This window comes from Brassica rapa, unplaced genomic scaffold, assembly GCF_000309985.2.
Source record: "Brassica rapa cultivar Chiifu-401-42 unplaced genomic scaffold, CAAS_Brap_v3.01 Scaffold0008, whole genome shotgun sequence".
NCBI lineage: Eukaryota > Viridiplantae > Streptophyta > Magnoliopsida > Brassicales > Brassicaceae > Brassica > Brassica rapa.
The window spans coordinates 1-66,455 of NW_022609954.1; the positions used below are offsets into that span (position 1 = coordinate 1).

The 66,455-nt window shown below is 42.1% G+C and overlaps 3 long non-coding RNA genes and 1 other non-coding gene across 8 annotated transcripts; all 4 read left to right on the top strand.

The window, feature by feature from the left end:
• Positions 1-8,101: 8,101 nt before the first annotated feature.
• LOC117129529 lies at positions 8,102-8,207 on the top strand. Its single transcript, XR_004453172.1, has one exon. It is a non-coding gene; the product is annotated as a small nucleolar RNA R71 (small nucleolar RNA).
• A 43,169-nt stretch (positions 8,208-51,376) lies between these two features.
• LOC117129527 lies at positions 51,377-53,973 on the top strand. Of its 4 annotated transcripts, none has more exons than XR_004453169.1 (3): positions 51,377-51,897; positions 52,777-52,952; positions 53,831-53,973. It is a non-coding gene; the product is annotated as an uncharacterized LOC117129527 (long non-coding RNA). The 4 variants fall into 4 exon arrangements; XR_004453168.1 differs by lacking the exon at positions 53,831-53,973 and adding an exon at positions 53,129-53,639; XR_004453170.1 differs by lacking the exon at positions 53,831-53,973 and adding an exon at positions 53,480-53,602.
• An 873-nt stretch (positions 53,974-54,846) lies between these two features.
• LOC117129526 lies at positions 54,847-56,408 on the top strand. 2 transcript variants are annotated; one of them, XR_004453166.1, is made up of 3 exons: positions 54,847-55,237; positions 55,590-55,765; positions 56,118-56,408. It is a non-coding gene; the product is annotated as an uncharacterized LOC117129526 (long non-coding RNA). The 2 variants fall into 2 exon arrangements; XR_004453165.1 differs by lacking the exon at positions 55,590-55,765 and having other exon boundaries at positions 55,941-56,408.
• An 8,456-nt stretch (positions 56,409-64,864) lies between these two features.
• Positions 64,865-65,807, top strand: LOC117129528. Its single transcript, XR_004453171.1, has 2 exons — positions 64,865-65,047; positions 65,404-65,807. It is a non-coding gene; the product is annotated as an uncharacterized LOC117129528 (long non-coding RNA).
• The last annotated feature ends 648 nt before the right edge of the window (positions 65,808-66,455 follow it).

The following is a 66,455-nucleotide window of genomic DNA, read 5'->3' on the forward strand; positions in this document are numbered from 1 at the left end:
GCTGCAAGGGAGATATGGCGGCCGAGGATGGAGATTTCGGTCTCATCCTGGCCGACCTGAAATCCGCATGCTTCCTACCGACGTGTTCAGAAGACCCAGAGGGGAAAGACCCGATGGTCGGAGATAACGGAAGCGGCGCGGCTCCAGGCTCGGACGAGGCAGCGGGTGAAGAGGGGGCGTAAGTTCTGAGGGTGACTTAGGTTAGATCTCTTGCGAGATTTTTTTTTTGTTTTTATGTTTCGGCCTTGAATGGCTTTGTTTGTATTTCGGGACTGGCCGTGTGTGGCTTTGAATCCCTGCCGCTCCGCGGCTTTCTTTTTATAGTACGATAATCGGATAACGCTTTTTTATGAGTTTGTGAATAGTGGGGAGGAAGGTGATGAGTTGTCGTCTCATATCCTTCTTCGATTGTGAAATGTTTCATTCGAGATCTGTTTCGAGAGTTCTTCCACGAGATGTGAACTCTGCGGGGGTGCTGAAGGTGTCGAACATAAACATAGAGGCATGGTTTAAGAATCTCTTATCTTTCGATATCATGTCTTTGAGATGTTAGAGACCAGTGCGCTGGGTTTAGGGCAAGACCTAGGTTTACTTTCGGTTTAAGGATTGTGAGGTGACTAACCGGCTATCGTTTTTCCTGTCGCGATTTCTTCCTGATTCGTATCGATGTAAAGTCCGCGATAGGTTCTCGGCTTATATGACTTGTTTGATACGAACCGAGCATCTCTCCGGAGACCGGAAGTGCTAGACCAAAATTTCGGATTTCTTTTATAGCGCTATTATCCTTGTGTCGGATGTAAGAGAGTCATCTCCGTGAGATGGCTATGTCTGTTTAGGACGTTTGTGAGTTCGATGTGATCAGCATCGGACTTGGTGGCGCGTGCCGTTGTTTTGAATATTTTGCGCAAAATAAGTGTTAGTGTGTGCATATATATATGCCTTTTTTGTGACGGAGGTTTCGTTCGCTCGAAAGAAATAAACTTTGAGGCATCTTTTGCGACGTCTCGCGATGCTAAAGGTTGCTTCTCTTAAGCGGCCGACTAATTTCCGAAGACCTCGTTCTGATTTTACGGGTGAGGATGTTTTGATAAGTCGAAAACACCAAAAGCGTGGTAAGAAGTTTTTCGATTTTTTGGGAGTATACGAGTATACGTACCCACTCCCCCCCTTTTTTAATGAGGGGGGACAGCTGAATTTGCCTTTCGACAAACTGCCTACGTACTCCTTGCAGAGATCAAGCCGTCTCGTAGTTCAGTGATTGCGAGTTGGTTTGTTTAGTGATAATACTTTTTGAGATGCATCGCGTTCCAGGTTCTAGGATTTTTATGCCCTGTATGTTGGCTATTTCGTAAGAACCTGGTCGGACGACTTTTTCGATTTTATAGGGACCTTCCCAGTTTGCTCCGAGTTTTCCCGCGTTTCGTTCAGCGGTGTTTTGGAAGACTTCGCGAAGGACCAGATCTCCTTGATTGAACCTACGATTCCGTACGTTGGAATTATAGTATCTCGCAGCGGCGTGCTGGTAGTTTTGGATTCGGATGAGCGCTCGATCTTGGCGCTCGTTAATGAGGTCGAGATCATCCAAGAGCATAGCATCGTTGAGTTCCTCTCGTTCGGGTAAGAACCTTCTTCGAACACCGGGAAATTCTACTTCTGCGGGAATCAAGCATTCCGTGCCGTATACCAGGGCGAAGGGAGTTTCTCCCGTTGCTCGCCTTGGGGTGGTACGGTGAGACCAGAGGACTCCCTCGAGTTCGTCGGCTCATCTGCCTTTTTTGGCCTCTAAGCGTTTCTTCAGTCCGTCGAGAATGGTCTTGTTGATTGTTTCAGCCTGTCCGTTGCACTGCAGATATCTGGGAGTTGACTTGTTGAGTCGTATCTTCCATTTTTCGCAGAATGCCTCGAATCGGGTGGAAATGAACTGAGACCCGTTATCGGTTACGATTTCGTAAGGAACTCCATGCCTATAGATGATGTTTTTCCATACGAAATTCTCGACTTGGACGTCTTTTATACTTGCGTACGAGTCCGCCTCTACCCATTTTGAGAAAAAATCGGTAAGGACTAGAAGGAAACGCTTTTGCTTTGAATTATGCAGAGGTCCGACAATATCCACGGCCCAGCGCATAAAGGGATAGGGCGATGTAATGGAGGAAAGAACTTCGGCCGGTTGTCGGATAGTTGGCGCATGCCTTTGGCATTTTTCGCATTTTCGTGCGAATTTCTCGCAATCTCCGATCATTGTTGGCCAATAGTATCCGTGGCGTTTGATTTTCACGGCTAGTGATCTTCCGCCGGAATGGTTGCCGCAGGAGCCGGAATGTATTTCCTCCATTACTTTCCTCGCCTTTTCTCCTTCCAGGCACGTCAGGAGTGGTCCGGAGAATCTCCATTTGTAGATTTCGCCGTCCACTGTTACGTAGCGTGCGGCCTGTGTTCGGACCTTGCGAGCTGCCCATTTTTCGGCGGGCAGTTGCCCGTCGACAATGTAGTCTCGAATCGTCTGAAGCCATGGGGTATCACAGCCGTAATCAGATTGCTCCGATGGTGGTGGTATCGTAATTTCTTCTTCCTCGTCGTCTTGACCCTCTATGAGATTGACGACGACTGGCGGTCCGATACTCGGATGTTCGATGAATTCGACCGGAATTACCCTTTTGAGTCCTGGATCGGAACTTGATGCTAGGGCCGCGAGGGCGTCCGCCTGGACATTCTCGGAACGGGGGATCCGGGTAAGGGCGAAACAGTCGAAGTCTTGAGCTAGACCTTGGACCAGTTTGAGGTACGCGTCCATCCGTTCGTCTCTGGCTTCATACTCTCCGCTGAATTGACTGGCCACTAACTGGGAGTCGCAGTAAGCGTGGAGATTACGTATTTTTAAGCCGTGAGCCAAACGTAGACCTGCGATTAATGCTTCGTATTCGGCCTCGTTGTTTGAGGCATGGAATTCCAGCCTGAACGATTGTTCCAAGATCTCGCTCGTTGGAGATGTGAGACGGATCCCGATACCTGATCCTTGCTTGGATGAGGATCCGTCGACGTGGAGGAGCCAGGTGGAATTTGGTTCCTCATTGGTTATTGTTCCCGTTGGAAGTTCGACCAAGAAGTCTGCGAGCACTTGTGATTTTGCGCTCGTCCTTGGTCGGTATTCGATGTCATACTCGCTCAACTCTATCGCCCACTTAGCCAGTCGGCCTGATTGACTCGGCCTATGCAAAATTGTCCGTAAGGGAAAAGTCGTGAGGATGACAATTGTGTGGGATTGGAAATATGGTCTTAGTTTTCGGGCCGATGTTACAACCGCGCATGCCAATTTTTCCATCAATAGATACCTAGATTCGACATCCAGCAAGGTTTTGCTTATGTAAAAAATAGGTTTCTGCTCCCCGCGTTTTTCCTTGATCAGGACTCCGCTTACGGCCGTTGCTGACACCGCGATGTACAAGAATAAAGGCTCCCCTTCCACGGGTTTTGCGAGGATTGGAGGAGTAGCTAAATAACGCTTCAGCTGTTGGAAGGCGTTTTCGCACTCTTCCGACCATTCGAATTTTTTATTTCCTCGCAGGACGTCGTAGAAGGGCAGGCACTTATCTGTTGATCGTGAAATAAATCGGTTAAGTGCTGCGATTCTGCCGGTCAGTCTTTGGACTTCCTGTTTATTCTTTGGCGAAGCCATCTCGATTAGAGCGTTGATCTGTTTTGGATTTGCTTCGATGCCGCGGTATGTGACCAAGTAGCCGAGGAATTCCCCTGATGCCACGGCGAATCTACATTTTGTCGGGTTGAGCTTCATGTTTTGGGAATTTAGTTGTGCAAGGCATTCTTCGAGATGTGACACGTGATCTCTTGCTTTGAGGGATTTGACGAGCATGTCGTCGATGTAAACCTCCATCGTTTTTCCGAGTTGTTTGGAGAACATTTGGTTCACGAGTCGTTGGTAAGTTGCACCAGCGTTTTTGAGGCCGAAGGGCATTACCTTGTAGCAATAAGTTCCGCGATCGGTAATGAACGCAGTTTTTTCACGATCGTCGGGATTCATCCTAATTTGATTATAACCTGAGAAGGCATCCATGAAGGATAAGAGTTCGTTGCCCGCTGTTGCTTCTACCAATCGATCGATATGTGGTAAAGGGAAGCTATCCTTTGGACATGCCTTGTTTAGGTCGGTAAAATCCATGCAAACTCGCCACTTCCCGTTCTTCTTTTTGACTACTACGGGGTTGGCGAGCCAGTCCGGGTACCTTGCTTCTGTTATCGACCCAACTTTAAGCAATTTTTCGACCTCATCGTTTACAGCGGCAGCACGTTCGGGTCCTAGCTTCCATCTTTTCTGTTTGACGGGTTTGAACGTTGGGTCGATATTCAGCTCGTGACATGTTATGTTGATGTCGATTCCCGGCATATCTTCCGCAGCCCATGCGAAAGTATTAAGGTTCTTTTTAAGACAGGTTATGAGTTCTGTCCTTAAAGGTTCGTGGAGATTGGCTCCAATCTCGACGCAGCGTTCTGGGAAGGCTTCGTCGAGACAGATCGTTACCACGGGTTCGCATGTTGGCTCGCGTTTTTCATCTAGAGCTGCGATACTGCGAGACTGCCAGAAGAATTCCGCTGAATCCTGACTTCGCGTATCTTTGCTGGAGGTCTTTTTCTCCGCTTTTCTAGGAGTGATTTCGAGGATCGGTCTCTTTCGCTTCAGTTCCGCGGCGAAACAAACCTGTGAAACTCTCGGATTTCCCCAAATTACCTCGACTCCGTTAGGGGTCGGGAACTTGAGGCAAAGATGGTAGGTTGATGGGATTGCGCGCATGGTGTTCAGCCATGGCGTTCCCATGATAACGTTGTAAGATGCAGGACGGTCAACGACTAGAAACTCTGTGACGTTCGTCACGGTTCCGGCTTTGACAGCGCGATTAATCGATCCATAGGCCATGGTCGTTTCCCCCGAAAGCCCTAGCAGTGGGCTTGGGCATTTCGTGACTTCGGATTGATTGATCCCCATCTTTTCGAGAGTGTCTTTGAAGATGATATCGGCCGAACTTCCGGTATCGATTAGCACTCTAGCGACGTCGATATCTCGAATCGTCAACTCGATAACAAGGAGGTCGTTTCGAGGTTTGGCTCGATCGATCGTTGCTCCCCCCTTGAATGAGATAACGTTCGCGCATGTCGAATCTTGCATACCGGTCTTGATCGTTGAGTGGCTTTTGCGGGTTAGATTGATCCGTATGTCCCCCTCTCTCTAGCGCCAAACTGTGGGAACCAAAATTCGCACTGTCGATTTCCGTTTAAATAAGGAAACTAGGAAAACCCTAATTTTCCAGAGGACCCGGATATCTGCTAATTACCACACGTCAAGCAATCAGAACACGAGAATAACAACGATAAAGTATAAGAAATCGTAAAAGAGAGCAAAGAAGATCTTATTCCGAATTTGCGTATGAGTGTTTACAACAAGGTATAAGCCTGGGCTCGAGAGCTGTCGGCGAGATTCCTAGTTCTAGTAACCCTAAGACGGCTAAACCTAATTGAGTCGCAGCTCGAAATAACAAAAACGGAAAATTGCCTAAATTGCTCTAAGTGCTAAGTTTGCTCTGGAAAAGTCCTCCACATGCTCCCCGCCTAGGACTCCTTATATACTAGCTCCAAAGTCGGTTTACGCTTTTACTCTTCTGCCCTTAAGCCGTCATAGCATAAAAATGGAGATATTCCATTTTCCCGATCTTCACAATTATCTTCAAAACTTCCGTATTTATCCGCGGAAGCTTGACATTTATCCTTCCTTGTGGGCCAAGCGTAAACCGTGCTGCGGTTTACGAGCTTTGGGTTAGGAAATCGTAGGATGGACCTCGAGTTGTGTTTTAGGTCCCTTTGGGCCGTCTTCCGACTTGACACGTTTACTACGAATTTTCCGCAGTTTCTCATCCGCGAAGTTTGATCGATGAGTTGGAATAGCGGAAAACGTGGACTGAGCTTGCTACGGTCTTCGAGAGATAGCGTTCGAAGATTTGACGAGAATGCATGGATTGATGTATGTCGATGTTCGGAAGAGTTCAATCGCTACACAGCGACCGAACTTCGGCTCGAGCCCGGTCGCTACGTAGCGACCGAGCGGGACGAGCGCTCGGTCGCTATGTAGCGACCGAGCTTTGGCTTGAGCTCGGTCGCTACGTAGCGACCGAGCTTGGCCGAGCTCGGTTGCTACGTAGCGACCAAGCGGGACGATCGCTCGGTCGCTACGTAGCGACCGAGCTTTGGCTCGAGCTTGGTCGCTACGTAGTGACCGAGCGGGACGATCGCTCGGTCGCTACGTAGCGACCGAGCTTGGCCGAGCTCGGTCGCTACGTAGCGACCGAGCGGGACGATCGCTCGGTCGCTACGTAGCGACCGAGCTTTGGCTCAAGCTCGGTCGCTACGTAGCGACCGAGCTTGGCCGAGCTCGGTCGCTACGTAGCGACGGAGCGGGACGATCGCTCGGTCGCTATGTAGCGACCGAGCTTTGGCTCAAGCTCGGTCGCTACGTAGCGACCGAGCGGGACGATCGCTTGGTCGCTACGTAGCGACCGAGCGGGACGATCGCTCGGTCGCTACGTAGCGACCGAGCTTTGGCTCGAGCTCGGTCGCTATGTAGCGACCGAGCGGGCTTTCGTCGGACATCTCGATTCTTTCTTCCGTAAAGCTTTTTCGTAAGGAAGAATCTATTTCGAAAAGTACTCTTCGGAGGAATCTTATTCTTATTTCGAAAAGTACTCTTCGGAAGAATCTATTTCGAAAAGTACTCCAACAAAAACCATCCATCTCCTTATCGTTAGCTTCCCTCTTAAGGTTCTTAGGAATCTTCTCCTTTCTTTTCCTTAACCTTCTCCCTTCAGTTTCTTGTTCTTCTTGAACTGGTTCTGGTGAACTAATTAAAGGGTTGGGTTTTGGTTCGGGTGGGCTAGCTAATGGTTTAGGTGGCGGTCTGAGTGCGTTAATATAATCATTATCGATTGAGGGTAACCGCACTCGGTATGTCAGAGGTGCCTGTCGATCGATGGGAGGTGGGGTGTGACGATCGACGTCGGACTCACTCTGTCGATCGATGGTTAGCTCAACCGATTGATCGATTTTATCATAGAGAGGGGAGGGTGGGTGAGGATGCTTAGCTGTGAATTCCTCATGAGTTAGAATTCGAACTGCATTGCATTCAGTCGATTTAGCGGACGGCGTCGATCGATGACTGGAGTAATCCGTCCATCGATCTTCGTCATGGTCTGTCGATCGATGCGAGTTCATCGACATCGGTCGACACCATTGGGATCCGCCGAGACTCATGGAGCTTTCGATTTTGAAGTCTCCTTCCTCAAGCTTTTCATTTCTCACCACTTGCCAGAAATCATCATCTATGATGGCATTTATGTGGTGTTTCCCTTTGTCGCCTCCTGCCTCTTTAGTGAAAGCTTCTTGCTTTTTAATAGTCTCGCCCGTCTGAATTACTTGCGTTTCAAGTTTTCTCACCTGAGTCCCTAAGGTCTCGATTTTGGTGTTCAGATTGTTGTAGGCGGAGTCTATTTTACCATCGAAATCCATGGTGATTTGTTGTTGTCCCAACAGTACTCGATCAAGCATCTCTTCGATCTTGCTTTCCTGAGTTTGGGGTGGTGGATTCTGGTAGTAATAGTTCGAGTATCTTTTGCTGTTGTTGAAAGGTTTTTGAAATTGTGAACTCTGGTTATTTCTTTGACCATTTCCAAAGAAGTTTCTGTTTCCGTCCTGGTTTCCAAATTTCTGGAATCCGGTACCTCCGATGTAGTTCACATTTTCTTCTCCTTCTGTATCTGCTACTTCTCCTTCAGCTGAACAGACTTGCTTTATAAGAAGCTCGTGCACCACATCTAACTTAGCTCTTACTTCGTCCATCTGTTCCTTCCCGATAGAGGCTACAAACTTCTTCCGTTCAGAGTCAGTGTTTTTGGTGCTGCTGCTGTTAGCAAAGTTTTCGATAAGTCTCACAGCTTCCAACGGATTCCGAGTAGTGAAGTTTCCTTCACTCGCCGTATCAAGAGCCATTTGATACTGTAAGGTGAGACCTCGGAAGAAAGTGCTTAGCAGCTGCACTTCGTTAAATCCGTGGTGTGGACAGTCTCGCTGGAAGAACCTAAATCTAATCCACACATCTTTGAAGTACTCTCTAGCCTCCTGCGAGAATGTGGAAATTTTGTTCCGAAGTTCTTCAGCGCATGCCTCATCGAAGAAGTTTCGTAAGAAAGCATTCTTGATGTCGGCCCAGGATGTTAAAGATCATGGGGGTTGCTGCCTAAGCCAGTGCATCGCTTCTCCATTCACCTTGTATCTGAAGAGCTTGCACAACAGTTAGTCTTTGGGGACTCCTTCCATCCGAATAGCAGCGATTAGATCCTCGTGCGGTAACCCAGAGTAGGGTATCTGCGACACTAGGGTGTATTATTGAGGCTTCAGCTCGAAATTCTGCTTCTGGATCTCCGGAAGTCGAATAGCTGATCTGTTGGAATAGTACTCATCTGGGCAATTGTAGTCGGCCAGTGGTTTCGATCGAGCGTCCTCATCTACAGGTTGAGCAGCTCCTGTAGCATTAGCATCAGGGAAATGTAACTTGGTTGGAAATGATATTAGATGCAGGGCCACTATTCAGGTGTTGGAGATTATAATACCTATAGATACCTAATTGTTGCATTCATGATATGTTAGAGCTCAATCGCTTAACTCAGTGATCAGCTGTCGCATGTTTCACTGGGTTAACAGGCTAGATCTCATGTCTCAACGGTTAGTATGTTGACAACGAGAAAGTGTCGATCGATGGTCCTATTGGGACATCGACCGATACACCTTTGCCTACGTCGACCGATAGTCAGTTGAGGACATCGATCGACGGGTTCTAGCCATGCCTATGCGCGAGTATGATATGCCCTATTAAGATACTAAATTGGCGGTTAGCCCTCTCTAACAGTCCTAATATGATAGATAGATGTCAGGATGGGATAACAAGGGTGCTTGAATATGCAATCCTATGATCAAGTTCTAGTTAGCAAGGCTAAAACAAGCAATGAATACAAATCTATCATGAATATCACAACAAGGCAGATCTATAGTTTGGGGCTAATCCCACAAACCTATCTGAACCCTGGATCTAATAATTGAACTACTCAGACATAGCAAAACAATTCATAACAATGAAGAAATAGAAACTCATAGTATAGATGAATGTGGAAACCGAAATTCGCACTGTCGATTTCCGTTTAAATAAGGAAACTAGGAAAACCCTAATTTCCCAGAGGACCCGGATCTCTGCGAGAGCCAACGACAAGTAACCAAACAAATGCGGAAAATATGAGAAAACATGATAAAACGAATTTACAAAGAAAGTAGATCTTATTTCGAATTCGCGTAAGAGCGTTGCGATCATTACAAGAGAATACAAAGGCTTTGGCCGCAAGGGCCGTCAGAGAGTTACCTAGTTCTAGCAACATAAAACCCTAATCCTAGTTGAGTCGCAGCTCGATAACAAAGGACGAAAAAGATGTCTAAAAGGCTTAGATTGATTTCGGACTGAACCTTGTTAAAGGCTGCCTACGTACCCCTTTCGAGGATCAAGCCGAACGTAGTTCAATTGATAGAGCTGGACAAGAGATCGAACTGCCTGGGCGAGTTCGTCTAGTAATTGAGTGCCAGTCATAGAAACCGAACTTGTCGAGAATAAAGCCTAAAGTTTCTAAGTGCAAAGAATTCCGAATCTAAAAAGTTCTCCTTCATGCTCCTCGCCTAGGACTCCTTATTTACTAGCTCCAAGGTCGGTTTACGCTTTTACTCTTCTGCCCTTAAGCCGTCATAGCATAAAAATGGAGATATTCCATTTTTCCCGATTTTCACAATTATCTTCAAAACTTCCGTATTTATCCGCGGAAACTTGACATTTATCATTCCTTGTGGACCAAGCGTAAACCGTGCTGTGGTTTACGGGCTTTTGGTTAAGAAATCGCAGGATGGGCCTCGAGTCGTGTTTTAGGTCCCTTTGGGCCGTCTTCCGACTCGAAGCGTTTACTACGATTTCTTTCGACAAGGAAAGAACTTTCCGCGGTTTCTAATCCGCGAAGTTTGATCGATGATTTAGAATAGCGGAAAACATAGACTGAGCTCGCTACGGTGTTCGGGAGATAACATTTGAAGGTTTGACGAGAATGCATGTACTGATGTCGTACCGATGTTCGGAAGAGCTCGGTGACTACGCAGCGACCGAACTTTGGCTCGAGCCCGTTCGCAACGTAGCGACCGAGCTTGGCTCGGGCTCGGTCGCTATGTAGCGACCGAGCGAGATGGACGCTCGGTCGCTACGTAGCGACCGAGCGGGACGGATGCTCGGTCGCTACGTAGCGACCGAGCTTGGCTCGGGCTCGGTCGCTATGTAGCGACCGAGCGAGACGGACGCTCGGTCGCTACGTAGCGACCGAGCTCGAGCCAAGCTCGGTCGCTACGTAGCGACCGAGCGGGACGGACGCTCGGTCGCTACGTAGCGACCGAGCTTGGCTCAGACTCGGTTGCTACGTAGCGACCGAGCTGTGTGTATGCTTGGTCGCCGCGTATCGATCGAGCTTGGCTTGTCCGCGGTCTGATTTCCATACTTGAGTTTGTCCGCGGCCGATTTGGATACATGTCTGTTGCCTTCGGACAATCGGTATTTAGTGGTTCGATTGAGATTTGGACGATATTTTACTGCAAGGCTCTTAGTAAAGATATCTTTACGAAGATTACTTTTCGTAAAAACGTTTATGCTGATTTTTACGGACTTTCAGACATTGATTCCGTCGTGACCGATTTTGACCCACCAACAGTTAGCCCCCTAGCTCGTTAGAACCATGAGCTTCTAGCGTGAGGTTCTAGCGAGTGGCTTCGCAAGTTAGGCAAGTTAGGTGAGTTAGGCGGAATTAATGGTTGAAAAGGTCTTCTCGCTCTCCTAAAAGTAGAAAACGCGATAAGATTGGGGCTGCGCCTTATGACGGCTGCCTGCGTACCCTTGTTGAAGGGATCATGCCTTTCGTAGTTCGTCTTGGAGTTAAGGTTCTTATGACTAGTTTTCCAGTAGGACCTTTATGGTCTAGTTTTTATGTAGCGGTTATAAGGTGTGTTGCTGCCGATGGCATTTTGTATGGGTGTAGAGGGAAGAATACGAGTTGTCGTCTTGTAATCTAACTCTGTGTGAATTGCCATATCCATAATCTGTTTCGAGAGTTTTCCGCAGTGTGTAAACTTGCGGGATTTTCTGAAGACGTTCGAACATTGGCAAAGAGACAAATTTTGGGATCTCGTATCAGAGTGTTTGATACTATGCCTAGAGATGTTAGAGACCAGTGCGCTGGGTTTAGGGCAAGACCTAGGTTTACTTTCGGTTTAAGGATTGTGCGGTGACTGGCCGGCTATCGTTTTTCCTGTTGCGATTTCTTCCTGATTCGTATCGATTTAAAGTCCCCGATAGGTTCTCGGCTTATACGACTTGTTTGATGCGAATCGAGCATCTCTCCGGAGACCGGAAGTGCTGGACCAAAATTTTGGATTCCTTTTATCCTTGTGTCGGATGTAAGAGAGTCATCTTCGTGAGATGGCTATGTCTGTTTAGGACGTTGAGAGTTTGTTGTGATCAGCAACAAACTCAATGGTAAAAAATACCGTTTCGAGTCTTCGCGAAGAATATTTTTTGAGAAGATGTTAGTGCGTATGACTGTTTGGTCTTCCATGAAGGTATTTTTATCGAGGAAGGAAATTTCGTCAAAGAACTAATCTTCAGGCATCTGCGACGTCTCGCGATGCTGAAGATTTGTTATTCTTTCGTATGCCACGTTTCGTGCTTGAAAAGTTCACGGGCTTGAAGATATTTGGCGATGTTGCAAGGGTTTAGTCTTAGCCATGCGTTTGAAAAACATTCTAGTTTGACTACGAATGTTCGCAGCCAAAATTATTGTTCATGTTTGGATGCTAATAGTTTTATTTGCGATCGAGGAATTATGACTGAGGTGTCGTGTAAATTTGTCCATGTGAACAAGCGTTTTCCTTCGTAGTGCTTTGTGAAGTGTTGGCCTTCCGAGATGTATTTCGTGCATTTTTTAGGATGTTTCGTATAGCTCTAGAAGCTTTGTTACGAATTTTTCCTTACATGCCGCGTATTATGGTTAAAACGTTGCGGGCTTAAAGTGAATTGTGGAGCGTATTGAACTTGGTTAATTTTCGAAAAGTTTAGATTTTCCGTTAACCGTTTGGTTGTTAGGACTTCGTTTCGTTACGGAATTTATCATATGATTTCCGACTGTGGGCTATACGATAATTTATCATATCATATCACCGATTTTACGAAGGTCGTAAATCAGTGATATGTATACATATGTCAAAGTAGCATTGTTTCTGCGGGTTTTACGAGAAACGTTCCTGCTGTGATTTTGATCTTAGGTGAAAGTTGCTTGGAGTTACTCATGGAGTATTACCGAAGTTTATTTCAATATGATCTAGTCGCGGAACGTTTTTCATAGGTTTTTCGAGAGGATTCTCATGACACATTCGTTTCTTGAACGAATTGGTCAACCAGAGGTGGATCTAGCTAACCATCGGGAGGAAAGTGATCCTTTTAATGTGCACGATGCTACATATATTCTCGAGTTTTCTTTGTCGCAAATGTTTTCGATGCTTTTCCGTGACTTACTTGGTACAACGGAAACTGAAAGAAATGCTTTGGTGATTGAAGATTTCTCGTAGAAATTTTTAAAACGAAACTGGCTTTCTGAAGGTGGAAAAGGCTTCAATACTTTGGCTAATCGTCGAGTTTCAGTTTGATATTGGTACAAGTTTTCTGTACGCATGATTGCGACAAGAAATAATGTATAGCTTTTGAGATTATGTTCATGATCGTCTGGATATGTTGCTAGCGTTTAGACGAATATTAAGATTGTCGTTTGCCTATTCTTGACGATTTGCAGAAGTTTTTTGAAGTTTGGGAGTATACGAGTATAGTATACGTACCTACTCCCCTTTTTTTTTTACGAAAGAAAACGGTTGAACCGATACTTTGAGGGTTGTGTACGTTTCCTCTTCTGATGTTTGGAATGATCGATAATTCGGGGCGATTTATAGACGACGCTTGGACTGTGATTTGGTTGTTTCCACGTTAACGACTTGGGATATGTCGGTTCCGAGAAAATTGCCAGAAACGAATCGGTTTTAAGACGACGTTCATGTCTCTAACTTTTTCTCTCTTTAGGAAGCGAGCTTGATATGCGTGGCGATCGTTTCTCGACTTTCGGAGAGTTTAGATCGGTTTGCAAGATCTGGATGAACAATTATGGAACAATATATCGAGACAGGAAAAATCGCTTAAAACTTAGTTCGCTAGACTATCCGCCTAGGTTTTACGTTCCCTAAAGTTCTATGGCAGCCTCAAAGTAATTTCCTACGAAAATTCCAAGTCTGATTTCAAAAATTTCAAGTCGGAAATACCTTAGTTCTCTCGAAGATGCAGTTTTGTTCCTTCTCAGTTTTGCGTGCTCATTTCCGTTTCCTATTCTCGTGTATGTTCGCCATTTCCGATATTGGTGTTTATCCTTTGAAACTTGACATTTATCTTTCGAACTTGACTGTTATCTTCTCCTTAGATAAGACGTCGAAAAAGGTTCAACGTAATCGTATAGTTAAGGCGGCTAAGGTGTTAAGTTAACCGTTGCCGTTTTATACGATTAATCTGAATCCATGCGAGGAAACAGGTCTTTGCGGTTTTTTTTTTATATCATAAAGTCTCAATGGTAACTTCAATCGAGGCGAAACAAGAGACGTTTCTGTCGAGATTCGAAAGTGAACGCAAAGATGGAGGTAGGGCGAGCAGGAACAAGCCAAGGAGTTTGAGATGAGTTTTACTTGTTTTCGTCGTAAAATCTCAACGGAAACTCCGATTGAGACAAAACGAAAAGCGTTTCGATGAGGATTCAAAGGAGAACGCAAAGGAGGACCCCTTTGAGGCCTGACAGGTCGCTATAGCGAGTGAGGATGTCATCTCGGTCGCTATAGCGAGTGGAAGGGAGCCGAGACGAGTCCCACTTGTTTCGTCGTAAAATTTCAACAGAAACTCCGATTGAGATGAAACGAAAAGCGTTTCGATGAGGATTCAAAAGAGAACCCAAAGGAGAACCTCTCAGAGGCCTTAGAGGTCGCTACGTAGCGACTGACGGTCTGACAGGTCGCTACGTAGCGAGTGGAAGCAAGCCAAGAAGAGTCCTACTTGTTTTCGTCGTAAAATCTCAACGGAAACTCCGATTGAGACGAAACGAAAAGCGTTTCGATGAGGATTCAAAAGAGAACCCAAAGGAGGACCTTTCTGAGGCCTTACAGGTCGCTATGTAGCGACTGACGGCCTGACAGGTCGCTACGTAGCGAGTGGAAGCAAGCCAAGAAGAGTCCTACTTGTTTTCGTCGTAAAATCTCAACGGAAACTCCGATTGAGACGAAACGAAAAGCGTTTCGATGAGAATTCAAAAGAGAACCCAAAGAAGGACCTTTCTGAGGCCTTACAGGTCGCTACGTAGCGACTGACGGTCTGACAGGTCGCTACGTAGTGAGTGGAAGCAAGCCAAGAAGAGTCCTACTTGTTTTCGTCGTAAAATCTCAACGGAAACTCGGATTGAGACGAAACGAAAAGCGTTTCGATAAGGATTCAAAAGAGAACCCAAAGAAGGACCTTTCTGAGGCCTTACAGGTCGCTATGTAGCGACTGACGGCCTGACAGGTCGCTACGTAGCGAGTGGAAGCAAGCCAAGATGAGTCCTAATTGTTTTCGTCGTAAAATCTCAACGAAAACTCCGATTGAGACGAAACGAAAAGTGTGGTGATGAGGATTCACAAGAGAACCCAGAGGAGGACATTTCTGAGGCCTTACCGGTCGCTACGTAGCGAGTGGAGAGTTGGCTTGAGCTCTGTGCGTGCTCGGTCGCTACATAGCGACCGAGCGGTGTGCGTGCTCGGTCGCTACGTAGCGACCGAGCGGTGTGCATGCTCGGTTGCTACGTAGCGACCGAGCGGTGTGCGTGCTCGGTCGCTACGTAGCGACCGAGCGGTGTGCGCGTTCGGTCGCTACGTAGCGACCGAGCGGTGTGCGTGATCGGTCGCTACGTAGCGACCGACCGGTGTGTGTGCTCGGTCGCTACGTAGCGACCGAGCGGTGTGCGTGCTCGGTCGCTACGTAGCGACCGAGCAGTGTGCATGCTCGGTCGCTACGTAGCGACCGAGCTAGGTAATCGTTTTGTTGTGTTTCCTTTTTCCGCGATTAACCTAGGGGTTTTCAGCGGTTTTTGGGAGAACAAGTTTTATCCTTTCGAAATGTCAACGGAAAACGTGTTTTGGTAAAACCCTTACGCATCGAGATTTCTTTTGTTCGATAATGAGCCAAACTCACGGGATTTGATAAGATTTATCGTTTCCCTTTACGTTTAGAAAGAGAAATCGCGAGCTTGTTTTAGTGCTCTTCCTGTGGCGGAAGGTCGCAGCAAGGTTTTCAATTTTGTTGAACATAGGAGCAGTCAGTGCTGCGAGTTTGTCTTTCATATATCCAGACATAGTTTCGATCAAGCGTTTTGTGGCCATGAGTAAGAGTAATCCGTAACCCCCCCCCCCTCCTTCTAGCGCCAAACTATGGGAACTGAAATTCGCACTGTCGATTTCCGTTTAAATAAGGAAACTAGGAAAACCCTAATTTATCAGAGGACCCGGATCTCTGCGAGAGCCAACGACAAGTAACCAAAAAAATGCAGAAAATTTGAGAAAACATGATAAAACGAATTTACAAAGAAAGTAGATCTTATTTCGAATTCGCGTAAGAGCGTTGCGATCATTACAAGAGAATACAAAGGCTTTGGCCGCAGGGGCCGTCAGCGAGTTACCTAGTTCTAGCAACATAAAACCCTAATCCTAGTTGAGTCGCAGCTCGATAACAAAGGACAAAAAAGATATCTAAAAGGCTTAGATTGATTTCGGACTGAACCTTGTTAAAGGCTGCCTACGTACCCCTTTCGAGGATCAAGCCGAACGTAGTTCAATTGATAAAGCTGGACAAGAGATCGAACTGCCTGGGCGAGTTCGTCTAGTAATTGAGTGCCAGTCATAGAAACCGAACTTGTCGAGAATAAAGCCTAAAGTTTCTAAGTGCAAAGAATTCCGAATCTAAAACGTTCTCCTTCATGCTCCTCGCCTAGGACTCCTTATATACTAGCTCCAAGGTTGGTTTACGCTTTTACTCTTCTGCCCTTAAGCCGTCATAGCATAAAAATGGAGATATTCCATTTTTCCCGATTTTCACAATTATCTTCAAAACTTCCGTATTTATCCGCGGAAACTTGACATTTATCCTTCCTTGTGGACCAAGCGTAAACCGTGCTGTGGTTTACGGGATTTTGGTTAAGAAATCGCAGGATGGGCCTCGAGTCGTGTTTTAGGTCCCTTTGGGCCGTCTTCCGACTCGAAGCGTTTACTACGATTTCTTTCGACAAGGAAAGAACTTTCCGCGGTTTCTAATCCGCGAAGTTTGATCGATGATTTAGAATAGCAGAAAATATAGACTGAGCTCGCTACGGTCTTCGGGAGATAACATTTGAAGGTTTGACGAGAATGCATGTACTGATGTCGTACCGATGTTCGGAAGAGCTCGGTCACTACGCAGCGACCAAACTTTGGCTCGAGCCTGTTCGCTACGTAGCGACCGAGCTTGGCTCGAGGTCGGTCGCTACATAGCGACCGAGCTTGGCTCGGGCTCGGTCGCTACATAGCGACCGAGCGAGACGGACGCTCGGTCGCTATGTAGCGACTGAGCTTGGCTCGAGCTCGGTCTATGCTCGGTCGCTACGTAGCGACCGAGCTTGGCTCGGACTCGGTCGCTACGTAGTGACCGAGCGGGACGGACGCTCGGTCGCTACGTAGCGACCGAGCTGTGTGCATGCTTGGTCACCGCTTATCGATCGAGCTTGCCTTGTCCGCGGTCTGATTTCCATACTTGAGTTTGTCCGCGGCCGATTTGGATACATGTCCGTTGCCTTCGGACAATCGGTATTTAGTGGTCGATTGAGATTTGGACGATATTTTACTGCAAGGCTCTTAGTAAAGATATCTTTACGAAGATTACTTTTCGTAAAAACGTTTATGCTGATTTTTACGGACTTTCAGACATTGATTCCGTCGTGACCGATTTTGACCCCAACAATGAAAAGAAATGATGACAAGGAGTTCCAATCACAAGTGATCTTCTCGCCAAAACTCTCTTCTCTCTCAAAGTAAAACTTGTAACAAAAATGGTCTCTCTAAGCTCTTTCTCTAAGCTCTCTGCCGTCAAAACACTTAGGCAGTATATAATCTACTAGGTTAAAAACTCGTCAGGGCATTTTCGTAATTTGGCTAGGCCTTGGGTTTTAAGTCTGCTGAATCCAAAATGACGCGTGTCTAATGTTTCGACATCGATCGATGGTACTTGTGTACATCGATCGATATTAATCTTCATCTGTCGAGATATCTCCTGGTATCGATCGTCAGCACTGATGCGCATCGATCGATTGTTCTTCCTCTCGTCGACCTCTACGTGGTCAGCTCGGGTGAAATGTCCTTTAAGCTCCAAAATGCTCCAAAGTCATAGCTTTACTCTGAAATGCACCTGAACCTGAAAACATACCTGAAAGAGTAGAAAACATAGATATATATATATATATATATATATAGTAAAACATCTATATACCATGGATGAAAACGGGTCAAATCCAAGGTATATCAAATGCCATCCTAGATGATGATTTCTAGCAAGTGGTGAAGCATGAGAAGCTTGGAGAATGAGACTTCGAAGTTGAAAGCTCCATGAGTTTCGGCGGATCTCAACGGTGTCGACCGATGTCAATGGATGCACATCGCTCGACAGACCAGGACGAAGATGGATCGACGGATTACTCTAGACATCGATCGACGTCATCTGCTGAATCGACTGCGGAGTGTAGACCAGTTCGAATCATGACCCATGAGGAATTTGCAGAAAAATACCCTCACCCACCCTCCCCTTTCTACGTCAAAATCGATCGACCACATTAGCGAGCCATCGATCGACAAAGGGAGACCGACATCGATCGACCCCCCTCACCTCCCATCGATCGACGGGCACCTCTCACCCACCGAGTGCGATTACCATCAATTGATAGTAACCAAATGAACACACTCAGACCACCTCCTAAATCTTTAGCAAACCCACCAGAACCTACAACCAACCCTTTAGACACTACACCAGAGCCTATGCAATTTGATGAGGCAATTAATGGAAGAGTCTTAAGGAAAAGGAAGGAAAAGATTCCTAAACACCTTAAGAGAAAAGCTAATGAGAAGGAGATGGATGGTTTCAATAAGAGAGTCCTCAGCATCCCAGTAGAGAAACAATTTGATGAAGTTTATTTCACACACCGGTTGTGGATGTTCTTCAGGGAGACTAAGGAAACTTAGGAGGACATTAGGAGAATGTTTCATCATGTTAGGGAAAGGATGAAACTAAGGATCACATTGAAGAAGAAGAGTGATCCTGGGAAGTTTGCAATACCATGTTGGTAAAGGGTATTGAATTTCCCCATGCACTTTGTGACACAGGTGCATCAGTCAATATCCTACCTAAGGTTATTGCAGACCAGCTGGGTCTGAAAATAGAGCCCTCATCAGAATCTTTCACCTTTGTGGATCTTTCAGAAAGGAGCTCAGGAGGCATCATAAGAGACCTTGAGGTACAGATTGGTAATGCCCTTGTCCCAGTAGATTTTCATGTCCTTGATATCAAGCTTAACTGGAACTCTTCACTACTGCTTGAGAGAGCTTTCCTAGCTACAGTAGGAGCTGTATGTGACATGAACAAAACCAGATTGTGTCTGACACTGATAGATCCAAAGGTCCACTATGACCTAGTTCGAGTTGTGAGACAACTGGTCAACCTCGTGGGGAAATGATCTTGGCTACATTGCAGCATGCCATTGTGGAGCAGAGTATGAAACCGACCTTTCAACAACCCAACAAGAACAGACGAGATGACTATTCCATAGGCAGTTGGCCAGATAGTGAATTCCATGACAGTTTTGCAGTGGAGACTGTGTTTCTTTCATCCAATGAGGATCCCACTGAGGAGTATGATGAGGATTACTGGAAGGAAAGAGCTACAGAGATTGCTATGCAGGATGAAAGATATTCAACCCATTCCTTCAACAACACGCCTCCACCATCGATCGACAGAATCTACTCATCATTGGTCTCGATTCTCACCCTCATCCGGCAAAACGATCATCTGCATCAATCGATACCACACCTGGTACATCGATCGATATTAAAGCCGCCGCCTTAGAAAAGGAAAACGGGAATATTCCAATTCCACATAGGTTTACCAATACCTATATAAGGAGTTTTGCACCCCAGATTACTTCTCACGAAACAGAAGCAGAAAAGATGAATGCTCCCATACAGCAATCGGAAGGAACATCTAGGAGAAGCATTCGATCCAAAAACCCTAATTCAGCAGACAAACGTCTACCATCAATCGATACCCCATTATCAACATCGATCGATTCTCATTCTAAACCTAAACTTTCTTTATCTACTAAGAATATGAGTATTCCCCTAGCAAGAACAAAAATTTAGAAAATTTCATGTTCATACCACAATGATGCGTGAGTTAAGCGATCTAAGCAGATAGAGGGTTGAAAATCGGGTTGATTGAGCAAAAGAATCGTTGGATTTGGCCAGAAAACGAGAGAGAAAAGATATGGGAGCGTTTTCGTAGGGTTTCCGGGTTTGTGCGAATGTCGACTTAAGTGTCGACTGAAATGAGCCCGTGTCTGTTCATTCGATGTCGATCGATGAAGAGGTGTCGTCGTCCGTCGACAGGCGCTTTGTTTTCTGATAAATTTGTTTTTTATCCTAAAAATTCTAAAAATTCGAATAATAAAAATGGGTTGCCTCCCATTCAGCGCTTATTTCAAGTCTTTAGCTTGACTCGACGTTCGATTTCTCTAATTATCGGGAAGGGTGTCTAATTTTATAGTCCTGATATTTGGCGGTTTAGCCCAATAGTGCTTTAATCGTTGGGCATTTACCGTGAATTTGTCTCTTTTATTATTTAGAAGCGTAATGGCTCCATAAGGATTGTCGTTCACAACAGTGAAAGGACCTGACCAACGAGATCAGAGATTTCTGGGAAACAGCGTTAGCCGAGAGTTATATAGGAGAACCTGGTCATTTGACTCAAAGTGTCTGGAAATGATTTTTTTATCATGATATGCTTTCGTTTTTTCTTTGTATATCTTTGAATTCTCATAGGCTAAATGTCTAATCTCATCCAGTTCGTTAAGCTGTATGAGCCTCCTTTTAGCAGCTGGCTTGATGTCGAAATTTAATAATTTAATAGCCCATGCTGCCTTGTGTTCCAGCTCAACCGGTAAGTGACATGTTTTTCCATATAGCAGGTGAAATGGGGTGGTTCCTAAAGGAGTTTTGAAGGCAGTCTGGTAAGCCAAGAGTGCATTGTCCAACTTTCTAGACCAATCTTTTCTAGATGTTCCCACAGTTTTTTCTAACATTTCTTTGATCTATCGATTTGAGACTTCTACCTGCCCGCTCGTTTGCGGGTGGTATGGTGTAGAAACTCTATGGTGCACTCCATTCTTACGGAGTAATCCTTCAAAAACTTTCTTAATGAAATGGGATCCACCGTCACTTATAACTATTCGGGGAATTCCAAATCTCAGGAAGATAATGCTTTTAAAAAGTTTGATAACTACGGATGCGTCGTTTGTTGGGAAGCTACCGCCTCAACCCATTTTGACACATAATCAACAGCGACTAGGATGTATTTGTTCTCGTAAGAAGAAGGGAAAGGACCCATGAAATCTATTCCCCAACAGTCGAATACTTCTACTTCTAGAATAGATTTATGTTCCATTTCATGTCTTTTATTGATTTTTCCCCTTCGTTGACATATGTCGCATTGTGCTATGAATGCACAAGCATCACGGAACATAGTTGGCCACCAGAATCCTGCCTGAAGAATTTTTGATACCATTTTAAAGGTTGCAAAATGTCCAGCGTAATCAGATCCATGGCTTTGGAATAAAATATGTGGATTTAAGTTTCGGCGACGCAGCGTCTATACATCCCGTCAGAGCAGTGTTTGTAGAGATATAGTTCGTCCCAATGATATCTCCTAACTTCTCTCAAAAACTTCTTCCTTGTATAGGCTCTCAACTCTTCGGGTTCTATGTCATCAGCTAGATAGTTCACTATATCAGAGTACCAATGTCTGGTCTTTGAACTTTTTCCAACTGCGTGCACTTCCCGATACAGACTTTCGTCTACGAGGGAATCATGGTCAGGGTGCAGCTCGTTATACGCATTTAATTTTATATCGAAGGTGAGGGTTATGGGATTTATTTCTTTATTTGGATCATCTAGAGTATCGATCAACATAGCGTTGTCAATATTGATCGACATTGCATCGCTGTCGTCGATCAACACTTCCTCAAGAGTGAGACATACATTTTGGATGAATGAATCCATCTGGTAAACGTTTTCTGTTTGCATGAAATCATCGATCGGAACGTCATCTTCTATTTGTATTCGGGAAAGATGATCTGCAACTCCGTTTTCTACTCCTCTTTTATCTTTAATCTCAATATCGAATTCTTGGAGTAGAAGGATCCGTCGCAGGAGTCATGGTTTCGCATCTTTCTTTTGCATTAAATATTTGATCGCAGCGTGGTCAGTATAAACGATGACGCGCGAGCCAACCAGGTATTGGCAGAACTTTTTAAATGCATAAACTACAACAAGCAGTTCTTTTTATGTTGTTGCATAATTCCGTTGTGCCTCATCGAGTGTTCGACTGGCATAGTAAACTGCATGTAGCTTTTTGTCTTTCCTTTGGCCTAGAACTGCTCCTACTTCGAAATCGCTCGCATCACACATAATTTCAAAAGGAAAATTCCAGTCAGGTGCTTGTACGATGGGGGCAGTTATCAGGGCTTTCTTTATCTCGTTAAAAGATTTTACGCATTCTAGTGTGAAGTCGAATTTAACTTCTTTACAGAGGAGGGAGGTGAGAGGTCTAGCGATTTTGCTAAAATCTTGTATGAACCTCCTACAGAAACCGGCATGCCCAAGAAAACTTCTCACGTAACGTTCTTAAGTGCAGGCAGGCAGGTCATTACCTCAATCTTTGCCCGATCCACTTCTATACCAGCAGCGGACACTTTATGTCCTAGGACGATTCCATCGTTAACTATAAAGTGGCATTTTTCCCAATCTAGAAAGAGGTTCTTTTCTTCACGTCTTGCCAGAACTTTACATAGGTTATCGAGACAGTTTTTGAAACTGGATCCATACACAGAGAAATCGTCCATAAAAACTTCCATGAAGTCCTCAATCATGTCTGTGAAGATTGACATCATGCAACGTTGGAAAGTGGCTGGAGCATTACAAAGACTGAAAGGCATTCTGCGATATGCGAATGTTCCGTAAGGGCATGTAAAAGTTTTCTTTTCTTGATCGTCAGGATGTATAGGGAATTGGAATAATCCGGAGTAACCGTCAAGAAAAAAAAATATTGGTGGTTTGCCAATCTTTCTAACATTTGATCAATGAAGGGTAAAGGGAAGTGATCTTTCCTTGTGGCTGCGTTCAAGTTCCTATAGTCGATACACTTCCGATGTCCGATGACAGTTAACTTTGGGATGAGTTTCTTTTTTTATCATTCTTTACCACAGTGATTCCGCCCTTTTTTGGTACGACATGCACGGGGTTAACCCAATTGCTATCTGAAATCGGGTAAATGACACCGACATCTAAAAGTTTGATTATTTCCTTTTTTAACAAATTCTTTTAAGTTTGGGTTTAGCGGCCTTTGGTGTTCCACTGACGATTTTGAATCGTCTTCTAGGTGAATCCGGTGCATGCACAGATCTGGAGAGATACCAGGAATATCATCGACAGACTATCCGAGGGCTTTCCTATATTTTTGCAGCTTGTTTAATAACAACACAAGTTCTCCGTTGGTAAGGTTGGCGTTCACGATGACGGGGTATTAATCTTTATAGAGATAAGCATATGTGAGTCCAGCAGGTAGTTGCTTTAACTCAATCTTTGGTGCTTTTTCGGGATCCCAATCTTCTAAAGAAGATGATTGCTGATCGAAAACTTTTTTAAAATATCTATCAACGTTGATTTCCGAAACGTCATCCCTTATGTCATCAACATTTTCTACTTCCATACTTTTGCGTCCATCAATCGTGTGTATTCCTCAGCTCTGCTGTCAACACTGGACGTAAGTACTTTCTCCAGGAGATCATCTGAGCACAAATATATGAAAGATTCTTCAGCCAACTCAGAGATATCATCTACGTTGGAAGTTTGTTTATCGATCAAGGGTCGTCTAATCAGCTTTTCCATGTCGAAGGTCATCGGAATGTTTCCAATGCTTAGACATATCCTACCTTCCTTGACATTGATGATAGCACAAGCTGTAGCTAGGAATGGTCTACCTAAAATGACGGGATCTTTCTGTTCATTTTGGTATTTCAGAACAACGAAATCCGTAGGTACGTGACAGTTGTTAATTTTTATTCGCATGTCGTCAAGTACCCCTCAGGTATTCTAACGGATCTGTCGGCAAGAACTAAAGTTATTTTGGTAGGCTTGAACTTGTCGTATCCCGGGGATATCGCGACAGAATGCGACATAAGGTTCACGCTGGAACCTAAATCACAGAGGATCGAGGAAATCTCTTGTGTCGTATATTGCAATCTAGAACAAAACTGCCCGGATCAGGTCTCTTAACCGGGGTTTCGCCTTGGATTATTGCACTTACATCCTCTGAAACCATCATGACGCTGTGTTTTGTTTTGATGAGATCAATATATAGGAAGAGAAAGACATGAGGAGTTGAGTATGATGAAAAGGCCGTACATGGCGTAGTAATACTAGTTACCCGAGTAACTTACAAAGGGCAAACCCAAGTTACCCTAGTAATATTAGTATAGTAGTTATACTAGTTACCCGGGTAACTTTGGAAGAAGAAGAGAAGCCATATTCCCTTAGCTGACCGTTGCAAGGGAAGAGGAGGCGCATGTGACAGGCTGGAGAAGAGCTGGATAAAGCAAAAGGAGCTTTATTGACCAGGAAGAAGCTCATTGGATGGTTTGAATTAAAGCAAACCTTATCTCTTGTAATAGTGCCACTTTATGAAACCTTCATCCTAGTGTTGCCTCCTCATATATATTGTAAGCTCTGATCAGATTAATAATTAAGAAGTATGGGATTATCTCTCTAGACTCTCTCTCTCTTGTTCATGATGATTCTTAAATACTCTTAAACATGATTACTACCTAATCTCTCTACAAATCTCCCATTAACCTTCTCTAATCTACCTTTAATCTCTCAGTACCTACTCTATTCTCTAAAATCATATGGTATCAGAGCCAGGTTGGCTTTGGTATTGAGAAACCTCGTTCCATTTCTTTCTTTCTCTAGCTCGTGTGTCCTTGTGTTCTTGCTCTTGTGTTCTTGAGGATTTCGTGAAGCTGTGTGATAAAGTTGAGTCCTGTGGTGCTATCCTTTGAGTTCGTGTGTTCTTGAAGTCTGGTACTGTGTGTTCTTCAGCTGAGTTGCAAGTTTGAAGCTTTCTGGCCATTTCTGGTTCAAGCAAGAGAAGATGGAGGGAAACAACTTCAGCAAGCTAGTTACTGTCCCGGTTGCGTTGAAGGGTTGTTCAAACTACCTCTTGTGGTCTAGATTGGTGAAGACTGCCATTGGAAGGCTAGGGCTGTGGAGCCACATCACTGATGATGGTTCGAAGCCAGTGGCCAAAGAAACTGAAGAAGGTGAAGAGGAAAAGACTCTCACCAAAGTTGAAGCCAAGAAGTGGGTACAAGAAGACTTGATGGTGCTCTCTGTGCTGCAAGGATCTCTTGATGTTCCTCTTCTTGAAGCTTACAGCTACTGTGAGACTCCCAAACACTTGTGGGAGACCCTCTCAAAGACGTTTGGAAACGTCTCCAACATCAGCCGTGTGTTTGAGCTGAAGAGAGTCATTAACTCCATGAAGCAAGATAGAGGAGAGCTCACCAAACACATGGGAAAGTTTGGATCATTATGGTCTGAACTTGAAAGTCTAAGACCTAACAACACTGATCAAGCAGCTCTTATGGAAAGAAGAGAACAAGATCAAGTGTTTGGGTTGTTGATGACATTGGATCCTTGCTACAAGGATGTCATCAAACACATCTTGAGATCGCCTAACCTACCATCCATGGAGAAAGTATGCGCACAACTTCAGAAGGAGGAGGGATCTCTTGGCATGTTTGGAAGCAAGGGTGAGCTTACTATGGCTCATCAAGCTGAAGGAATGCAAGCAAACAAGGCTGCATACAGAGGCTCTGGAAGGAAGTATGAAAAGTATGAGGAAAGCTGTGAGCATTGCAAGAGGACATGTCACAAGAAGAGTGAGTGTTGGATCCTACATCCTCACCTCAGGCCACGCGGAGTCAACAAGGATAGGGAAGCAAAGGCTCATCTTTCTGCTGAAGCAAATGGTGTTGATTCATCCAGAGCTAGCTCAGGCGCTAAGGTGGGTGAAAGTGAAGGTAGAGCCTTGGCGTCTCATCAACGGATTGGAAAGGGTATGGATAAGGAGGTGTTCAAGAGAGCTGATCTTGAAGCCTTCTTCAAAGCTCTTAAGGAGTCTGGTAACACCCTCGGAAATACCCTTGGATACTCATATGCTGCTCATACATTGCCTAGTAATACTGATAAATTACTAGACATTTTTAAAAGCTCTTACACTGCTGCTAGTAATCCTAATAATACAAATAACTTACTAGATATTTTTAAAAGCGCCTACACTACTGCTAGTGAGCCTCGTATAACTAGTAAAATGTTTGGATTACTAGGAAACCTGATAAAACAAAATGAACTATCAAGGACTGATATTACTAGAAACATGCATAAACCTTTGATCATTGATTCTGGTGCATCTCATCATATGATTAGTGATAATAACCTGATTAAAGACATAGAACTGGTCATGGACATGTTATGTGATACCACTCAAATTACCTAAGGAGTGTTACTCTCATCAAAAGAGATTCAGATGTAGTACTTAGGGATCGAATCCACAAGGAGCTAGGGAACAATTAAATCTAGTGTTTATTAATTCTAAGAGTTGTAAATGTTTAAATGAAATAAATATAGTAACAAGCGAAGTAAATAGTAAATGTAACTTGATTGGAAATGATATTAGATGCAAAGCCACTATTCAAGTGTTGGAGATTATAATATCTATAGATGCCTATTTGTTGCATGCATGATATGTTAGAGCTCAATCGCTTAACTCAGTGATCAGCTGTCGCACTGGTTAACAGGCTAGATCTCGTGTCTCAGCAGTTAGTATGTTGACAACGAAAGAGTGTCGATCGACAGTCCTATTGGGACGTCGACCGATACACCTTTGCCTAGGTCGACCGATGGTCAGTTAAGGACATCGATCGACGGGTTCTAGCCAGGCCTATGCCCGAGTATGATATGCCCTATTAAGATACTAAATTGGCGGTTAGCCCTCTCTAGCAGTCCTAATATGATTGATAGATGTCAGGATGGGATAACAAGGGTGCTTGAGTATGCAATCCTATGATCAAGTTCTAGTTAGCAAGGCTAAAACAAGCAATAAAAACAAATCTATCATGAATATCACAACAAGGCAGATCTATTGTTTGGGGCTAATCCCACAAACCTATCTGAACCCTAGATCTAATAAATGAACTACTCAGACATAGCAAAGCAATTCATAACAATGAAGAAATGGGAATTCATAGTATAGATGAAAAGAAATGAAAACAAGGAGTTCCAATCACAAGTGATCTTCTCTCCAAAACTCTCTCTTCTCTCTCAAAGTAAAACTGTAACATAAAGCTCTCTTCTGCCGTCAAAACACTTAGGCGGTATATAATCTACTAGGTTAAAAACTCGTCAGGGCATTTTCGTAATTTTACTTGGACTTGGGCTTCAAGTCCGCTGGATCCAAAATATCGCATGTCCAATGTCTCGACATCGATCGATGGTACTTGTGTACATCGATCGATATTAATCTTCATCTGTCGAGGCATCTCTTGGTGTCGATCGACAGCACTGATGCGCATCGATCGATTGTTCTTCCTCTCGTCGACCTCTACATGGTCAGCTCGGATGAAATGTCCTTTAAGCTCCAAAAGGCTCCAAAGTCATAGCTTCACTCCAAAATGCACCTGAACCTGAAAACATACCTAGAAGAGTAGAAAACATAGATATATATATAGTAAAACACCTATATACCATGGATGAAAACGGGTCAAATCCAAGGTATATCAACTCCCCAGACTTACCATTTTGCTTGTCCTCAAGCAAAACATACAGGCAGTCTCTCTGAAAGAGGTTTGAAAATATTAGGGACTACAGATTTTAAAGCATAGAAATCTTTTCCTCAACAATTTTGCAACCACATCTAAAAAGTCCTAATCATAGAAGCACACTATGCAATATCCTAGCTTAGCAACCATTTCTAACATAACACAACTCATCAATTCACGTCTGACATCCCCTCTACTGACTTCATTTCTTAGCATAAATATAAAGTGAATGCTTTACCTTGGAGGTATCGATCATAGGATGCAAGGAATTCAGACAAATATCTGGAGCTGCAGGTAAAAGTTAGTTCCTAATTTCTCTCTCTAATTTTCTCTCTTGAGTCAAAGTCTGCTTCCATTGCAGGATCAGTGACCAAGATTGGACAGGCTTCCATGAATCAAAACTTAATGGTGGTTGCCACCAAGCTCTGTTCACTTCTTTTAGACCTATATCCAAAAGTTCTTTGCGAAAGCGAGCCTTGAAGATTGCCGCCTCCAAGTCCTGTTTCGAACTCTTATATTGGAGTCTTTATGAATCAAGCCTTAATGGTTTTAGCCACCAAGTCCTGTTCAGACTCTTCCTAAATAAACAATAGATCTTATTTTTATTATTTATTTTATTTTATTTAATAGGATATAAATCACTAACTATTCTAGGGTCGAAATTTAGAGAGAGAAAATGTGATAAATAATCTACACAAGGCGTTACCTTCCAGACCTGTCTGAAGAATCCGATCCCATGTATACCAAGCCCCTAGACAAGCGGTTATGTCAGGTTTAGTGTTGGAAATCAGCTTTGGTTACTTCATACGGTCAAGGCAAGTGTGTAGTTGATAGGTTGATCTGCTTTAGCATCCATAGTGCTATCTGCAATTAGTAAATCTAAAATGGTGCTAAAGATTGGTTAGATATTCAAGTTTAAATCAATATAAGATTATAGTCCCATTTTCAATAGCTAAGCATAATTTATTAAAATTCCTTTTATATCAGAATAAAATAAATTATATCAGTAAATCTCCCCCAGACTTAAATTACACTGTCCCAGTGTAACTCAGCCGGAGTTATGATTGAATAATTCATGATGTAGGAAATGTAACAAGTAAGGAAGATACATCTGACAGGATTAGATATCGATCGATGGGAAAGTGTTGCATCGATCGTCGTGCGTTTGTCTATGTCGAGCGATGTCGATGTCTCGTCGGCGGTCGATATTAAGGTCCTCCTACTTGGGTCTCTTAAATCTGAATGAAATAAAACGAAAGTAAATAAATGCTAGCTAATAAAACCAAAATAAAATACCTAATAGTGGGTGGCATCCCACTCAGCGCTTGGTTATAGTCATTTAGCTTGACTGTGGTAGTGATTGGCAATTTGGTGGAGAAACACCTGCTTGTTGGGAAACAAACATCCACGTCATCTCTGGACATTCTGGACCAAGATGCAATGAAACTTCTTGTGGCCTCATCATTTCTTGTCCATTTGTCATCCATCTTCTTAAGTGCATTGGAGATGTTCTGTAGCCTATTTTGAACGTTGTCAATGCTGACCTGGTGCCAGCCTATGTTGTCATAGGCGTATGTTGAAAGTTCTGTCAGTTCCTTGTGCATTGACTCTATCGTTTTGTGTATCAGCTGCTTGCCGGCTGGTGTAGACTCGGCGTCGATCGATGCGATTATGTGTTCGTCGGTCGATCTCGGCGACTTACCATCGAGCGATTTCGCTCGCTTCCTGTCGATCGATGCTGATATCTCGTGCTGAGCTGCGAGTTGCCTATGAATGGCTTTGACTTCTTTCTGTAGTCATTCTACGTGGCTGTCTAGTCCACTCATTATGTTGTCGAATGGAAAGTAGATGTCATCGCAGCGTTTGTCAAGTCGTTCTTCCATGGTGCCTATAGCAGTGTAGATCTTGGATGTGATCTTGTCAACCTCGCTGCTGTGTAGGGAAGTAACTCCACAGGATTCTTGCCATCGATCCATGGCCCTTGTAGCCTGTCGATCGAAGATGAGTTTGCCTGCAAAAAAAATTTGATTAGTAATTTTATAAATATCCCTTTGGGCATGAAGTATATGACTAGAAAATTTGTTTAAATCTAGCATGACTGGTGATATGAAGCGGTCATGCATGATTTCGTAAGTCTGCAGCCTATTATCCATGGCTGAGATCTTAGCTTCGAGCGATGTGATGGTACACACGTTTATCGATGTGGCTGGTTGTTGGTCCTTCTTGCGAATGGTGTCCAAATCTTGCTGTAGTACCTCGATTTTAGTGCTCAGCCAGTCCACGTTATTGTTGAGAGGGTAGTACTCGTCGTTTATCTTCGTGTTGATGTATGAGACTTCCCATTCATCCTTGTGTTCTGCTGAACATTGCGATTCTGCAGGGATCTGGGCTGTCAGAAGACTGACGTCGATCGAGGGTGCATGTGGTGCGTCGATCGATGCTGAGGTCGTGGCTTCCTTCTCAAGTTGATGTCGTAAACTCTCAATTTCTGTCCTCATTTCTACCATACTTCTGAAAAGCTCATTGTAGCCTCTATTCAAAGGTTGATGTGTATCTTCTACCAATGATTTGAGCTCCTCTCCCAGTTTTTCCTGAGCTCCACAAATACCAGTCACCATCTCGTTGATTTCATCTTTGGTGTAGAGTTCTGGTGCGAATCTTGTGAGTGTGAAGGAAGTGGCATGTTCTGGAAGACATATGTGGCTCTCTTCAAAAAGAGATGCTCTTTCCAGTATTTTCATGATGTCGTCCTTTGTGACATGTATCATCTCACCAGCTATGCCTCGTGCGTGTCCACACTCATCTCTGTAGACTTCATACTCGTCCCTTCGTTCCCAAGTGAACTTTCTGGCTCCGTACATGTCATAAGCGCGGTTTCCAAATTCATAACGTCTGTCGATCGACGTCGGGTCATCCCATCGTTCGACGTTGGTGTTATCCTGTCGATCGATGTCTCAGTTGTCCTGTCGATCGGTGCTTGACCTTTTGGTTGGCATGATAGATCTGGATTGATTCCGGTTGTGGCGACTCCTACGTGTTTGTTTGGATCGGTTTGAATGACGTCTGGAGTGCCACGTTGCTGTGAGAATAGGTTGTCAGGTCCATTGGCCACTTGAAGGATATCTGCTATGTCCTCTCTGGACACTTGTAAGATCCTTCCATCTATTGCACGTGCGTTGCCATCTGGGTCCCTGAAAATACCAAATTCATCAGGTGTTAGAAAACCATAATCAATGTTTGCATTATCATTCAATTTAGAAATAGAAAGATTAGGTTTAAGAGTAGTATCGATCGATGTAGATACAGATGCATCGATCGAGGGCAGAATAGTTTCTGCAGAACTTGTGTTCTTGAGATGATTGCTCTTCATGGATTTTCCTGTTGATGTAGATGGAAGAGTGTCATCTTTTCTGCTTGTTTGTCTGCTCTAGCGTTTGGAGGTGGTTTCAGGGGTGCAAAACGTTTTAAATAGGTATCTATAAACCTAGTTGGAGAGGGAATATTCTCCTGCTCCTTAATTTCCGCTGCGGCGCAAATATCGATCGATGTTCCTGTATGGGTGTCGATCGATGTGAGCGGTTGTTTTGCTGGACGAGGGTAGGTATCGACCGATGTGGAGTGCACTTCGTCGAACGATGTTGGAAACGTGGTGGTGAACTTATGTGTTTCAAATTTTTCATCCTGCAAAGACATTTCTATTGCACGTTCTTTCCAATAATCATCATCGTATTCCTCTGTATGTTCCTCGTAAGGTGAAGTAATTACAGTGTCAACTGCAAAACTTTCATGGAAACCACTGTTTGCCCAACTGCCTATGGAATAATCATCACGTCCTCTCTTGCTTGGAGGTTGGAAGGCAAAGTGTGGGTAACAATAATTAGGTGGAACGAAATGGTCAACCGGCTGATCAACGTCGAGCGACGTGTTGTTGCGGTCATCGGTCACCGTTGACTCATTGGAATCGATCGATGGAAAAGTGGGGGTGTCGATCGATTCCGAGTACTCGGATTCGTACTCTGCTCCACAATGGCATGTGCCAATGAAGCCAAGTTCTTTCCCGTAATCCACATAATTAATAACCTTTCTCTTAGGTTGGATAGGGTCGTAGTGGATGTTGGGGTCTATCAGCGTCAGACACAATTTGTTTTTGTTCATGTCACATACAGCTCCTACTGTAGCTAGGAAAGATATTCCAAGCAGACGTGAAGAGTTCCAGTTAAGCTTGATGTCCAGGACATGAAAATCTACCGGGACTATGGCATTACCAATCTGTATCTCTAATGATACCTCCTGATCGTTTTTCTGAAAGATCCACGAAGGTGAAGGATTCTGTTGAAGGTTCGATAGTCAAACCAAGATGGTATGCCATGATCCTAGGGAGGATACTAACTGATGCTCATGTGTCACACATTGAATGGGGAAATTCAACACCCTTGACTACGCATGGTATTGCAAACTTCCCAGGATCACTCTTCTTCGACAATGTGATCATGTGTCTCATCTTCTCTATGACTTGATGAAACATTCTCCTAATGTCTTCCTCAGTCACCTTTGTTTCTCTGAAGAACATCCACAACCGGTGTGTGAAGAAAACTTCATCAAAAGCTTTTTCGATTGGGATTCTGAGGATTCTTTTAGTGAAACCATCCATCTCCTCTTAAGGTTCTTAGAAATTTTCTCCTTTCTTTTCCTTATACTTCTCCCTTTAGTTTCCTGATCTTCTTGAATTGGTTCTGGTGAACTATTTAAAAGGTTGGGTTTTGGTTCGGGTGGGTTAGCTAATGGTTTCGGTGGTGGTCTGAGTGCGTTGATATAGTCATTATCGATTGAGGGTAACCGCACTCGGTATGTCAGAGGTGCCTGTCGATCGATGGGAGGTGTGTTGTGACGACGACGTCGGACTCACTCTGTCGATCGATGGTTGGCTCAACCGATCGATCGATTTTATCATAGAAAGCTGAGGGTGGGTGAGGATGCTTAGCTGCGAATTCTTCATGAGTTAGAATTCGAACTGCATTGCATTCAGTCGATTTAGCGGACGACGTCGATCGATGACTGGAGTAATCCGTCCATCGATCTTCGTCATGGTCTGTCGATCGATGCGAGTTCATCAACATCGGTGACACCATTGGGATCCGCCGAGACTCATGGAGCTTTCGATTTCAAAGTCTCCTTCCTCAAGCTTTTCATGTCTCACCACTTGCCAGAAATCATCGTCTATGATGGCATTTACGTGGTGTTAACCTTTATCAGATCTTGTCTCCCTAGCAAAAGCTTCTTGCCTCTTTATAGTCTCACCAGTCTGAATTACTTGCGTTTCAAGTTTTCTCACCTGAGTCCCTATGGTCTCGATTTTGGTGTTCAGATTGTTGTAGGCGGAGTCTATTTTACCGTTGAAATCCACGGTGATTTGCTGTTGTTCCAACAGTACTCGAGCAAGCATTTCTTCGATCTTGCTTTCCTGAGTCTGGGGTGGTGGATTCTGGTAGTAGGAGTTCGAGTAGCTTTTGCTGTTGTTGAAGGGGTTTTGAAATTGTGAACTCTGGTTACTTCTTTGACCATTTCCAAAGAAGTTTCTGTTTCCGCCCTGGTTTCCAAATTTCTGGAATCCGGTGCCTTCGATGTAGTTCACATTTTTTTCTCCTTCCGTATCTGCTACTTCTCCTTCAGCTAAACAGACTTGCTTCCTAAGAAGCTCGTGCACCACATCTAACTTAGCTCTTACTTCGTCCATCTGTTCCTTCCCGATAGAGGCTACAGACTTCTTCCGTTCACAGTCAGTGTTTTTGGTGCTGCTGCTGTTAGCAAGGTTTTCGATAAGTCTCACAGCTTCTAACGGATTCCGTGTAGTGAAGTTTCCTTCACTCGCCGTATCAAGAGCCGTTTGATACTGTAAGGCGAGACCTCGGAAGAAAGTGCTTAGCAACTGCACTTTGTTAAATCCGTGGTGCGGACAGTCTCGCTGGAAGAACCTAAATCTAATCCACACATCTTTGAAGGACTCTCCAGCCTCCTTTGCGTTCTCGTTTGAATCGTCATCGAAACGCTTTTCGTTTCATCTCAATTGGAATTTCCGTTGAGATTTTACGACGAAAACAAGTTAGACTCGTCTTAACTTCTTGGCGTGCTCCTACTCGCTACATAGCGACCTGTCAGGCCTCAAAAAGACCCTCCTTTCCATTCTATTTTGAATCTCGATCGAAACGCTTCTGGTTTCGTCTCAATCTGAGTTTCCGTTGAGATTTTACGACGAAAACAAGTAATACTTGTCTAAATTCCTTGGCTTGCTCCTACTCGCCCTTACCTCCATCTTTGCGTTCTCCTTCAAATCTCGATCGAAACGTCTCTTATGTCGTGTCGATTGGAGTTACCATTGAAACCTTATTATAAAAAACCGCAAAGACTTGGTTTCTCGCATGGATTCAAATTAATCATATAAAACGGCAACGGTTAACTTAACACCTTAGCCGCCTCAACTATACGATTACATTGAACCTTTTTATAAAAAATGATGTCGTATCTAAGGAGAAGATAACAGTCAATTTTGGAAGATAAATGTCAAGTTTCAAAGGATAAACACCAATATCGAAAATGGCGAACATACACAAGAAGAGGAAGGGGAAATAAGCAAGCAATACTGAGAAGAGACAAAACGGCATCTTCGAGAACACTAAGGTATGTCCGACTTGTTTCAAGATCAAATTTGGAATTTTTGTAGGAAGGTATGAAGGAATAAAACACTTTTGAGACTGCCATAGAATTTTAGGGAACTTAAAACTTAGGTGGATAGTCTAGTGAACTAAGTCATAGACAATTTTTCCTATTGCTCTGTAATTGCTCTGGCAGATCTTGTTAACCGATCTAAACTCTCGCAAAAATGAGAAACGATTGCCACGCATACGAAGCTCGCTTCCCAAAAAAAAAAATTAAGAACTAGAGACACGCACATCATCTTAAAATCGATTCGTTCCTAGCAACTTTCTTAAAAACCGACATATTCCAAGTTGTCAACCTGAAAACCACCAAATCGCAATCCTAGCGTCATCTTCAAACCGACCCGGATTGTCGGTCATTCTACTCCTCAAAAAAAAAGAGGAGGGAGTTGGTACACATACTATACTCGCATACTCCCTTACTTCAAAAAACTTTTTGCCTCGGCATAAAAAAAAAACCTTTGACAAAGTAAATTCTCGCAGCGATAGGCAGAAAACACTTAGGTAATCGGATGCCTCAATAAAATTGTCCCAATAGGCAAACGACAATCTAAGATTTGTCTAAACGCCAACAACATATCTAAAACATCATGAACATAATCTCGAGGACTATACAGCACCTCTTATCGTGATCATGCGTTTAGAAAACCTGTACCAATATCATACTAAAACTCGACCCTTTCGACTTAAATAAAACGAGTTTCGTATAAAAGTCAAAACTTATACGAGAAATTCTTCAACCACCAGCATTGCTTTCAGTTTCCGTTGAACCTGGAGTGGTTCCAAGAAAATCTAACCAAAGATCGAAATCAAAGCAGAAACGCATCCCGTAAAGTCTGTGGAAATATCGCTACTTTGATTTATACGACTATCCTCATAGAGCGCTGACTTATACGTTTCACTTCCCTCAGATATATCCGAGCAGGAAATAACCTTGAAACTGACTCTGCACGGGTTCTGGGTCGAGACTATTAGGCTTCGTCTCCCTCGGATAAAAAGGAAACAATTTTCATACAAATAAAAGAAACATTATACGACATATTCGTCGTATAACTGAAACCTAAAGCAAAGATCGTTTTCTACACCCATGGGCCATCTTAAAACATGAAAGCTCCGGCTTACTTGGCATAACAATCTCGACAAACTCCCTTTGGCCCTCGGCTAACTACGCCTTCCCGTAAAGCCCGAACCAGAATTCGGCATCCCTTTAAGGAAAAATCGTAAACTAACACGACTTTGGTGTTAACACAAAAGTGACATGGTTTAATCCTCTACCAACAACGTTCTTGGCTAAAAAGCTGAGCACAACCTTCATGCAAAGCCAAAACAACTGAGCGACCCAGAAACACGAATCAACCGCTCCATTAATTTGACGGCTAAATGGTAATCCGCAATTTGTCTTGAAACGCCAAGTAACGATTACACAAACAATTACCGTATGACCCAGAAACAGGAATAATACGGTAAATTCGTCATAACAAAACTCAGTCCTAACAACCAAACAGTTAACGGAAAGGTTGAACTTGTCAAAAATCGACAAAGTTCCATATACTACGATTCACTTTATGCCTGCTGTGTTATACTTGTAAAATGCGGTATGTAAGGAAAAATCGTAACAGAGCTCTTGGTCCTAACTCCTCGATCGCAAATCAAATCCTCAAATATACACGAAAGAAATCTCAGAAGGCCAACACCTCACAAAGCACAATATAGGAAGATGCCACTTTCCAGGGACAAATTTACGGGATCCCTTGGTCCTAACTCCTCGATCGCAAATCAAATCCAAACAGGAATTACAATTTTGGCTGCGAACATCCGTAGACAAACCAAAATGTTTCTCAAACGCAGGGTTAAGACTAAACCCTTGCGATACCGCATAACATCTTTAAGCCCACAAACATTTCAGGCACAAAACGCGGCATACAAAAGAGAAACCAATCTTCAGCATTGCGAGACGTCGCAGACGCTTGAAGAAACATTTTTCGACAAAAATTCCTTCCTCGATAAAAACACCATCTTGGAGAACCAAACAATCATACGCACTAACACCCTCTTAAAACATGTATCCTTCACGAAAATTCAAAAACGGTAATATCTAACAATAAGTTTGTTGCTGATTACAACAAACTCTTAACAGTCCTAAACAGACTTAGCCATCTCATAGAGATAGCTCTCCTACACCCGACACAAGGGTAATAGCGATATGAAAGAAATCTAAAATTTTGGTCAGTACTTCCAGGAGACTTAGAAATTGTCGTTGGAGAGATGCTCGGTTCCAACCATACAAGTCGTATAAGCAGAGAACCTGTCGCGGACTTTAAATCGGTATGGAATCAGGTTGAAACTGTAACGGGATACGTAAGCCGAATTAGTCATCGCACCCCGTAAAACCAGAGGTAAGCCTAGGTCTTGCCCTAAACCCAGCACACTGGTCTTTAACATTTCTAGGCACGATATCAAAAGATACGGGATCCCAATATGTCTCTTCACTTGTATTCCAATGTTCATGAAGTTCCGAAAAGAAAAATTTTCGTACATTCTCATCTAAAACGAACAATGAATATAACGATCTACAAAGAGTTAGATATGAGATGACAACTCATACTCTTCCCTCTACAATCAAACGAATACAAACATGTTCTTAAAACGCGAAACACAATTTATTAAAAAAGTCGCAAAGCGGCTGGGATTCCAAGCCACACGCTTTCAGTCCCGAAAACAAAAATACGGCCACACTTGGCCAAAGCAAACAGCTGGCCAAAGCAAACAGCCAACAAGGGTAGTTTCAAGGCCGACAAAGGTCCGATATAAAATGCCATCAACAAAAACATGCCTGATAATCTCTACATGACACATAACTAAACCGTAAATGTCTCATTGGAAAACAGATTGTAAGCATCTTAACTCCAAGACGAACTACGAAAGGCTTGATCCCTTCGACAAGGGTACGTAGGCAGCCTTCATAAGGCGCAACCTCAATAAAAAAAAACTTTTCTTTATATGCATAAGTTTTTCTTCGTCAATGTTTGTCTACGAATCTTCGGATACGAACTTCGTCCAACATGCCTATCTTACCTAACTCACCTAACCGCACGCTAGAATCTCATCAACGATCCACGATTCTAACGGGCTGGGAGGGCTAACTGTTGGGGCAAAAACTGTCATGACGAAGTTAACATCCAAATCTCTGTAAAAATCAGCATTAACATTTTTTACGAAAGTTACTCTTCGTAAAAAGAATCTTTACAAAGAGCCTTGCGGTAAAATCTTCTTCTAATTTTAATCGAACCGCTAAATACCAATTTTCCGGAGGCAACAGACACATATCCAAATCGGCCACGGATAAGCTCAAATATGGCCATCGAACCACGCACACGGCTCGGTTGCTACGTAGCGACCAAGCACACGGCTCGGTCGCTACGTAGCGACCGAGTTCAAGCCAAGCTCAGTCGCTACGTAGCAACTGAGCTCAAGCCAAGCTCTGTTCTTTCTGCCGTCAAAAACACTAGGCAGTATATATTCTACTAGGTTAAAAAATCGTCAGGGCATTTTGGTAATTTGGCTTGGCCTTGGTTTTTAAGTCTGCTGAATCTAAAATCTCGCGTCTGGTGTCTCGACATCGATCGACGGTACTTGTGTACATCGGTCGATATTAATCTTCATCTGTCGAGGCATTTCCTGATATCGATCGTCAGCACTGACGCGCATCGATCGATTATTCTTCCTCTCGTCGACCTCTAAGTGGTCAGCTCGGGTGAAATATCCTTTAAGCTCCAAAATGCTCCAAAGTCATAGCTTTACTCCGAAATGCACCTGAACCTGAAAACATATCTAGAAGAGTAGAAAACATAGATATATATATATAGTAAAATACTTATATACCATGGATAAAAATGGGTCAAATCCAAGGTATATCAACTCCCCCAGACTTACCATTTTGCTTGTCCTCAAGCAAAACATACAGACTGTCTCTCTGAAAGAGGTTTGAAAATATTTAGGGATTTAAGATTTTAAAACATAGAAATCTTTCCTCAACAATTTTGCAACCACATTTAAAAAGTCCTAATTACAAAAGCACACTATGCAATATCCTAACTTAGCAACCATTTCTAACATAACACAACTCATCAATTCACGTCTGACATCCCCTCTACTGATTTCATTTCTTAGCATAAATATATAGTGAATGTTTTACCTTGGGAGTATCGATCATAGGATGCAAGGATTTCAGACTGGTATCTGGAGCTGCAGGTAAAAGTTAGTTCCTAGTTTCTCTCTCTCTAAATTTCTCTCTTGAGTCAAAGTGTGCTTCCATTGCAGGATCAGTGACCAAGATTGGACAGGCTTCCATGAATCAAAACTTAATGGTGGTTGCCACCAAGCTCTGTTCACTTCTTTTTGACCTATATCCAAGAGTTCTTTGCGAAAGCGAGCCTTGAAGATTGCTGCCTCCAAGTCCCGTTTCGAACTCTTTATTTGAATCTTTCTAAATCAAGCCTTAATGGTATTAGCCACCAAGTCCTGTTTAGACTCATCCTAATTAAAAAATAGATCTTATTTATAATTTTTTATTTTTATTTATTTTATTATTATTATTATTTTTTTTTATATATATATATATTTTTTTTTTAAATACTCACTAACTAATCTAGGGTCGAAATTTAGAGAGAGAAAATGTGATAAATAATCTAAACCAGGCGTTACCTTCCAGACCTGTCTGAAGAATCCGATCTCATGTATACCAAGCCCCAAGACAAGCGGTTATGTCAGGTTTAGTGTTGGAAATCAGCTTTGGTTACTTCATACGGTTCAAGGTAAGTGTGTAGTTGATAGGTTGATCCGCTTTAGCATCTTTTGTGCTATCTGCAATCAGTAAATCTAAAATGGTGCTAAAGATTGGTTAGATATTCATGTTTAAATCAATATAGGATTATAGTCCCTATTTTCAATAGCTAAGCATAATTTATTTGAAATTCCTTTTTACATAAGAATAAAATAAATTATATCAGTAAATCTCCCCCCCAGACTTAAATTACACTGTCTCAGTGTAACTCAGCCGGAGTTATGATGAATAGTTTATAATGTACGAAATGTAACAAGTAGGGAAGATACATCTGACCGGATTAGATATCGATCGATGTGTACGTGTTACATCGATCGTCGTGTGGTTGCCTATGTCGAACGATGTCGATGTCTCGTCGTCGGTCGATATTCAGGTCCTCCTACTTGGGTCTCCTAAATCTGAAAGAAATAAAACGAAAGAAAGTAAATGCTAGCTAATAAAACCAAAGTAAAGTACCTATTAGTGGGTTGCCTCCCACTCAGCGCTTGGTTAAAGTCATTTAGCTTGACTGTGGTAGTGATTGGCTATTGGGTGGAGAAGCAGCTGCTTGTTGGAAAGCAAGCATCCACGTCATCTCTGCGCATTCTGGACCAAGATGTAATGAAACTTCTTGTGGCCTCATCATTTCTTGTCCATTTGTCATCCATCTTCTCAAGTACTTTGGAGATGTTCTGTAGCCTTTCTTGAATGTTGTCAATGCTGACCTGGTGCCAGCCTATGTTGTCATAGGCGTATGCTGAAAGTTATGTCAGTTCCTTTTGCATTGACTCTACCATCTTGTGTATCAGCTGCTTGCCGATTGGTGTAGACTCGGCGTCGATCGATGCGATTATGTGTTTGTTGGTCGATCTCGGCGAGTTGCCATCGATCGATTTCGCTGGTGTCCTGTCGATCGATGCTGATATCTGATGTTGAGCTGCGAGTTGCCTCTGAATGGCTTTGATTTCTTTCTGTAGCCATTTTGCGTGGTTGTCTAGTCCACTGATTTTGTTGTCGAATGGAAAGTAGATGTCATCGCAGCGTTTGTCAAGTCGCTCCTCCATGGTGTCTAGAGTAGTGAAGATCTTGGATGTGATCTTGTCAACCTCTGCTGCTGTGTAAGGAAGTAACTCCACAGGTTTCTTGCCATCGATCCAAGGCCCTCGTAGCCTGTCGATCGATGCTGATTTTGCCTGCAAAAAACTTTGATTAGTAATGTTCTCAATATCCTTTTGGGCAACAAGTAATTGACTAGACAATTTGTTTAAATCTATCATGACTGGTGATATAAAACGGTCATGCATATCCTCGTAAGTCCTCAGCCTCTCATTCATGGCTGAGACTTTGGCGTCGAGCGATGTGAAAGTACATATGTCGATCGATGTGGCTGGTTGTTGGTCCTTCTTGCGAATGGTGTCCAGATCTTGCTGTAGTAGCTCGATTTTAGTGCTTAGCCAGTCCACATTGTTGTTGAGAGGGCAGTAAACGTCGTTTATCCTTGTGTTGATGTATGAGACTTCCCATTCATCCCTGTGTTGTGTTGAACATTGCGGTTCTTCAGAGATCTGAGCTGTAGGAAGACTGACGTCGATCGATGTTTCAAGTGGTGCGTCGATCGATGTTGAGGTCGTAGCTTCCTTCTCAAGTTGCTGACGTAAACTCTCAATTTATGTTCTCATTTCTGCCATACATCTGAAAAGCTCATTGTAGCCTCTATCCAAAGGCTGATGTGTATCATCTACCAAAGTTTTGAGCTCCTCTCCCAGTTTCTCCTGAGCTCCACAAATACCAAACACCATTTCATCGATTTATTCTTTGGTGTAGAGTTCTGGTGCCAGTCTTGTGGGTGTGAAGGAAGTGGCATGTTCTGGAAGACAGATGTGGCTCTCCTCAAAAAGAGATGCTCTTTCCAGTATTTTCCTGATGTTGTCTTTTGTGACAGGTATCATCTCACCAGCTACGCCTCGTGCGTGTCCACGCTCATCTCTGTAGACTCCATACTCGTCCCTTTTTTCCCAAGTGAACTTTCTGGCTCCGTACATGTCGAAAGCGCGGTTCCCACATTCATACCGTTTGTCAATCGACGTCGGTTCATCCCTATCGATCGACGTTGGTGTTACCCTCTCGATCGATGTCTCCGTTGTACCGTCGAACGATGCTTACCCTTTTGGTTGGCGTGATAGATCTGGATTGATCTCTGTTGTGGCGACTCCTGCGTGGTTGTTAGGATCTGTTTAAATGACGTCTGGAGTGCCACTATGCTGTGAGAATAGGTTGTCAGGTCCATTGGCTACTTTAAGGATGTCTTCTATGTCCTCTTTGGACACTTGTAAAATCCTTCCATCCATTGCACGTGCGTTGCCATCTGGGTCCCTGAAAATACCAAATTCATCAGGTGTTAGAAAACCGTAATCAATGTTTTCATAATCATTCAATTTAGAAATAGAATGATTAGGGTTTAGAGTAGTATCGATCGATGTAGATACAGTTACATCGATCGATGGCAGTGTAATTTCTGCAGAACTTTTGTTCTTGAGATGATTGCTCTTCATGGATTTTTCTGTTGATGTAGAAGGAAGAGTGTTCATCTTTTTTGCTTGTGTGTTTGCTCTGATGTGTGTAGGTGGTTTCGGAGGTGCAAAAGGATTTATATAGGTATCTATAAACCTAGTTGGGGAGGGAATATTCTCCTGCTCCTGGATGTCGATCGATGTTCCTTTCGGGGTGTCGATCGATGTGAGAGGTTGTTTTGCTGGACGAGGGTGGGTATCGACCGATGTGGAATGACAGCGTCGAACGATGTTTGAAACGTGTTGGTGAACTTATGTGTTTCAAGTCTTTCATCCTGCAAAGACATTTCTATTGCACGTTCTTTCCACAATCCTCATCGTATTCCTCGGTATGTTCCTCATTAGGTTAAGTAATTACAGTGTCAACTGCAAAACTCTCATGGAAACCACTGTCTGCCCAACTGCCTATGGAATAATCATCATGTCCTCTCTTGCTTGGAGGTTGGAAGGCAAAATGTTGGTAACAATGATTTGGTGAAGCGAAATGGTCAAGTGGGTGCATTACGTCGAGTGACCTGTTGTTGTGGTCTTCGGTCACCATTGATACATTGGAATCGATCGATGGAAATGTTGGGGTGTCGATCGATTCCGAGTACTCTGTTTCGTACTCCGATTCATACTCTGCTCCACAATGGCATGCGCCAATGAAGCCAAGTTCTTTCCCATAATCCACAGAATTAATGACCTTTCTCTTAGGTCGGATGGGGTCGTAGTGGATGTTTGGGTCTATGAGCGTTAGACACAATTTGTTCTTGTTCATGTCACATACGGCTCCTACTGTAGCTAGGAAAGATCTTCCAAGCAGAAGTGAAGAATTCCAGTTAAGCTCGATGTCTAGGACATGAAAGTCTACAGGGACAAGGGCATTACCAATCTGTACCTCCAGATCTCTTATGATACCTCCTGATTGTTTCTCTGAAAGATCCACGAAGGTGAAGGATTCTGTTGAGGGTTCGATGGTCAAACCAAGCTGGTCTGCCATGATCCTAGGGAGGATACTAACTGATGCTCCTGTGTTACACATTGAATGGGGAAATTCAACACCCTTGACTATGCATGGTATTGCAAACTTCCCAGGATCACTCTTCTTCGTCAATGTGATCCTGTGTTTCATCTTCTCACTGACTTGATGAAACATTCTCCTAATGTCCTCCTCGGTTACCTTTGTTTCTCTGAAGAACATCCACAACCGGTGTGTGAAGTAAGCTTCATCAGAAGGTTTTTCGATTGAGATTCTGAGGACTCGTTTAGTGAAACCATCCATCTCCTTATCGTTAACTTCCCTCTTAAGGTTTTTAAGAATCTTCTCCTTTCTCTTCCTTAACCTTCTCCCTTCAGATTCTTGTTCTTCTTGAACAGTGATATCACTCAAATTACCCTAAAGAATGTTACTCTCATCAAAAGAGGTCGAGTTATAGTACTTAGGGATCGAATCCACAAGGAGCTAGGGAACCGATTAGATCTAATAGTTATATGATTAAGTTAGGCTAATAGGTTTTAAAGCAGTAAATAAAGCAAGTAATAAATAAAGCAATAAACAAGATGAACAAGTCAATTGTTCAGCTTGGCAAGGGTTGTTCGATGGAAGGATTGTTGCTAGATCTAGGGTTTCTATTCAGGTGTTGGAGATTATAATTCCTATAGGTACCTATTTGTTGCATGCATGATATGTTAGAGCTCAACCGCTTAACTCAGGGATCAGCTGTCGCATGTTTCACTGGTTAACAAGCTAGATCTCGTGTCACAACGGTTAGTATGTTGACACGAAAGAGTGTCGATCGATGGTCCTATTAGGACATCGACCGATACACCTTTGCCTACGTCGACCGATAGTCAGTTGAGGACATCGATCGATGGGTTCTAGCCAGGCCTATGCGCGAGTATCAAACCAGGTGATTCCGGCTTTCCAGTTTGGGAATAGGAAAGCTTCTTCGTCGTTCCAATCAAACCAGGAAGAATCACTTTATAAGAAGCTTTATTTGGATAGATAAAATAGTGGAGAATCACCAGGAAGTTGAAAAAATCTCATAGGAGTTGGTGTGAAGAAGTTATCCCACTTTCAAATCTGGTGATTCCAGTTTCCCAATCTTGGAATAGGACAGCTTCTCCGTCGTTCCAATCAAAACATGATGAATCACTTTATAAGAAGCTTGATTTCGATAGATAAAGTGGTGGATAATCAGCAGGAAGTTGAAAAAATCTCATAGGAGTTGGGATGAAGAAGTTATCCCACTTTCAAACCAGGTGATTCCAGCTTTCCAGTTTGGGAATATGAAAGCTTCTTCGTCGTTCCAATCAAACCAGGATGAATCACTTTATAAGAAGCTTTATTTGGATAGATAAAGTGGTGGAGAATCACCAGAAAGTTGAAAAAATCTCATAGGAGTTGGTGTGAAGAAGTTATCCCACTTTCAAATCTTGTGATTCCAGTTTCCCAATTTGGGAATATGACAGCTTCTTCGTCGTTCCAATCAAAACGGGATGAGTCACTTTGTAAGAAGCTTTATATGGATAGACAAAGTGGTGGGATTCACCAGGAAGTTGAATAAATTTCATAGGAGTTGGGATGAAGAAGTTATCCCACTTTCAAATCAGGTGATTCCAGTTTCCCAATTTGGGAATAGGACAGCTTCTTCGTCGTTCCAATCAAACCACGATGAATGAATTTGTAAGAAGCTTGATTTGGATACATAAAGTGGTGGAGAATCACCAGGAAGTTGAATAAGTCTCATAGGAGTTGGGATGAAGAAGTTATCCCAGTTTCAAATCATGTGATTCGAGTTTTACAGTTTGAGAATATGACAGCTTTTTCATCGTTCCAATGAAACCAGGATGAATCACTTTACAAGAAGCTTGATTTGGATACATAAGTGGTGGAGAATCACCAGGAAATTTAACAAATCTCATAGGAGTTGGGATGAAGAAGTTATCCCACCTTCAAATAAGGTGATTCCAGTTTCCCAATCTGGGAATAGGACAGCTTCTCTGTCGTTCCAATCAAAATAGGATGAATCACATTGTAAGGAGCTTGATTTGGATAGACAAAGTGGTGGGATTCACCAGGAAGTTGAATAAATCTTATAGGAGTTGGGATGAAGAAGTTTCTCACTTTCAAATCAGGTGATTCCAGTTTCCCAGTCTGGGAATAGGACAACTTCTCCGTCGTTCCAATCAAAACATGATCAATCACTTTATAAGAAGCATGATTTGGATAGATAAAGTGGTGTAGAATCACCAGGAAGTTGAAAAAATCTCATAGGAGTAGGGATGAAGAAGTTATCCCACTTTCAAATCATGTAATTCCAGTTTCCCAATTTGGGAATATGACAGCTTCTTCGTCGTTCCAATCAAACCACGAAGAATGATTTTGTAAGAAGCTTGATTTGGATACATAAAGTGGTGGTGAATCACCAGGAAGTTGAATAAGTCTCATAGGAGTTTGGATGAAAAGGTATCACCAAGAAGTTTCAAATCAGGTGATTCGAGTTTTGCAGTTTGGGAATATGACAGCTTCTTCGTCGTTCCAATCAAACCAGGATGAATCACTTTTTAAGAAGCTTGATTTAGATACATAAAGTGGTGGAGAATCACCAGGAAATTGAACAAATCTCATAGGAATTGGAATGAAGAAGTTATCCTACTTTTAAATCAGGTGATTCCAGCTTCCCAGTCTGGGAATAGGACAGTTTCTCCGTCGTTCCAATCAAAACAGGATGAATCACTTTGTAAGAAGCTTGATTTGAATAGACAAAGTGGTGGGATTCACCAGGAAGTTGAATAAATCTCATAGGAGTTGGGATGAAGAAGTTATCCCACTTTCAAATCAGGTGATTCCAGTTTCCCAATTTGGGAATAGGACAGCTTTTTCGTCGTTCCAATCAAAATAGGATGAATCACATTATAAGAAGCTTGATTTGGATAGATAAAGTGGTGGAGAATCACCTGGCTATTGGGTGGAGAAGCAGCTGCTTGTTGGAAAGCAAGCATCCACGTCATCTCTGCGCATTCTGGACCAAGATGTAATGAAACTTCTTGTGGCCTCATCATTTCTTGTCCATTTGTCATCCATCTTCTCAAGTACTTTGGAGATGTTCTGTAGCCTTTCTTGAATGTTGTCAATGCTGACCTGGTGCCAGCCTATGTTGTCATAGGCGTATGCTGAAAGTTATGTCAGTTCCTTTTGCATTGACTCTACCATCTTGTGTATCAGCTGCTTGCCGATTGGTGTAGACTCGGCGTCGATCGATGCGATTATGTGTTTGTTGGTCGATCTCGGCGAGTTGCCATCGATCGATTTCGCTGGTGTCCTGTCGATCGATGCTGATATCTGATGTTGAGCTGCGAGTTGCCTCTGAATGGCTTTGATTTCTTTCTGTAGCCATTTTGCGTGGTTGTCTAGTCCACTGATTTTGTTGTCGAATGGAAAGTAGATGTCATCGCAGCGTTTGTCAAGTCGCTCCTCCATGGTGTCTAGAGTAGTGAAGATCTTGGATGTGATCTTGTCAACCTCTGCTGCTGTGTAAGGAAGTAACTCCACAGGTTTCTTGCCATCGATCCAAGGCCCTCGTAGCCTGTCGATCGATGCTGATTTTGCCTGCAAAAAACTTTGATTAGTAATGTTCTCAATATCCTTTTGGGCAACAAGTAATTGACTAGACAATTTGTTTAAATCTATCATGACTGGTGATATAAAACGGTCATGCATATCCTCGTAAGTCCTCAGCCTCTCATTCATGGCTGAGACTTTGGCGTCGAGCGATGTGAAAGTACATATGTCGATCGATGTGGCTGGTTGTTGGTCCTTCTTGCGAATGGTGTCCAGATCTTGCTGTAGTAGCTCGATTTTAGTGCTTAGCCAGTCCACATTGTTGTTGAGAGGGCAGTAAACGTCGTTTATCCTTGTGTTGATGTATGAGACTTCCCATTCATCCCTGTGTTGTGTTGAACATTGCGGTTCTTCAGAGATCTGAGCTGTAGGAAGACTGACGTCGATCGATGTTTCAAGTGGTGCGTCGATCGATGTTGAGGTCGTAGCTTCCTTCTCAAGTTGCTGACGTAAACTCTCAATTTATGTTCTCATTTCTGCCATACATCTGAAAAGCTCATTGTAGCCTCTATCCAAAGGCTGATGTGTATCATCTACCAAAGTTTTGAGCTCCTCTCCCAGTTTCTCCTGAGCTCCACAAATACCAAACACCATTTCATCGATTTATTCTTTGGTGTAGAGTTCTGGTGCCAGTCTTGTGGGTGTGAAGGAAGTGGCATGTTCTGGAAGACAGATGTGGCTCTCCTCAAAAAGAGATGCTCTTTCCAGTATTTTCCTGATGTTGTCTTTTGTGACAGGTATCATCTCACCAGCTACGCCTCGTGCGTGTCCACGCTCATCTCTGTAGACTCCATACTCGTCCCTTTTTTCCCAAGTGAACTTTCTGGCTCCGTACATGTCGAAAGCGCGGTTCCCACATTCATACCGTTTGTCAATCGACGTCGGTTCATCCCTATCGATCGACGTTGGTGTTACCCTCTCGATCGATGTCTCCGTTGTACCGTCGAACGATGCTTACCCTTTTGGTTGGCGTGATAGATCTGGATTGATCTCTGTTGTGGCGACTCCTGCGTGGTTGTTAGGATCTGTTTAAATGACGTCTGGAGTGCCACTATGCTGTGAGAATAGGTTGTCAGGTCCATTGGCTACTTTAAGGATGTCTTCTATGTCCTCTTTGGACACTTGTAAAATCCTTCCATCCATTGCACGTGCGTTGCCATCTGGGTCCCTGAAAATACCAAATTCATCAGGTGTTAGAAAACCGTAATCAATGTTTTCATAATCATTCAATTTAGAAATAGAATGATTAGGGTTTAGAGTAGTATCGATCGATGTAGATACAGTTACATCGATCGATGGCAGTGTAATTTCTGCAGAACTTTTGTTCTTGAGATGATTGCTCTTCATGGATTTTTCTGTTGATGTAGAAGGAAGAGTGTTCATCTTTTTTGCTTGTGTGTTTGCTCTGATGTGTGTAGGTGGTTTCGGAGGTGCAAAAGGATTTATATAGGTATCTATAAACCTAGTTGGGGAGGGAATATTCTCCTGCTCCTGGATGTCGATCGATGTTCCTTTCGGGGTGTCGATCGATGTGAGAGGTTGTTTTGCTGGACGAGGGTGGGTATCGACCGATGTGGAATGACAGCGTCGAACGATGTTTGAAACGTGTTGGTGAACTTATGTGTTTCAAGTCTTTCATCCTGCAAAGACATTTCTATTGCACGTTCTTTCCACAATCCTCATCGTATTCCTCGGTATGTTCCTCATTAGGTTAAGTAATTACAGTGTCAACTGCAAAACTCTCATGGAAACCACTGTCTGCCCAACTGCCTATGGAATAATCATCATGTCCTCTCTTGCTTGGAGGTTGGAAGGCAAAATGTTGGTAACAATGATTTGGTGAAGCGAAATGGTCAAGTGGGTGCATTACGTCGAGTGACCTGTTGTTGTGGTCTTCGGTCACCATTGATACATTGGAATCGATCGATGGAAATGTTGGGGTGTCGATCGATTCCGAGTACTCTGTTTCGTACTCCGATTCATACTCTGCTCCACAATGGCATGCGCCAATGAAGCCAAGTTCTTTCCCATAATCCACAGAATTAATGACCTTTCTCTTAGGTCGGATGGGGTCGTAGTGGATGTTTGGGTCTATGAGCGTTAGACACAATTTGTTCTTGTTCATGTCACATACGGCTCCTACTGTAGCTAGGAAAGATCTTCCAAGCAGAAGTGAAGAATTCCAGTTAAGCTCGATGTCTAGGACATGAAAGTCTACAGGGACAAGGGCATTACCAATCTGTACCTCCAGATCTCTTATGATACCTCCTGATTGTTTCTCTGAAAGATCCACGAAGGTGAAGGATTCTGTTGAGGGTTCGATGGTCAAACCAAGCTGGTCTGCCATGATCCTAGGGAGGATACTAACTGATGCTCCTGTGTTACACATTGAATGGGGAAATTCAACACCCTTGACTATGCATGGTATTGCAAACTTCCCAGGATCACTCTTCTTCGTCAATGTGATCCTGTGTTTCATCTTCTCACTGACTTGATGAAACATTCTCCTAATGTCCTCCTCGGTTACCTTTGTTTCTCTGAAGAACATCCACAACCGGTGTGTGAAGTAAGCTTCATCAGAAGGTTTTTCGATTGAGATTCTGAGGACTCGTTTAGTGAAACCATCCATCTCCTTATCGTTAACTTCCCTCTTAAGGTTTTTAAGAATCTTCTCCTTTCTCTTCCTTAACCTTCTCCCTTCAGATTCTTGTTCTTCTTGAACAGTGATATCACTCAAATTACCCTAAAGAATGTTACTCTCATCAAAAGAGGTCGAGTTATAGTACTTAGGGATCGAATCCACAAGGAGCTAGGGAACCGATTAGATCTAATAGTTATATGATTAAGTTAGGCTAATAGGTTTTAAAGCAGTAAATAAAGCAAGTAATAAATAAAGCAATAAACAAGATGAACAAGTCAATTGTTCAGCTTGGCAAGGGTTGTTCGATGGAAGGATTGTTGCTAGATCTAGGGTTTCTATTCAGGTGTTGGAGATTATAATTCCTATAGGTACCTATTTGTTGCATGCATGATATGTTAGAGCTCAACCGCTTAACTCAGGGATCAGCTGTCGCATGTTTCACTGGTTAACAAGCTAGATCTCGTGTCACAACGGTTAGTATGTTGACACGAAAGAGTGTCGATCGATGGTCCTATTAGGACATCGACCGATACACCTTTGCCTACGTCGACCGATAGTCAGTTGAGGACATCGATCGATGGGTTCTAGCCAGGCCTATGCGCGAGTATCAAACCAGGTGATTCCGGCTTTCCAGTTTGGGAATAGGAAAGCTTCTTCGTCGTTCCAATCAAACCAGGAAGAATCACTTTATAAGAAGCTTTATTTGGATAGATAAAATAGTGGAGAATCACCAGGAAGTTGAAAAAATCTCATAGGAGTTGGTGTGAAGAAGTTATCCCACTTTCAAATCTGGTGATTCCAGTTTCCCAATCTTGGAATAGGACAGCTTCTCCGTCGTTCCAATCAAAACATGATGAATCACTTTATAAGAAGCTTGATTTCGATAGATAAAGTGGTGGATAATCAGCAGGAAGTTGAAAAAATCTCATAGGAGTTGGGATGAAGAAGTTATCCCACTTTCAAACCAGGTGATTCCAGCTTTCCAGTTTGGGAATATGAAAGCTTCTTCGTCGTTCCAATCAAACCAGGATGAATCACTTTATAAGAAGCTTTATTTGGATAGATAAAGTGGTGGAGAATCACCAGAAAGTTGAAAAAATCTCATAGGAGTTGGTGTGAAGAAGTTATCCCACTTTCAAATCTTGTGATTCCAGTTTCCCAATTTGGGAATATGACAGCTTCTTCGTCGTTCCAATCAAAACGGGATGAGTCACTTTGTAAGAAGCTTTATATGGATAGACAAAGTGGTGGGATTCACCAGGAAGTTGAATAAATTTCATAGGAGTTGGGATGAAGAAGTTATCCCACTTTCAAATCAGGTGATTCCAGTTTCCCAATTTGGGAATAGGACAGCTTCTTCGTCGTTCCAATCAAACCACGATGAATGAATTTGTAAGAAGCTTGATTTGGATACATAAAGTGGTGGAGAATCACCAGGAAGTTGAATAAGTCTCATAGGAGTTGGGATGAAGAAGTTATCCCAGTTTCAAATCATGTGATTCGAGTTTTACAGTTTGAGAATATGACAGCTTTTTCATCGTTCCAATGAAACCAGGATGAATCACTTTACAAGAAGCTTGATTTGGATACATAAGTGGTGGAGAATCACCAGGAAATTTAACAAATCTCATAGGAGTTGGGATGAAGAAGTTATCCCACCTTCAAATAAGGTGATTCCAGTTTCCCAATCTGGGAATAGGACAGCTTCTCTGTCGTTCCAATCAAAATAGGATGAATCACATTGTAAGGAGCTTGATTTGGATAGACAAAGTGGTGGGATTCACCAGGAAGTTGAATAAATCTTATAGGAGTTGGGATGAAGAAGTTTCTCACTTTCAAATCAGGTGATTCCAGTTTCCCAGTCTGGGAATAGGACAACTTCTCCGTCGTTCCAATCAAAACATGATCAATCACTTTATAAGAAGCATGATTTGGATAGATAAAGTGGTGTAGAATCACCAGGAAGTTGAAAAAATCTCATAGGAGTAGGGATGAAGAAGTTATCCCACTTTCAAATCATGTAATTCCAGTTTCCCAATTTGGGAATATGACAGCTTCTTCGTCGTTCCAATCAAACCACGAAGAATGATTTTGTAAGAAGCTTGATTTGGATACATAAAGTGGTGGTGAATCACCAGGAAGTTGAATAAGTCTCATAGGAGTTTGGATGAAAAAGGTATCACCAAGAAGTTTCAAATCAGGTGATTCGAGTTTTGCAGTTTGGGAATATGACAGCTTCTTCGTCGTTCCAATCAAACCAGGATGAATCACTTTTTAAGAAGCTTGATTTAGATACATAAAGTGGTGGAGAATCACCAGGAAATTGAACAAATCTCATAGGAATTGGAATGAAGAAGTTATCCTACTTTTAAATCAGGTGATTCCAGCTTCCCAGTCTGGGAATAGGACAGTTTCTCCGTCGTTCCAATCAAAACAGGATGAATCACTTTGTAAGAAGCTTGATTTGAATAGACAAAGTGGTGGGATTCACCAGGAAGTTGAATAAATCTCATAGGAGTTGGGATGAAGAAGTTATCCCACTTTCAAATCAGGTGATTCCAGTTTCCCAATTTGGGAATAGGACAGCTTTTTCGTCGTTCCAATCAAAATAGGATGAATCACATTATAAGAAGCTTGATTTGGATAGATAAAGTGGTGGAGAATCACCTGGAAGTTGAAAAAAATCTCATAGGAGTTGGGATGAAGAAGTTATCCCACTTTTAAATCAGGTGATTCCAGTTTCCCAATTTGGGAGTAGGACAGCTTCTTCGTCGTTCCAATCAAACCATGATGAATGACTTTGTGAGAACCTTGATTTGGATAGATAAAGTGGTGGAAAATCACCAGGAAGTTGAATAAGTCTCATAGGAGTTGGGATGAAGAAGTTATCCCAATTTCAAATCAGGTGATTCGAGTTTCACAGTTTGGGAATATGACAGCTTCTTCGTCGTTCCAATCAAACCAGGATGAATCACTTTATAAGAAGCTTGATTTAGATACATAAAGTGGTGGAGCATAACCAGGAAATTGAACAAATCTCATAGGAGTTGAGATGAAGAAGTTATCCCACTTTCAAATCAGGTGATTCCAGTTTCCCAGTCTGGGAATAGGACAGCTTCTCCGTCGTTCCAATCAAAACAGGATGAATCACTTTGTAAGAAGCTTGATTTGGATAGACAAAGTGGTGGGATTCACCAGGAAGTTGAATAAATCTCTTAGGAGTTGGGATGAAAAAGTTATCACACTTTCAAATCAGGTGATTCCAGTTTCCCTATTTGGGAATAGGACAGCTTCTTCGTCGTTCCAGTCAAACCACGATGAATGACTTTGTAAGAAACTTGATTTGGATACATAAAGTGGTGGAGAATCACCAGGAAGTTGAATAAGTCTCATAGGAGTTGGGATGAAGAAGTTATTCCAGTTTCAAATCAGGTGATTCTAGTTTCGCAGTTTGGGAATATGACAGCTTCTTTGTCGTTCCAATCAAACCAGGATGAATAACTTTATAAGAAGCTTGATTTGGATACATAAAATGGTGGAAAATCACCAGGAAATTGAACTAATCTCATAGGAGTTGGGATGAAGAAGTTATCCCAGTTTCAAATCAGGTTATTCCAGTTTCCCAATCTGAGAATAGGACAACTTCTCCGTCGTTCCAATCAAAACAGGATGAATCACTTTGTAAGAAGCTTGATTTGAATAGACAAAGTGGTTGGATTCACCAGGAAGTTGAATAAATCTCATAGGAGTTGGGATGAAGAAGTTATCCCACTTTCAAATCAGGTGATTCCAGTTTCCCAATTTGGGAATAGGACAGCTTTTTCGTCGTTCCAATCAAAATAGGATGAATCACATTATAAGAAGCTTGATTTGGATAGATAAAGTGGTGGAGAATCACCTGGAAGTTGAAAAAAATCTCATAGGAGTTGGGATGAAGAAGTTATCCCACTATTAAATCAGGTGATTCCAGTTTCCCAATTTGGGAGTAGGACAGCTTCTTCGTCGTTCCAATCAAACCATGATGAATGACTTTGTGAGAACCTTGATTTGGATAGATAAAGTGGTGGAAAATCACCAGGAAGTTGAATAAGTCTCATAGGAGTTGGGATGAAGAAGTTATCCTAGTTTCAAATCAGGTGATTCGAATTTCACAGTTTGGGAATATGACAGCTTCTTCGTCGTTCCAATCAAACCAGGATGAATCACTTTATAATAAGCTTGATTTGGATACATAAAGTGGTGGAGAATAACCAGGAAATTGAACAAATCTCATAGGAGTTGGGATGAAGAAGTTATCCCACTTTCAAACCAGGTGATTCCAGCTTTCCAGTTTGGGAATTGGACAGCTTCTTCGTCGTTCCAATCAAACCAGGATGAATCACTTTATAAGAAGCTTGATTTGGATAGATAAAGTGGTGGATAATCACCAGGAAGTTGAAAAAATCTCATAGGAGTTGGGATGAAGAAGTTATCCCACTTTCAAATCTGGTGATACCAGTTTCCCAGTTTGGGAATATGATAACTTCTTCGTCGTTCCAATCAAAACGGGATGAGTCACTTTGTAAGAAGATTTATTTGGATAGACAAAGTGGTGGGATTCACCAGGAAGTTGAATAATTCTCATAAGAGTTGGGATAAAGAAGTTATCCCACTTTCAAATCAGGTGATTCCAGTTTCCCAGTCTGGGAATAGGACAGCTTCTCCGTCGTTCCAATCAAAACAGGATGAATCACTTTGTAAGAAGCTTGATTTGGATAGACAAAGTGGTGGGATTCACCAGGAAGTTGAATAAATCTCTTAGGAGTTGGGATGAAAAAGTTATCACACTTTCAAATCAGGTGATTCCAGTTTCCCTATTTGGGAATAGGACAGCTTCTTCGTCGTTCCAATCAAACCACGATGAATGACTTTGTAAGAAACTTGATTTGGATACATAAAGTGGTGGAGAATCACCAGGAAGTTGAATAAGTCTCATAGGAGTTGGGATGAAGAAGTTATTCCAGTTTCAAATCAGGTGATTCTAGTTTCGCAGTTTGGGAATATGACAGCTTCTTTGTCGTTCCAATCAAACCAGGATGAATCACTTTATAAGAAGCTTGATTTGGATACATAAAGTGGTGGAAAATCACCAGGAAATTGAACAAATCTCATAGGAGTTGGGATGAAGAAGTTATCCCAGTTTCAAATCAGGTTATTCCAGTTTCCCAGTCTGGGAATAGGACAACTTCTCCGTCGTTCCAATCAAAACAGGATGAATCACTTTGTAAGAAGCTTGATTTGAATAGACAAAGTGGTGGGATTCACCAGGAAGTTGAATAAATCTCATAGGGGCTGGGATGAAGAAGTTATCCCACTTTCAAATCAGGTGATTCCAGTTTCTCAATTTGGGAATAGGACAGGTTCTTCGTCGTTCCAATCAAAACAGGATGAATCACTTTATAAGAAGCTTGATTTGGATAGATAAAGTGGTGGAGAATCACCAGGAAGTTGAATAAGTCTCATAGGAGTTGGGATGAAGAAGTTATCCCACTTTCAAACCATGTGATTCCAGCTTTCCAGTTTGGGAATAGGAAAGCTTCTTCGTCGTTCCAATCAAACCAGGATGAATCACTTTATAAGAAGATTGATTTGGATACATAAAGTGGTGGAGAATCACCAGGAAGTTGAAAAAATCTCATAGGAGTTGGGGTGAAAAAGTTATCCCACTTTCAAATCTGGTGATTCCAGTTTCCCAATTTGGGAATATGACAGCTTATTCGTCTTTCCAATCAAAACGGGATGAGTCACTTTGTAAGAAGCTTTATTTGGATAGACAAAGTGGTGGGATTCACCAGGAAGTTGAATAAATCTCATAGGAGTTGGGATGAAGAAGTTATCCCACTTTCAAATCAGGTGATTCTAGTTTCCCAATTTGGGAATATGACAGCTTCTTCATCGTTCCAATCATACCACGATAAATGAATTTGTAAGAAGCTTGATTTGGATACATAAAGTGGTGGAGAATCACCAGGAAGTTGAATAATTCTCATATGAGTTGGGATGAAGAAGTTATCCCAGTTTCAAATCAGGTGATTCGAGTTTCGCAGTTTGGGAATATGACAGCTTCTTCGTCGTTCCAATGAAAACAGGATGAATCACTTTATAAGAAGCTTGATTTGGATACATAAAGTGGTGGAGAATCACCAGGAAATTGAACAAATCTCATAGGAGTTGGGATGAAGAAGTTATCCCAGTTTCAAATCAGGTGATTCTAGTTTCCCAGCCTAGGAATAGAACAACTTCTCCGTTGTTCCAATCAAAACAGGATGAATAACTTAAAAAAAAAGCTTGATTTGGATAGATTAAGTGGTGGAGAATCAGCAGGAAGTTGAAAAAATCTCATAGGAGTTGGGATGAAGAAGTTATCCCACTTTCAAACCAGGTGATTCCTGCTTTCCAGTTTGGGAATAGGAAAGCTTCTTCGTTGTTCCAATCAAACCAGGAAGAATCACTTTATAAGAAGCTTTATTTGGATAGATAAAATAGTGGACAATCACCAGGAAGTTGAAAAAATCTCGTAGGAGTTGGTGTGAAGAAGTTATCCCACTTTCAAATCTGGTGATTCCAGTTTCCCAATCTTGGAATAGGACAGCTTCTCCATCGTTCCAATCAAAACAGGATGAATCACTTTATAAGAAGCTTGATTTCGATAGATAAAGTGGTGGATAATCAGCAGGAAGTTGAAAAAATCTCATAGGAGTTGGGATGAAGAAGTTATCCCACTTTCAAACCAGGTGATTCCAGCTTTCCAGTTTGGGAATAGGAAAGCTTCTTCGTCGTTCCAATCAAACCAGGATGAATCACTTTATAAGAAGCTTTATTTGGATAGATAAAGTGGTGGAAAATCACCAGAAAGTTGAAAAAATATCATAGGAGTTGGGATGAAGAAGTTATCCCAATTTCAAATCAGGTGATTCGAGTTTCCCAGTCTGGGAATAGGACAACTTCTCCGTCGTTCTAATCAAAACAGGATGAATCACTTTGTAAGAAGCTTGATTTGAATAGACAAAGTGGTGGGATTCACCAGGAAGTTGAATAAATCTCATAGGAGTTGGGATGAAGAAGTTATCCCACTTTCAAATCAGGTGATTCCAGTTTCCCAATTTGGGAATAGGACAGCTTTTTCGTCGTTCCAATCAAAATAGGATGAATCACATTATAAGAAGCTTGATTTGGATAGATAAAGTGGTGGAGAATCACCTGGAAGTTGAAAAAAATCTCATAGGAGTTGGGATGAAGAAGTTATCCCACTTTTAAATCAGGTGATTCCAGTTTCCCAATTTGGGAGTAGGACAACTTCTTCGTCGTTCCAATCAAACCATGATGAATGACTTTGTGAGAACCTTGATTTGGATAGATAAAGTGGTGGAAAATTACCAGGAAGTTGAATAAGTCTCATAGGAGTTGGGATGAAGAAGTTATCCCAATTTCAAATCAGGTGATTCGAGTTTCACAGTTTGGGAATATGACAGCTTCTTCGTCGTTCCAATCAAACCAGGATGAATCACTTTATAAGAAGCTTGATTTGGATACATAAAGTGGTGGAGAATAACCAGGAAATTGAACAAATCTCATAGGAGTTGGGATGAAGAAGTTATCACACTTTCAAATCAGGTGATTCCAGCTTTCCAGTTTGGGAATTGGACAGCTTCTTCGTCGTTCCAATCAAACCAGGATGAATCACTTTATAAGAAGCTTGATTTGGATAGATAAAGTGGTGGAGAATCACCAGGAAGTTGAAAAAATCTCATAGGAGTTGGGATGAAGAAGTTATCCCACTTTCAAATCTGGTGATACCAGTTTCCCAGTTTGGGAATATGATAACTTCTTCGTCGTTCCAATCAAAACGGGATGAGTCACTTTGTAAGAAGCTTTATTTGGATAGACAAAGTGGTGGGATTCACCAGGAAGTTGAATAAATCTCATAGGAGTTGGGATAAAGAAGTTATCCCACTTTCAAATCAGGTGATTCCAGTTTCCCAGTCTGGGAATAGGACAGCTTCTCCGTCGTTCCAATCAAAACAGGATGAATCACTTTGTAAGAAGCTTGATTTGGATAGACAAAGTGGTGGGATTCACCAGGAAGTTGAATAAATCTCTTAGGAGTTGGGATGAAAAAGTTATCACACTTTCAAATCAGGTGATTCCAGTTTCCCTATTTGGGAATAGGACAGCTTCTTCGTCGTTCCAATCAAACCACGATGAATGACTTTGTAAGAAACTTGATTTGGATACATAAGTGGTGGAGAATCACCAGGAAGTTGAATAAGTCTCATAGGAATTGGGATGAAGAAGTTATTCCAGTTTCAAATCAGGTGATTCTAGTTTCGCAGTTTGGGAATATGACAGCTTCTTTGTCGTTCCAATCAAACCAGGATGAATCACTTTATAAGAAGCTTGATTTGGATACATAAAGTGGTGGAAAATAACCAGGAAATTGAACAAATCTCATAGGAGTTGGGATGAAGAAGTTATCCCAGTTTCAAATCAGGTTATTCCAGTTTCCCAGTTTGGGAATAGGACAACTTCTCCGTCGTTTCAATCAAAACAGGATGAATCACTTTGTAAGAAGCTTGATTTGAATAGACAAAGTGGTGGGATTCACCAGGAAGTTGAATAAATCTCATAGGGGCTGGGATGAAGAAGTTATCCCACTTTCAAATCAGGTGATTCCAGTTTCTCAATTTGGGAATAGGACAGGTTCTTCGTCGTTCCAATCAAAACAGGATGAATCACTTTATAAGAAGCTTGATTTGGATAGATAAAGTGGTGGAGAATCACCAGGAAGTTGAAAAAATCTCATAGGAGTTGGGATGAAAAAGTTATCCCACTTTCAAACCATGTGATTCAAGTTTCCCAATTTGGTAATAGGACAGCTTCTTCGTCGTTCCAATCAAAACAGGATGAATCACTTTATAAGAAGCTTGATTTGGATAGATAAAGTGGTGGAGAATCACCAGGAAGTTGAATAAGTCTCATAGGAGTTGGGATGAAGAAGTTATCCCACTTTCAAACCATGTGATTCCAGCTTTCCAGTTTGGGAATAGGAAAGCTTCTTCGTCGTTCCAATCAAACCAGGATGAATCACTTTATAAGAAGATTGATTTGGATACATAAAGTGGTGGAGAATCACCAGGAAGTTGAAAAAAATCTCATAGGAGTTGGGTGAAAAGTTATCCCACTTTCAAATCTGGTGATTCCAGTTTCCCAATTTGGGAATATGACAGCTTCTTCGTCTTCCAATCAAATCGGGATGAGTCACTTTGTAAGAAGCTTTATTTGGATAGACAAAGTGGTGGAGAATCACCAGGAAGTTGAAAAAATCTCATAGGAGTTGGGATGAAGAAGTTATCCCACTTTCAAATCTGGTGATACCAGTTTCCCAGTTTGGGAATATGATAACTTCTTCGTCGTTCCAATCAAAAGGATGAGTCACTTTGTAAGAAGATTTATTTGGATAGACCAAAGTGGTGGGATTCACCAGGAAGTTGAATAAATCTCATAAGAGTTGGGATAAGAAGTTATCCCACTTTCAAATCAGGTGATTCCAGTTTCCCAGTTTGGGAATAGGACAGCTTCTCCGTCGTTCCAATCAAAACAGGATGAATCACTTTATAAGAAGCTTGATTTGGATAGATAAAGTGGTGGGATTCACCAGGAAGTTGAATAAATCTCATAGGAGTTGGGATGAAAAAGTTATCCCACTTTCAAATCAGGTGATTCCAGTTTCCCTATTGGGAATAGGACAGCTTCTTCGTCGTTCCAATCAAACCACGATGAATGACTTGTAAGAAACTTTATTTGGATACATAAAGTGGTGGAGAATCACCAGGAAGTTGAATAAGTCTCATAGGAGTTGGGATGAAGAAGTTATCCCACTTTCAAATCAGGTGATTCTAGTTTCCGCAGTTTGGGAATATGACAGCTTCTTTGTCGTTCCAATCAAACCAGGATGAATCAATTTATAAGAAGCTTGATTTGGATACATAAAGTGGTGGAAATCACCAGGAATTGAACAAAATCTCATAGGAGTTGGGATGAAGAAGTTATCACCAGTTTCAAATAGGTTATTCCAGTTTCCCAGTCTGGGAATAGGACAACTTCTCCGTCGTTCCAATCAAAACAGGATGAATCACTTTGTAAGAAGCTTGATTTGATAGACAAGTGGTGGGATCACCAGGAAGTTGAATAAATCTCAAGGGGCTGGGATGAAGAAGTTATCCCATGTTCAAATCAGGTGATTCCAGTTTCCCAATTTGGGAATAGGACAGGTTCGTCGTTCCAATCAAACAGGATGAATCACTTTATAAGAAGCTTTTTTGGATAGATAAAGTGTGGAGAATCACCAGGAAGTTGAAAAAATCTCATAGGAGTGGGATGATGAAAAGTTATCCACTTTCAAACCATGTTGATTCAAGTTTCCCAATTTGGTAATAGGACAGCTTCTCGTCGTTCCAATCAAAACAGGATGAATCACTTTATAGAAGCTTGATTTGGATAGATAAGTGGTGGAGAATCACCAGGAAGTGAATAAGTCTCATAGGAGTTGGGATGAAGAAGTTATCCACTTTCAAACCATGTGATTCCAGCTTTCCAGTTTGGGAATAGGAAAGCTTCTTCGTCGTTCCAATCAAACCAGGATGAATCACTTTATAAGAAGATTGATTTGGATACATAAAGTGGTGGAGAATCACCAGGAAGTTGAAAAAATCTCATAGGAGTTGGGGTGAAAAAGTTATCCCACTTTCAAATCTGGTATTCCAGTTTCCCAATTGGGAATATGACAGCTTCTTCGTCTTTCCAATCAAAACGGGATGAGTCACTTTGTAAGAAGCTTTATTTGGATAGACAAAGTGGTGGGAATCACCAGGAAGTTGAAAAAATCTCATAGGAGTTGGGATGAAGAAGTTATCCCACTTTCAAATCTGGTGATACCAGTTTCCCAGTTTGGGAATATGATAACTTCTTCGTCGTTCCAATCAAAACGGGATGAGTCACTTTGTAAGAAGCTTTATTTGGATAGACAAAGTGGTGGGATTCACCAGGAAGTTGAATAAAATCTCATAGAGTTGGGATATAGAAGTTATCCCACTTTCAAATCAGGTGATTCCAGTTTCCCAGTCTGGGAATAGGACAGCTTCTCCGTCGTTCCAATCAAAACAGGATGAATCACTTTGTAAGAAGCTTGATTTGGATAGACAAAGTGGTGGGATTCACCAGGAAATTGAATAAATCTCTTAGGAGTTGGGATGAAAAAGTTATCCCACTTTCAAATCAGGTGATTCCAGTTTCCCTATTTGGGAATAGGACAGCTTCTTCGTCGTTCCAATCAAACCACAATGAATGACTTTGTAAGAAACTTGATTTGGATACATAAAGTGGTGGGAATCACCAGGAAGTTGAATAAGTCTCATAGGAGTTGGGATGAAGAAGTTATTCCAGTTTCAAATCAGGTGATTCTAGTTTCGCAGTTTGGGAATATGACAGCTTCTTTGTCGTTCCAATCAAACCAGGATGAATCACTTTATAAGAAGCTTGATTTGGATACATAAAGTGGTGGAAAATCACCAGGAAATTGAACAAATCTCATAGGAGTTGGGATGAAGAAGTTATCCCAGTTTCAAATCAGGTTATTCCAGTTTCCCAGTCTGGGAATAGGACAACTTCTCCGTCGTTCCAATCAAAACAGGATGAATCACTTTGAAGAAGCTTGATTTGAATAGACAAAGTGGTGGGATTCACCAGGAAGTTGAATAAATCTCATAGGGGCTGGGATGAAGAAGTTATCCCACTTTCAAATCAGGTGATTCAGTTTCTCAATTTGGGAATAGGACAGGTTCTTCGTCGTTCCAATCAAAACAGGATGAATCACTTTATAAGAAGCTTATTTGGATAGATAAAGTGGTGGAGAATCACCAGGAAGTTGAAAAAATCTCATAGGAGTTGGGATGAAAAAGTTATCCCACTTTCAAACCATGTGATTCAAGTTTCCCAATTTGGTAATAGGACAGCTTCTTCGTCGTTCCAATCAAACCAGGATGAATCACTTTATAAGAAGCTTGATTTGGATAGATAAAGTGGTGGAGAATCACCAGGAAGTTGAATAAGTCTCATAGGAGTTGGGATGAAGAAGTTATCCCACTTTCAAACCATGTGATTCCAGCTTTCCAGTTTGGGAATAGGAAAGCTTCTTCGTCGTTCCAATCAAACCAGGATGAATCACTTTATAAGAAGCTTGATTTGGATACATAAAGTGGTGGAGAATCACCAGGAAGTTGAAAAAATCTCATAGGAGTTGGGGTGAAAAAGTTATCCCACTTTCAAATCTGGTGATTCCAGTTTTCCAATTTGGGAATATGACAGCTTCTTCGTCTTTCCAATCAAAACGGGATGAGTCACTTTGTAAGAAGCTTTATTTGGATAGACAAAGTGGTGGGATTCACCAGGAAGTTGAATAAATCTCATAGGAGTTGGGATGAAGAAGTTATCCCACTTTCAAATCTGGTGATACCAGTTTCCCAGTTTGGGAATATGATAACTTCTTCGTCGTTCCAATCAAAACGGGATGAGTCACTTTGTAAGAAGATTTATTTGGATAGACAAAGTGGTGGGATTCACCAGGAAGTTGAATAAATCTCATAAGAGTTGGGATAAGAAGTTATCCCACTTTCAAATCAGGTGATTCCAGTTTCCCAGTCTGGGAATAGGACAGCTTCTCCGTCGTTCCAATCAAAACAGGATGAATCACTTTGTAAGAAGCTTGATTTGGATAGACAAGTGGTGGGATTCACCAGGAAGTTGAATAAATCTCTTAGGAGTTGGGATGAAAAAGTTATCCCACTTTCAAATCAGGTGATTCCAGTTTCCCTATTTGGGAATAGGACAGCTTCTTCGTCGTTCCAATCAAACCACGATGAATGACTTTGTAAGAAACTTGATTTGGATACATAAAGTGGTGGAGAATCACCAGGAAGTTGAATAAGTCTCATAGGAGTTGGGATGAAGAAGTTATTCCAGTTTCAAATCAGGTGATTCTAGTTTCGCAGTTTGGGAATATGACAGCTTCTTTGTCGTTCCAATCAAACCAGGATGAATCACTTTATAAGAAGCTTGATTTGGATACATAAAGTGGTGGAAAATCACCAGGAAATTGAACAAATCTCATAGGAGTTGGGATGAAGAAGTTATCCCAGTTTCAAATCAGGTTATTCCAGTTTCCCAGTCTGGGAATAGGACAACTTCTCCGTCGTTCCAATCAAAACAGGATGAATCACTTTGTAAGAAGCTTGATTTGAATAGACAAAGTGGTGGGATTCACCAGGAAGTTGAATAAATCTCATAGGGGCTGGGATGAAGAAGTTATCCCATGTTCAAATCAGGTGATTCCAGTTTCTCAATTTGGGAATAGGACAGGTTCTTCGTCGTTCCAATCAAAACAGGATGAATCACTTTATAAGAAGCTTTATTTGGATAGATAAAGTGGTGGAGAATCACCAGGAAGTTGAAAAAATCTCATAGGAGTTGGGATGAAAAAGTTATCCCACTTTCAAACCATGTGATTCAAGTTTCCCAATTTGGTAATAGGACAGCTTCTTCGTCGTTCCAATCAAAACAGGATGAATCACTTTATAAGAAGCTTGATTTGGATAGATAAAGTGGTGGAGAATCACCAGGAAGTTGAATAAGTCTCATAGGAGTTGGGATGAAGAAGTTATCCCACTTTCAAACCATGTGATTCCAGCTTTCCAGTTGGGAATAGGAAAGCTTCTTCGTCGTTCCAATCAAACCAGGATGAATCACTTTATAAGAAGATTGATTTGGATACATAAAGTGGTGGAGAATCACCAGGAAGTTGAAAAAAATCTCATAGGAGTTGGGGTGAAAAAGTTATCCCACTTTCAAATCTGGTGATTCCAGTTTCCCAATTTGGGAATATGACAGCTTATTCGTCTTTCCAATCAAAACGGGATGAGTCACTTTGTAAGAAGCTTTATTTGGATAGACAAAGTGGTGGAGAATCACCAGGAAGTTGAAAAAATCTCATAGGAGTTGGGATGAAGAAGTTATCCCACTTTCAAATCTGGTGATACCAGTTTCCCAGTTTGGGAATATGATAACTTCTTCGTCGTTCCAATCAAAACGGGATGAGTCACTTTGTAAGAAGATTTATTTGGATAGACAAAGTGGTGGGATTCACCAGGAAGTTGAATAAATCTCATAAGAGTTGGGATAAAGAAGTTATCCCACTTTCAAATCAGGTGATTCCAGTTTCCCAGTCTGGGAATAGGACAGCTTCTCCGTCGTTCCAATCAAAACAGGATGAATCACTTTGTAAGAAGCTTGATTTGGATAGACAAAGTGGTGGGATTCACCAGGAAGTTGAATAAATCTCTTAGGAGTTGGGATGAAAAAGTTATCCCACTTTCAAATCAGGTGATTCCAGTTTCCCTATTTGGGAATAGGACAGCTTCTTCGTCGTTCCAATCAAACCACGATGAATGACTTTGTAAGAAACTTGATTTGGATACATAAAGTGGTGGAGAATCACCAGGAAGTTGAATAAGTCTCATAGGAGTTGGGATGAAGAAGTTATTCCAGTTTCAAATCAGGTGATTCTAGTTTCGCAGTTTGGGAATATGACAGCTTCTTTGTCGTTCCAATCAAACCAGGATGAATCACTTTATAAGAAGCTTGATTTGGATACATAAAGTGGTGGAAAATCACCAGGAAATTGAACAAATCTCATAGGAGTTGGGATGAAGAAGTTATCCCAGTTTCAAATCAGGTTATTCCAGTTTCCCAGTCTGGGAATAGGACAACTTCTCCGTCGTTCCAATCAAAACAGGATGAATCACTTTGTAAGAAGCTTGATTTGAATAGACAAAGTGGTGGGATTCACCAGGAAGTTGAATAAATCTCATAGGGGCTGGGATGAAGAAGTTATCCCACTTTCAAATCAGGTGATTCCAGTTTCTCAATTTGGGAATAGGACAGGTTCTTCGTCGTTCCAATCAAAACAGGATGAATCACTTTATAAGAAGCTTTATTTGGATAGATAAAGTGGTGGAGAATCACCAGGAAGTTGAAAAAATCTCATAGGAGTTGGGATGAAAAAGTTATCCCACTTTCAAACCATGTGATTCAAGTTTCCCAATATGGTAATAGGACAGCTTCTTCGTCGTTCCAATCAAAACAGGATGAATCACTTTATAAGAAGCTTGATTTGGATAGATAAAGTGGTGGAGAATCACCAGGAAGTTGAATAAGTCTCATAGGAGTTGGGATGAAGAAGTTATCCCACTTTCAAACCATGTGATTCCAGCTTTCCAGTTTGGGAATAGGAAAGCTTCTTCGTCGTTCCAATCAAACCAGGATGAATCACTTTATAAGAAGATTGATTTGGATACATAAAGTGGTGGAGAATCACCAGGAAGTTGAAAAAAATCTCATAGGAGTTGGGGTGAAAAAGTTATCCCACTTTCAAATCTGGTGATTCCAGTTTCCCAATTTGGGAATATGACAGCTTCTTCGTCTTTCCAATCAAAACGGGATGAGTCACTTTGTAAGAAGCTTTATTTGGATAGACAAAGTGGTGGGATTCACCAGGAAGTTGAATAAATCTCATAGGAGTTGGGATGAAGAAGTTATCCCACTTTCAAATCAGGTGATTCTAGTTTCCCAATTTGGGAATAGGACAGCTTCTTCGTCGTTCCAATCAAACCAGGATGAATCACTTTATAAGAAGCTTGATTTGGATAGATAAAGTGGTGGAGAATCACCAGGAAGTTGAATAAGTCTCATAGGAGTTGGGATGAAGAAGTTATCCCAGTTTCAGATCAGGTTATTCCAGTTTCCCAGTCTAGGAATAGGACAACTTCTCCGTCGTTCCAATCAAAAGAGGATGAATCACTTTGTAAGAAGCTTGATTTGGATACATAAAGTGGTGGAGAATCACCAGGAAGTTGAACAAATCTCATAGGAGTTGGGATGAAGAAGTTATCCCAGTTTCAATCAGGTGATTCTAGTTTCCCAGTCTAGGAATAGAACAACTTCTCCGTTGTTCCAATCAAAACAGGATGAATAACTTAAAAAAAAAGCTTGATTTGGATAGATTAAGTGGTGGAGAATCAGCAGGAAGTTGAAAAAATCTCATAGGAGTTGGGATGAAGAAGTTATCCCACTTTCAAACCAGGTGATTCCTGCTTTCCAGTTTGGGAATAGGAAAGCTTCTTCGTTGTTCCAATCAAACCAGGAAGAATCACTTTATAAGAAGCTTTATTTGGATAGATAAAATAGTGGACAATCACCAGGAAGTTGAAAAAATCTCGTAGGAGTTGGTGTGAAGAAGTTATCCCACTTTCAAATCTGGTGATTCCAGTTTCCCAATCTTGGAATAGGACAGCTTCTCCATCGTTCCAATCAAAACAGGATGAATCACTTTATAAGAAGCTTGATTTGGATAGATAGATAAAGTGGTGGATAATCAGCAGGAAGTTGAAAAAATCTCATAGGAGTTGGGATGAAGAAGTTATCCCACTTTCAAACCAGGTGATTCCAGCTTTCCAGTTTGGGAATAGGAAAGCTTCTTCGTCGTTCCAATCAAACCAGGATGAATCACTTTATAAGAAGCTTTATTTGGATAGATAAAGTGGTGGAAAATCACCAGAAAGTTGAAAAAATATCATAGGAGTTGGTGTGAAGAAGTTATCCCACTTTCAAATCTGGTGATTCCAGTTTCCCAATTTGGGAATATGACAGCTTCTTCGTCGTTCCAATCAAAACGGGATGAGTCACTTTGTAAGAAGCTTTATATGGATAGACAAAGTGGTGGGATTCACCAGGAAGTTGAATAAATTTCATAGGAGTTGGGATGAAGAAGTTATCCCACTTTCAAATCAGGTGATTCCAATTTCCCAATTTGGGAATAGGACAGCTTCTTCGTCGTTCCAATCGAACCACGATGAATGAATATGTAAGAAGCTTGATTTGGATACATAAAGTGGTGGGGAATCACCAGGAAGTTGAATAAGTCTCATAGGAGTTGGGATAAAGAAGTTATCCCAGTTTCAAATCATGTGATTCGAGTTTTGCAGTTTGAGAATATGACAGCTTTTTCATCGTTCCAATGAAACCAGGATGAATCACTTTACAAGAAGCTTGATTTGGATACATAAAGTGGTGGAGAATCACCAGGAAATTTAACAAATCTCATAGGAGTTGGGATGAAGAAGTTATCCCACCTTCAAATAAGGTGATTCCAGTTTCCCAATCTGGGAATAGGACAGCTTCTCCGTCGTTCCAATCAAAACAGGATGAATCACATTGTAAGGAGCTTGATTTGGATAGACAAAGTGGTGGGATTCACCAGGAAGTTGAATAAATCTTATAGGAGTTGGGATGAAGAACTTTCCCACTTTCAAATCAGGTGATTCCAGTTTCCCAGTCTGGGAATATGACAACTTCTCCGTCGTTCCAATCAAAACAGGATCAATCACTTTATAAGAAGCATGATTTGGATAGATAAAGTGGTGTAGAATCACCAGGAAGTTGAAAAAATCTCATAGGAGTAGGGATGAAGAAGTTATCCCACTTTCAAATCA